General features: G+C 48.6%; 1 protein-coding gene across 1 annotated transcript; it reads left to right on the top strand.

The window, feature by feature from the left end:
• The first annotated feature begins 21899 nt into the window (after nucleotides 1-21899).
• Nucleotides 21900-68031, top strand: Sack1b (scaffolding CK1 anchoring protein B). The gene is made up of 5 exons (XM_090355470.1): nucleotides 21900-21946; nucleotides 34540-35053; nucleotides 61036-61200; nucleotides 61819-61943; nucleotides 65931-68031. The coding sequence occupies exons 2-5, from the start codon at nucleotides 34610-34612 to the stop codon at nucleotides 68029-68031; spliced, it is 2835 nt and encodes a 944-aa protein (XP_090211596.1). The 5' UTR covers nucleotides 21900-21946; nucleotides 34540-34609.
• The last annotated feature ends 3209 nt before the right edge of the window (nucleotides 68032-71240 follow it).

Raw genomic sequence — 71240 nt, 5'->3', positions numbered from 1 at the left:
GGTAAAAAGTGTGCCAATGCTGAAGACGTAGATTTTATTCTTTTATTAATCAAACAGTTGCTGAGTATCTTTTGGAGGAATAAAAGGTGAGCAGTAGGGTTTAAGGTAGACAGGTAGAGTTTGGGATTCTTTGAAATATTTGAGGAAATATGGGAAGTTTTGAGGTTCAGTAGTTGGAAGCAGAGACTTAGCGATAATGTTGCTATGAGAAACAAAGAAAGGCGGGAACTCCAGTATTATCCGAGGGTTTGGAGATTCCACCTAAATGGTAGCACATTTGTCTAGCAGGCACAAGGTCCTAGTCCAAATCACAGCACTGACAACAAGGGAGGATAACCAGAAAAGAAGTCTTGAAAAATAGCAAAATGGTGTCTTTATCTCAACCAACGCAGTCAGCAGTGACCTTTCCTGTCACCACCCAACCCGTCTCTCCTTTGTGAGGTGAGTCTTACGTTTATTCTTTCTGATCCTTTAGGATGGACGGTCCTAAGATATTGCGTATTTCTCCCCCAGTTCTGAAGTTCTGGCTCTCACCGGGGTTCCCCCACAGCGATAGGACACCGGCAACCCTATGTAGTTCCGCCACTGGAACTCACTTCATACTTTGTAAAATGGTTTATGTTCCATCGTTGTTAAAATTCTACCTTTTCAGCGGGATGGAGAGCGCATGGTCTCAGGGTAGGTCTATCTACAGGCACAAAAACACCGTGACAAAAATACCACAGCCACTCTGTGGCCATATTGTCTGAGATGAAAGTTTGGGAAGCCAAAAGTCATTCCTCAAGGTAATTAAGAGTATCATCCAGGGTACAACACGGGAAAGCCGAGGGAGGGGGTAAAAGACAGACAAGGGCACACCAGAGAAGCGCCGTGCCTTCTAGAACTGACCACCACCACCCAGACTCGCCTGGACTGTGTGGGTTGGGGATTGCCGGCGATGGGCTCCAGCTCCCGGGGGCTGCCTGGCCAGGCCTGGGGCTCTGTCCATGGTCCCAGCAGCAGGAGAATGGAAACAAGGGTCAGCGTCAGAGGGGCGTCCAGGAGGCAGCCGATTCCTCCCTCCCCTCCCTCCCCTCCCCTCCCTCTCCTTCCTCCCCTTCCTCCCTTTCCACTCCCCTCCCCTCCTCTTCCCTCTCCTCCATCTCCTGTCTCCTCCTTCTCCTCCTCTCCTCCCTCACACACAAAGGCTGCAGGAAAACAACTATGTCAGCCTAATATGATTTATTTCTATGACTTCATCTGTCTGGGCTTTGGTAAAGATGGCTCATGTTCCAGATGGAAATGGGAGGAACACACTAGACTGATAGACTCTAGAGCCGGCCGATGGCTGGGGAGGGACCGTGGGGCTGCCTTCCGTGGTGGGGATGGACATCTGCCAGAGGTGCCACATGCCACTCCGTCTGTTCAATCTGATGCATCTCTGTTCACTTTCAGAGTCAAAGTCTTGTTGGCTTTGGTTGCCTGGGAGAGGAAAACCCATTGCACTTGAATGCATATTAAAGATGGAATTTTAGTGTGGACAGTATAGAACAATACATAAAGAGAGGAAACAAACTATTGTTTTAAATGAAAAGTATATCAGAAAAGGAATTCATTCCTGGGCTATGAAGATCTTTAGAAGCAATCGAATTAATGAATTAAATTACGACATTACTTTCAAACATACATGCATTTTCCTCCTATGTGTAACTGAAGTAATTCCCCTCACGCTAGCTAGTATGCCCGAACACAGAGGAACAAATTCATCTTCACGCCATATTTTAATAAGAATAATAAGACTGGACACTTCTTCATTTATTTATGCAGGCAAGTCACCTCACGATGTGGGTAGGTAACGTGGTGTCACAGCGTTACTGAAGCAAGTATCTGCTTAGCGAGATGAGGGAGTGACATGTGACATCCTTTCATGATGTGGAGGAAAACTTTTATCAAATGGATCGTGCAAGCACATTAAAATGCTGGAAACCAGATTCTAGACAGCATTAATTGCCGTGTCCGATTGTTTACTGGGAGAACAGTCATGACATCACATGCCTGTCAGGAGTTTTATAAAGTGTGACCACGTTTGGTTTAATGGCATGCAGAGCAGCCTGTCAGACAGACCCGAAACCCTGCTTCCAGCCACCTGGTCCGAATGAGCGCTGACAAGTCACTGTTTGAAGAGCCTCCCGCCCAGGGCTCTGTGTCCTCCAGGGATTCCCAGCGGAGGCCTCGGGGACCAGGGCCAGGTCAGACTCAGCTCCCTGCACTGTTACTCTACACATCCTGCTCGGTGGCCCCTGGAAACCCAGGAAACCACTCCGAGGAGAGGCGAGCTCTGCGTTATGACACTGCCAGATGGACGCTGCCTGACACCTGCTCCCTCCTTGCCCCCGAAGGTCTCTCCAGGGCCCACATCGTCCCGTGTCACAAGTTCCTAAGTGATGGGACAGGCTTGAGATGAGAAAGACACTGGCATTCAAAGAGGCCGGATCTCCAGGCTGCATCGTGTTCTCGTTCAGGAGAGGGAAGTTGTGTCTAGTCACGTGGTCATGTCCTCACATACATTACTGCCGTGGGAGAAAAAAATCCAGCGACTTGTTTTATCCCTCCCGCTTTTCATTAACTATTCATGCAGAACGGCTCTGTGAGAAGAAAGAAAGTTAAAGCCTGCTACACGGATTTGGATTTGGGGCACAAGTGGCAGGGCCTCAGGTCTGCAGGTCTTGGGCCGAGTCTTTGAATAGAGATGAGGAGACCTCGGCCCTCGGCCAGAGTGACACCCTCAGCATCCACTCCTGCTTCAAGTCAAAACAGGCAGGACAAGCATGGCCGGAGAACTCCCACACCTCCGTGTCCCCTTACCTCTGGGTTGTGTTACCGTGACTGCGCAAAATGACATCTTGATTTATGTTTCCAATTATGACATCAAATCACCAATGTCTTCTTTTAAAATGTAAACTAAACCAAGTCAGGTCTTTGTGACTCTTTGTGTATAGAAAGAGGCTTTGGGGAAGAGTGAGCACTGGCTCCCTGAGACCCAAGCCAGCCTCCACCGGAGTCTGGAGGAGACACAGCTTGAGAGAGCACACAGCACGCAGGAGATGAAGAATGAGCTGGGGGACGGTCCAGTTCCTTCTGGCCGGTTTGTCATGATCTCTTCTCTTTGCTGACGTGATTTCCACATAGTAGGGGAATTGTGTTGTTCTCACAGAGCAAATGTATGACAGCATGGGAAACAGCCACAACAGAAACAAAAGTCTGTTCACTCTGTATCTTTATGTTTGTGTAAAGAAAATTCAACAGTTACAGTAAAATAACCAAGTATCCAAATCAGAGAAGGGGAGGCCAAGGCTGGGGAAAGGTCAATGGGATTTCATCTTGAACACCACCAAGATTCAGAGACTTAACTCATTTTGGCATGCGTGATGCTTCTACCAATTTAGAGCAGGAAAAGCAAGGAACAGAAATCTAAAGGCCTTCTCCCATTAAAAATGAAAATTACATTTACAATTCCACATGTGCCTGTGATTTATGTATGTATGTGTAGCATGTATGCATGTACTAAACACACCATATTCATGTTTTCATACCCTATTCCATATTATAGGTAAACTCTAAAAGTGGTGACTAAAATATCAACTAGTATGAGCACTAAGAATATTGTTTTTAGCATTTAACCTCTCAACATGGAGGCAGTTGCATCTGTAAACAAAAACAAGAGATTTGGCTACATTTTCATGATTACTGCAATCCCTTGGTATTGAAAAGCCGGTTCTTCAACTGAAGAATTGTGAGGTAGCCCGTCCCTCTCGAGGCGAGCGAGCCGTGGAGACGCTCGTGTCCAGACTTCCCCAGCCCCATCAGTGGCATTCCTCCAAGCACGTCCTGGGGCTGAGCGAAGTCCCCGGCTCTGATGGCGCTGGCAGCGTGGTCTGGCTGTGGGCTCTGCCTCCATGGCTTTTTCCCTGCCACACAGTGTCTTCCTGCACACAGGACGGTGCGTCCTGTAGCGTTTGCCCACACAGAGAGGCGGGCAATCACTCCATGTCTTCCTTTCTCCACCTGAGAAATGCTCCATTTCCACACCGGGGAAATGCCTTCCCTTGAGCAGTGGTGCAGGGGGGCAAGCGAGGGCTCCGTGCAGCGCCCTTCGCATTGGTTTGATGGACATATTCAGGGAAGATGTCTTCCAAGGATGGGGCAAACGGGAATGTGGGTTTGAGCTCTGCGAGACCCATGGTGGCCCCTAAACGGAGGCTTGGCCGCTGGCAGTTGTGGGGGACTTCTGCCTACCAAGACTGGTGTCCCAGGGGGACTCTGCAGAGGTTGGATTTGAGCTGCTTTACATTTTATTCAGATTTTTGTTCTTTGAATCTCATACAACTGCATGATTTAATAAATCATGTTGTTTTCATCTACCACCAAAAAAATCTTCAGAAATAATTTGAACTCTTCCAAGGACACTACAAAAAAAAAGAAACACATAAATTAGTGTGGGTTGTAGCAATAGGCACTCTTGTGATTAGGGAAAGATGTTTTCAGAAAAGTAGTACTATCATAAATCAACTTGTTTTCTGTTGATTTAATTAACATAGTGATTGAATGTGGCTTTACTTGTATTATACATCTAACCTTGAACAAACTTCCAAGCTCACCAATAAATCTGCTTATTAATGAACAAGTTTTTTAACTCAACTTTCAAATTTAATGATGCTGAAAAATGTCGATTAGTTTTGTCCCAAACAATTTAATGTATGTGTAGCTTCACAAAATAACTCTTAAGACTAAATAGTATGCCATACTCCAAACACCTTCTTATTTGTATACATCTCTATGATGTAAAAGCTACTTGAATACACTCAGTTTTTAGAAGTTACCGATCAATTCTTTCCGGGTAAAATCATACAAGGAAGCTTAACCTGATCATTTTTTTTAAAAAATTGTATTTTATTGTTGGGGTAAATGGACAGAAAGGTTACAGTTACATTTGTCAGGTAGTGGGTGCATTATTTCTCAAACCTTGATACCCTTTTTCATGTTTTTATTCCCCTCTCCTTCCTCCCCTCACAACCATGTTGTTTTTCCCCTTCCCTATTTCAAATAAAGTATGTATAAATAATATACCAGGTGCCAAAGTCAGATGCAGTAACCACATGAGATAAACCATAAGGGGAAAAAAGAGAAAAGAGCTTCACATAGTACATTAAGAACAACAATCACAAAGATAAACTTCTTGTTTCCATATCCTGGAGTTCATTTTGTTTAGCCTCATCTCATATGGCCATACGTACATAACTTTTGAGCTATTCTGAACATTTTTTTCACCTATCTTTTCAACACTCCTTGGTAGAATTTACAAAGAAATTAATAATGGAGTTAATACTGTGATAGTAATTAATGCTGTAACTGGGAATATAAACATTTTATAAATATATCAATTAAAGTGTTGATGTTCCATCTGTTTATTCCAGGAAGGCCAAGATTCCTTCTCCTTGCTTTGTCCTTCACACAAATAGTCAAGAAAGACTTTTATGCCATTAACAACATTCTAAAAACTTCTTTTCAGAGTAAGCGCATCATTAAACAACAGAATTCATTTCTGGCAATGACATTGAACTATTACATAAAATTCCACTATGTATAATGTAAAAGCTAGCAATGGACAAATACTTTTTCTTGGCCCTGGGAATTGTGTCCTGTTTCCCTTTGGTATGGGAGACATTATTGATGTGTAAAATTGTGTTGTTTATAGAATTGCATTAAGAAGCACAGAAGTAGACATCCTTCCCTTCCTCTAGTCAGCTAGCTAGTGGCTCTGGGAGCCCCGGGGGAGCAGTGATAGGTCTAGGCACTGCACAGGTTAATTTCACTGCCCAAGAATCTTGTGTACTTGGCCTAATAAGCCAGAAAAGTGATTGAACTCTTGTCATTTGCCGCCATGTAGAATGACCTGGATATCATTCTGCAGGCTGAAACAAGCTGTCGTAAAAGGACAGGTGCCATGTTTTCCTCAGATGCAAGCTAATAATCACATGATGGAATAGCAGAATCGAGAGAGAGGGCGATGGAAGGAAGAAGGAAACAAAAAGGAAGTCACTGTTTAGGGGGCTGGGAAGGGAGTGCGAGGACAGAGGGGAATCTTGGGAAGGGAAGGATAAGTGGACATTTGCATAGATTTGCATGTATGCAAATGCCACCACAAACGTACAACTAGCATGAGGTTAGAACAGAATTTTGCACGATAAGAGCCAAGGAAGGAGGCAAGCAATCATCTCTTCAGCAGGGAGACCTCACCTGACCTGAGCCACACTCCTCACTGCAGGAACATCTGCCATGAGGCTAGCTCTATGGGGAAAACCCTGAAGCCCCCCGAGCGCCCATCCCTCTTGTCTCGAGGAAGGCGATTATGACGCCAGGCCTCAGAGATCTGCCTGCCCACTGGGTCACGTGATGCCATGGTTCCCTGGGCCTGGTCCTCCTGGAATGAAGCAAGCAGGCAGGGCTCTCTGCTCTCTGGAAGGTGTTCAGCCACAAGGTTATTTTCTCACTGCCCAGTGCTCCCCAAACACGTCCACGTGTAGGGACCCACTGTGTGTGGTCCCCCTAATTAATTCCTGAGAGAGGTTCTTACATTCATCAAGAGTTGCCTGGACTTGAGTGATTTATTTTGCCTTTAAATACGCACAACACAGAAGAACAATGGTTTCCATTTCCTCATAATTCGTTCCTCTCCCTTAAACTTGTGGATAGTAACAGCAGTAACCTAAGACCATGAAGTGTGAAGGGAAGAGCTGTATTCTGGTCAGTTGTATTCTGGAAGATAAAGTGAACACATGGAGGAGTCTGTAGTGGTCAATTTAATTCTTTAAAAATACATTTGCCCTGTTGTAAGTCATTTTACAAATGGATTAGCATTCAATAAATCCGCTTATAGGTTAATGGATTTCAATCAGTGCCAACCCTTTCATCATCCTCCCAGCCCTCCCAGCCCACCCCCGCCCTCAGTCTCCTGCCTTCTTAGGATAGACCTTGAATTTTGTGACTGATTTCTACCCACTCTGACTTCAGTTTTCAGAGTAAGACGCCCTTTTCCCCCTATGTATGGGGCAAAGGTGTGGGGCGTGTGGGGAAAACCCTACGGGGGTTTAGATGGTTTAGATGGGTTCTTTATACAACTACAAATACCCACATACCTTCTAGCCCAGCCAGTCTTCTGGCTCTTGCGGGAAGAGTCAGGACTACGCCTGCAAAACTCATTTTCACCTGCGCTCCCATCACTGGATGAACAAAGTTGGAGAAACTGAAGAACAATGGCATTTTCTCTTTATTTATTTTTTATTTTTATTTTATTGTTGGTGTGACAGTTACATTCCTCAGGTAGTGGGTATATTATTTCTTTTTTCTTTTTCTTGTTGGTCATAGGGCTTGAACTCTGGGCCTAAAAGCTGTCCCTAAGCTCTTCAGCTTGAGGCTACCACCCTGCCCCTGGGCCACTGTGCCACTTCTGGTTTTCTGGTGAGCAACTGGAGATAAGATTCTCATAGACATTAGTGCCCGGGCAGGTTTTGAATCTCAGTCATCAGATCTCAGCCCCCTAAGTAGCTAGGATCACAGGCGTAAGCCACTATATCCAGCTTGGATACATTATTTCTTGAATACTATTACCCCTTCTCACGTTTTTCTGCCACTTTTTCTCTCCCATCCCCTCCCACTTGTCTTGTTTTTCCCTTACCTTTCCTTTTTCAAATAAACATATATACCAATGGCTTTTTCTTTGGTGAACTGTAATGTGTCCTTGATAACATTTCTGAAATTAGATATATTTAAGTGTGAGGGGATGAGTGGGCACTCACTGAAATCTATCCTGCAAGTGTTCATCCATTTCTGAAGCAGCTGAGAGACAGCAGGGCCAGGGGCCTAGATAAGGATGTGCATGCACAAGAAGCAGCCAGCTCCATTCATCTAGTCAGTCAGCAAGTGTGCTAGGATGGGGCTTCGCTGGGACAGGAAACCCAAGCTGCTGTGTCTGGTTGGAGCGCTCATTGTGGTGGAGACTGACTGACAGCAGGGATGAATTCTCTGAGGTTTTTTTTTTTTTTTTTTTTTAGCAGAGTGTAGCTATTATTTGAGGCTTGGGAAAGCTAAAATGTTAAAACTCTGGTGGGAGAAAAGCAATTTGTTAACAAGAGAAAATCAGAGGAAATAAAATGTAATGGTGGAAACTATTAGAATTAAAAATAAAACAGAGTTTGAAAGGGGTTCTTTTACTTTCGGTGCTACTGGAAATAGATTTGCCAAAGAAGTAATCATTCCATGCAATTAGAAAACGATAGATTTCCTCTCGGTTCCTTTGTTTAGTGTTCTTCGCTTCTCAGGAATAAAGACAAAATGTTCTTCCCTTTGGTACCATGTGGCACCATGTGGCTGGCGTGTGCCCATCCTCACTTATGCTTTGCAAGGCCCTCTCTCCATCCCCGCAAAGACCGGACATCCCCGGACATCCCCCGGGCTGGCCAGAGCTGAAGGGGTCTGGTGCTTCCCTCACCTCGCCACCCCCAGACCCGGAAGTCAGGATGACATCTGAGCCAGTGTCACCAGAGAGAAGCCAGCTGCACGGTCCCAGCACGGTCCACGGGTCCCCGGCCAGTGTGACTTCACCGAACTTTCCCTTCCACCGGAACAAACGTCAAGAAAGCAACAGCAACATATCCAACAAATGCCAGGTATCACAGGACCACACAAACCAAGTCTCAGGGGACAGATGCTCCGCAGAAACTCAGCCGGAAACAGCCATTTATACAGAGTCATTCGGTCCGAGCTCCAACAACCTACTTTGATCCAGTTTGAACCTGGTCAATAGTGAAACAAGGGCCAAGTCTGGTGGCTAGATAAAGTAAAAACAATGCCACTTGTGGTTGAGCTTCAGACAGCTTCTACACTGTAGGTGCACAGGGCCCGATGTGCACCATGCTTCTGTTAAAACCCACTGGTTAGTCATTGGAATGGCAAATCAAACTGAGTACCCAGTATTTCTGCTTGCCAAGTCATCCCATATATAAATATATGTGTGTATATATGTACATATATGCATATATAATGTGTATGTATGTATGTATGTATATATATATATATAGAGAGAGAGAGAGAGAGAGAGACAGAGAGACAGAGAGAGAGACAGAGAGAGAGAGAGAGAGAGAGAGAGAGAGAGATTGAGTGCTGCCCTGTGCTGTGGAATCGAATCAGAAGTCTTGGCACACCGGATGCACGTTCTTCCTACTTTGAGGACCTGCGTCTTGCCTTCTGCAGGCGAGCCCTGCCAGGCTTGACCCCCTTCGCCTCGGCAGTGCAGCTCTCTCACAGGTGGTAAACAGAGTCTCAGCGTTTCCGTTCGCATTGGCTTCTTGGAAGTGCAGTGCATTCTTCAACTTGTGGGTCGCTCTCCACAAACTGCCACCCAGACACCCAATCTCGGCGTGTGGAAAGAACCCCCATCTGAGCTGCCCCGAGATCCCCTCTCAGCCCTGCCCACTCTGTCAGCCAGCGTGGCATTTTCACATCACCTGGGTGTTCTGCTCTTCATGACACTTTCTGTGGTGCTTCATCCTACTGGAGTACCAGTGTCCATGTCTGCCTTGACCTCACAGTGGAGGCCGGGTCTCTCTTCTTTTTTTTTTTTTTTTTTTTTTTGCCAGTCCTGGGCTTGAGCTCAGGGCCTGAGCACTGTCCTTGGACTTTCTCAAGGCTAGAGCTCTACCACTTGAGCCTCAGCACCACTTCCGGCTTTTTTCTATGTATGTGGTACCGAGGAATCGAACCCGGGTCCTCATGCATGCTAGGCAAGCACCTTAACCACTAGGCCAAACTCCCGGCCCTGGGTATCTCTTCTTGACCTCACAGTATAGGCCAGCCTCTCTTCTTGACCTCACAGTGAAGGCCAGGTCTCTCTTCTTGACCTCACAGTGGAGGCTGGGTCTCTCTTCTTGTCCTCACAATGGAGGCTGGGTCTCTCTTCTTGGCCTCCCAGTGGAGGGGCCTCTCTTCTTGTCCTCACAATGGAGGCTGGGTCTCTCTTCTTGACCTCACAGAGGAGGCCAGGTCTCTCTTCTTGACCTCACAGTGGAGGCCGGGTCTCTCTTCTTGACCTCACAGTGGAGGCCGGGTCTCTCTTCTTGACCTCACAGTATAGGCCAGCCTCTCTTCTTGACCTCACAGTGGAGGCCGGGTCTCTCTTGTTGACCTCACAGTATAGGCCAGCCTCTCTTCTTGACCTCACAGTGAAGGCCAGGTCTCTCTTCTTGGCCTCACAGTGGAGGCCGAGTCTCTCTTCTTGACCTCACAGTGGAGGCCGGGCCTCTCTTCTTGACCTCACAGTGGAGGCCGGGCCTCTCTTCTTGACCTCACAGTGGAGGCCGGGCCTCTCTTCTTGACCTCACAGTGGAGGCCGGGCCTCTCTTCTTGACCTCACAGTGGAGGCCGGGCCTCTCTTCTTGACCTCACAGTGGAGGCTGGTCTCTGTTCTCGGTCAGCAGGGAGTACACTGGGCCCGCGTCTGCCCAGCCAGACTTCCTCAAGGGAGGCAGAGCCGTGTGCAGACTCTCAGCAAGATCGCGGTGGAACTGAATTCTACTCCACTACCTGCGTAATTATTAAACATTTCCTCGTCCCAGTGTCCTTTCTGTGAAGCTAGTTTAGTGACAGCATACAGGCTCAGGATAAGATCTGAATGGGTGTAAATTTTAAATATTTAGAATGCTGCCTAAGGTATCATAAAAGCTGCTCAATGAGCATGTGTTGTTTTTCCCACTGATTCGCAATCGCAAAGAATCCATCAAGACTGATCCTTAAAATATACTTTTATAATAATTCTGGTGTGCTGATTAGCTTAATAGTAAACAACAAGAAGAGCATTAGTGGAAAGAGTACCAGACTTTATCTGGAGGGAACCACCCAAAGTGTGAAGGTGGGGAGTCTGGAAGAGGAGGAGGGACCCTGTGTTTGGAGTGCTCAGGCTGCTGGCTGGCAGAGGGGGCTTGTGATAGAACCTGGGGATTCCAGACTGGGCTAGACCCAAACTCTATGAGGCGCCATCTTCACTGTGACAGGCAGATGGGTGCTGCAGCAACAACACAGGAAAGTAAAGGCAGGGAGCACAAATGGGCCTGTATAGCAAAGCAACGACAAACCAGTGAGCAGAATGAAAAGGGAACCTATGAAATGAGAAAAAAATATTTGCAATTTGATAACGGGTCAATGCCCAGCGTTCACTGCCAAGTTAACTACCAAAAAGCCAGATGTGAAGGTGTCGCTTGAGTGGTAGAAAGCCAAACATGAGCAAAAAAGTTCAGGGACAGTGCTCAGATCCTGAGTTCAAGCCTCAGGACTGACACCACCACCAACAGCCACCGAAATAAATGTCAAAAACAACACTGTGATTCAATGTATAGCTTGTGATAGGCAGGAACGGGGAACTCCAGCAGAGCTACTTTGTAAGGTGATTTTAAATTAGGAAGTCTGATAATTCGGACCCCCCTAGTCTGAAGGATTATATCCACACTAGTTCCTCAACCTTCTTTGCTCCCATCATTATTAGTGAAAGAAAGAAAACCCATAGATAGTTAGATCTGAGCTCAGGTGAATTCTAGAAAGCTGTGCGGGGGGCGGGGGGCCTCTTAGGCCAAGTTCAGAGCACAGCTTGTGGTTCAGGAAGGGGGCGCCAAGCCTGAATGGGAGGGAAGTTTCCCATCAGCTCATCCTCCGCCTCCCCACCCTCCCTTCCTGCTTGGTCTGTCTCTTCCCTCTGCCCCCCCCCCCACATAAATGAATGTCTGCTCTGTACATGCTATGCTGCCCTCTGGGTCCACTTTAGGTTTTTGTACTTCTCTCTTCAACTTTTCAGTTCCTTCAGGTTTTACTCCATGGAGGTGGAAGGGATTTGATGCTGTACAGGAATACCAATTCCTCACCTCCTGCTTTATCCTAAATATTCTCAATTTTGTTTGTGTGGTAAGGGCCTGTCAGTTACTACAAATTACCGGTATGCCCATTGCCCCAACTGGAGTGGAAAAAGAATGAAAACACACACACGGTTCCTAAGACGCATGGAGGAGAGCGAGCATTACATCAGACCCGGTACTGTATTTTAATGTCATTAATGTGTTTTTGTAAAGGTGCCACAAATATAGTTGAAAACACTGAATTGAAGTTGGGCCACTCACAGTTTCTAGTTATGACGCCCTTGGGAGAAGCACCCTCCCTGTGAGATGCTTTCAGGCATGGTTTGTGTTTATAGAGCCGTGTTTCTCAAAGGCCATCCAAAATGACTTAGAGAAGGGAGAGAGGCTGGACGATTTGTGATCGTTGAAATACAGAGTTCTCGGTATCACGCCCGGCTGAATGAATCAAAATGTCTAAAGAGACCACATTTTAATATCTCCAACTCATCCATATTGACTCCAGAACGACTGGCTACGGTAAATATGAATGAGTAAAGAGTGCATTCCTTCCAATAACTCAGGGCATTTCACTAGATTTCTCAATATAGTACAAGTTTTTAGAAACTCATCCATCTACTGAACTTGATAAATTCCAACAGGAGATTTATCCTTATACCCGAAGTGTTGTAATCATTTTCTTTTCTGATGGTAAGATGCTTTAATAATACAATTAACCAAAAAATGGGTATTTGTAACTGCAACAGAAACATGCCTGGATTCCTGAAGGATGAATTTTGGTTGTAAGTGAGCCAATGTACGAGACATTGATATTTGGGTGGGGTAGAGAGGCAAAGAATAGGAAAGCTCCATTAAAAACATTAAAGATTAGCCCCGGTCTCACTGGGACCAGGCCATCAATCAACGGGCCTAAGCAGCAGCTCCTACCTCATGTAACAAATGAGCTGCGCTGTTGGATGGAGGCAATTCTACATGACCCAACCCGAAGGGGAGGAGCCCAGCAATGGCGGGGTTGTGGAAATGAGTGGGGCAGGCAGGCATCGGAGAAAAGGTTAGGATCCAGGAACTCCAGTCGCTAGGGTCCGAGCCTCGGGTCAGAGGTCTGGGCAGAGCACAATGATTCATGGCAACAACAGGACGCTGCAAGTGGCCATATGAATGCCGTTGGAGGCTGAGATTATTGGATTAAACTGGGCTTCATGGTGTGTGCATAGGCTCCCAGCACCGAGGAGGCACAGACAAGAGGGTGGGAGGTTAATACCACCTGGACTCTAGAAAGAGAGGGAGGAAGGGAGGGAAGAAGAAAGGAGGGAGAATGAGAAAGAAGAGAAGGGAAGAATACAAGGAAGGAGGGAAGGAAGGGAGGGTGGGGGGTGAGGGAGGGGGAGGGAGGGAGGGGGGAGGGAGGGAGGGAAAGGAAGGAGATATTGGATAGGAGTTGAAATGCCCAGGGTATTGGAAAGGAGATTTGGGTGGATTTTGCCCTTACCAAGGGTTTGTGAGTAATCTAGGCATTAGAATCAAGGGACTGAGAGAGATTGGAAGTGTGGAGGTGACAGTGGCTGGAGAAAGAAGACTGATGGCTAAAGTCCTCACATGCTCCATACCATCCAGCAGCCTCGGACCAATGCCTGGACCTCGAGAAAATCCTGTGCTTCTCATTGCACTGATTCACTGTTCCCGTTTTCATCAAACGCTAGTGGAAGCAGGCAGCAAAGACAGAAGGCTGAGTGGAGATGGTGTGTGCTTCCGTTCATGAAGGCCGTCTAACAGAAGAGACCGGCGAGGAAACCACTGGCCATGCTGCCGCAAGACACTTCTACCCCCGGCGCTCAATGCAGTGACCGCGGATGGGGCCGCTGGCTCCTCACCAACACCTCCAGACACAGCACTACACGGGAGCCACCCTCCACTGGTTTTCTGAATGGTGTCGCTGGGTGCGGAAGTCCTGAGGTGACAAAGTGCAGAGGGAGATAAAATGATGCAGACTTTTATCCCCGCCTGTCTGGGGCATTCCACCCGTGTGGGTCGGTATCAGAGCTAAGGTTCCCAGGGTTAGGGTTTTCCAGATGCTTTATGTAGGCAGTCATGAGAGCACTGTTCAGAGGGGCAAAGTTGTTCTTCAGGATCCACTGAATTGTCTGAGTCGTACAAGCCTTTGTTCAACGTTTCAGGTCAGAACGCCATCCCGAGAAGACGTCAGGGCAGAGAAAGCTGAATGCAAAGGGAAGTGCGAGTGTCCTGACTTCATCTCTCTGCACAGGCTCACAGATTTTTCTCCAAGAACTTAAACATATTCAGTACCCCAGGGTTAGTGTTGCTTTTCATGCTTGCTTGCTTGCTTTCTTTCTTTCTTTTTGGTAGGATTTTCTGACCCACTGAGGTTTGTCCCAGTGACTCATTCTGCCGAGACCATGATAGGTGCTAGCCAGTATCAAGAACAGAACTCGCTAACTCTATCAAGAACAGAACTCACTAACTCCGAGCACTGTGCCTCACCTGCTGGATTATGATACCACGGCATATACTCAGGGCCTCTCTATGGGTTCTCTAGATTGCAGTGGTAACTTGCTTCACAAATGTTTTTGGCTAAGCAAGTGACAATGTATGATATTAATCACTTCTGTCTTATTTGAATAATGACATGAACACTCTCACCATCAAAACTATAGCAAACACTGAAAAAAAAAAGCCGTAAAGTCATGATACTTCTTAACTAACACGAGGAGTGCTTGGATAATTGCTATAACAACAGGACTGCCTTACTTCGAAATATCTGTTATGAGTAAACAGAAAGCAACTGATCAGAATGCAAGTCCACAATGAAGCAAAAGTGGAGTTAGAGAGGCAGAGGGCTGATGTAAAAGGGGCCATTGTGTCTCCAAAGACAATGGGGTGAGAACCAGAAGAGCCACTAAAATTCCCTTTCTGTGGCTTTCTGCAGCTCTGAGCACTGGCACTGTTTTTCCATCTCTTCCTTGATGTCTTTCCTGTGGTTTATCTGTATGTTACAATGGCCTGGTCCCTGCCCCTGCCCCTGCATTCACAGAGGAGTGTTCTAGCCACATCTGCCACCGGCCAGCTCACTGCATTCCCTTCAGCTGCCTGGGCAAGGGTGAGGGAGTGGTCAGTTGCACTTGGTCCAGTCTTCTTCTGGCCTGGATGGCATTCCTTGGAGGGACAGTAGAGTTTAGATAGGTTTGGCTAGCACTAGGGAATTTCGTGAGATGCAGCTGGGATAGCCTCTAACAATGGGTGATTTGCGGGTAGGTCCTACTCACATCCCTGTGCATACATCTGTCTAACTTCCTGTCTGTACCTCTATCTGCATACAGTTAGCCTTCCTGTCCTTGCTGGCATCACAAGGGTGGGCCACAGTGGCCAGCTTCCCTTCCCTTCCCTTCCCTTCCCCTCCCCTCCCTCTCTCTTCCTCTCCCCTCCCCTTCCCCTTTCTCCCTTCCTCTCTCTTCCCCTCCCCTCCCTCTCTCTTCAGGTCTCCTCTCATCCCCTTCCCTCCCTCCCCTCCCTCCCCTCCCCTCCCCTCTCCTCCCCTTCCCTTCCTTTCTGCCTGGGTTGGCCTGGCCCCACCACACCCAGGCCCCAGCCTCTCATGCAGGTTCACATCACCGCTCAGTGATGAGTTGAACCAGGTCTTGGAAACTCTTCTGCCCAGGCTGGCCTCACACTGAGATCCCCACCTTCTCAGTCTCCCGAGCAGGGCAGCAAGGGAGCTCCCATAACTTGAAAATGGCAGCCGTCTGGGCTCACGCTTCTTGAGACTGTGTTGGGTGTCAGGCCTGCAGAACGCGCTGTGTCCAGCCTGCTGCATCCTCGGCAGATCGCATTCTCACCGTGAGCTGTTTTCACACAGTAATTGAAATGCCACCACCGAGGCGCCCAGGGGCTGAGCGCAGGGCAGCGAGTCAGGGTCTTGGGTGGCCTCTCTGCTGGCCTGCCATCGCCCGGACCACATCCTCCTGTGCTCTGGGAAGCACTGAACTTCCACAGCCCCTCGGCCACCGCCACCCCGGACACCAGCTTTGAGGACTGCAGTGCGGAGGATGGAGAGGTGGCATTTTGCCCGGCATGGTGATGCGGCAGTGCCATCCACGTCTTTGGTTCACAGCCCCCGTTGAAGCTGTCTGCTCGGGGCAAATCTCTGGATTCATGGTCAAAGCTTTCTCCTTTGACCCCAACTATTTTAGATGAGGGACTCGGCTTTTCTTTACCACACCTGAGCTCAGAGCGGGAGCATGATGCCCTGGGAAACAAAAGCTCTCAGAGCGCACAGCCACCTCCCGGGCCCCTCTGGAGCCAAGACGCTGCATCTCACTCAGCAGCCCAGGGCTCGAGGACAACGGAAAGTGCTTTAAGGACATGGTTCTCCATCTGGGCTGGCCTAACCCTCTCCCCACCCACCTAGCCAGCTCCTCATTCTCCATCCCTGACACTAAAACAGCTTGTTAGTTAGAATCCATCGTATCCCACCTGTGAAGATCAGAACAGGACACGGGCAAGGAGGACAGGTACCTTGCCCGTCTCCCAGAGTCAAAGGCCAGCGCTGCCCCTGGTGCCCTGACAGAGACCTGGGCCTGGGAAGCAAAGAAGACAAGACTCAGGCCGGTCACATTCACCCGGCTACAGCTAGCCGGGCCTTAGTGCCGGGCCTTCGCTTTGCTCTTCTCTTGCTCTTTGTAGAGCAGTTTTCTTTACTTGCCCACCTGCATGACTCAGAGTGACGCCTCCATGGGTGGCTTCACAGCTGCAGGAATGTGCAGACTTTGCCTCCAAATTCCAAAGAAAACGTATCACCTTTCAACATCCATCCCCTCCCAACCCACTCCGCCTCACTTCATTTTTGCAGGACATATGTTGGATTAAATTCATCAATGGCTTTGGTAAATGGTGACTCCTTTGTACAATGACTTAAAGATAATAATAAAAAGAAGAGGAGGAAGAAGAAACGGTTCTATTTTAAAACAAACATCAATCCTAGCTCACAGGTTGTGCTCAGTGAACACTTAACTTGGAAAGGGGGATTTCTGCAACATCTCTGGACCAGAGAACCCTTCGGATTGGGGGTCTGTGACTTACAGAGCAAGATAGCTGCATTCAGTGCCTGATCTTTGCCGTCTGGAATCGTCTGCAGTGAAGTTAACCAGGGCAAGACTGGAAGGGTGTGCTAATTGCAGGTTTTCTAGAGTGCACAGCACCTCTTTGAGGTTGACTAGTATTATTATAATTACATAAAATTTAGGGCTAGGGACATAGTGAGGCTATAGGAAGGGGTCTTGAATGAAAAAGAACATTTGAATTCAACTCAGCAAGTTTTGAGGCTCTATGAAGGGGTCCTGAATGAAAAAGAACATTTGAATTCAATTCAACAATTTAAATTAGGGTCCGGATTTAGTAATGGTGCTAGACTTCAAATGGTATTCTATCTAGATTTTCATTTCCACTATTCTTCCTTATTTTTCATTCTATATGATATCATATCCCAACTGCTTTTCAGAGTGCTAAATAAGAAAGCAATTCTTGAAGCTGGGTGCTGGTGGCCTGTGCCTGTCATCAGAACTACTTAGGAGGTAAGATTGGAAGACGGAAGTTCAAAGCTAGCCAGAGTAGTAGCTGGTTTGGACTATGGTTTTCCTACATTTGTAAGTAGAATTAAGTTCAGTGTTTTACAGTGGACTCAATCCTCATTCATTAGTAAAACATAATTTTGTTTGGAATACCCAGTACTCTTTTCCTTTTTCTGTACTGGGATCTGAACTCAGGATGTACTTGCCAGGCAGACACAAATAAACTATTTTCTGTTAGCTATGTCTGTGACCTTAGTCTCTCTCTGTGCACTGCCTCGAAGTCATCGCATTATTTTTAAAGTGTTCATATACTTTATGTAAAATGATATTGTCATGTATTTGGTAGGCCCCAGAGTAAGAAAGAAGGAATCTATTCTTGAGCTCTAAATGAATACAGATGTTTAAAAATGAAGACGTTTAAAAATAAATCATGATTTTCTGCTGAAACAGTTAACACAGTTCCAGTCCCCAAAATAGTGTGTCACAACCACTGAACCCGTTATAGACACACCCACAGCTGAAAACGACCACTTCCGGGGGCTCCACCATCATTTCGAAGAGTGTGGAAGCCAAGGACACAAATGTGCTTCTCACCTGCCTCAGCCATGCATGGAGAAAAGGGCCCTTCATCCACCTGTCTGTGGATCCTGTTTAATTTCATTTGTTTCCGGACTTGTTTCACAAGTGCTCCTGTCACCTTTCTGGACTATAATCGGTGCCTAGGGGGTCCTGTCTTTTTTTTGTCGGTCATGGGATTTGAACTCTGGGCCCGGGCCCTGTCCCCGAGCTCTTCCACAGCACCACTTCCGGTTTTCTGGTGGTTAACTGGAGATGGGTTCATGGACTGGCTCTGAACTATGACCTTCAGATCTCATCCTCCCTCGCAGCTAGGATTACAGGCATGAGTCACTGGTGCCCAGCGGAGGTCCTGTCTACACACACACAGAAGAGTCAACACACACTCAGGGAATGTGGCAGACAGCAGGGGCAGGTGCTTGCTGGTCACTGCACTTTGTTTTCTTTCCACCTCTGCCACCCAGGGCCTGACATGTTGCCTTTCCCATGGTGAAGTCTCTGTGAGCATGCTGAAGGAATGGTGTGTGCACCATGCAGTCCTGAACAGGGACGTGGCTGTGCTGTGCCTTTCAGCATCTTCCTGGAGTCTAGGTAAATGGCAGTCAGATGACTCGGCCACATAGTGATTCACCCAACAGCAGGCCTGGCTTTCACTTGTGAATGGTATTATTGATGAGTGTGTCTGCTTTCTTATTGCTCATGTGATGTTCTTTCTGCAGTTATTTTTTTAACATCTTCATGGAAGGTATTGCTCAGACTGCATTAAAACATGGGAGTTTCAAGCTCTCAGAACAACAGGACCCTTTCTTTCTTTTTTGTGAGTCATGGGGCTTGAACTCAGGTCGGGTGCTGTCCCTGAGCTCTTCAGCTCAAGGCTACTGCTGAGCCAAAGCCTCACTTCCCATTTTCTAGAGGTTAATTGGAGATAAGAGTCTCATTCTTGAATGCCCAGGCTGGCTTTGAACCACAATCCTCAGATCTCAGCATCCTGAGTAGCTAGGATTACAGGCGTGAGCCACTGTGCCTGGCTCAGGATTTTTTTTTTTTGGTTGTTGTTGTTATTGTTTTTGTCCTGGGGTTTGAACTCAGGGCTTGAGTGCTGTCCCTGAGCTTTATTTTATTTATTTTTCTTTTTTTGCTCATAGGTGGTGCTCTACTACTTGAGACACAGCTCTACTTCTGGCGGTTAGTGGTAGTTAAGAATGTCATGAATTTTCCTGTATGGGCTGGCTTGGAACCAGGGCTCTCACATGTCAGCTTCCTGAGGAGCTAGGATTGCAGGCATGAGCCCCTGTACCTGGCCAGGACCTCTTCAGCAGACAGAAAGAGCTAGCTGCCATACTGGTAGAAACATGTGAGGCTTGCATTTGGGAAAGACAAAATAAGTAAGATAGAAAAGTATTTTCCAGAATATAGCTTCCAATACAATTTCCCAGTACACGCAGGATTCTCTCTTGTGTGAGTTCTATATCACTTTTTATCTGCACCTTTGTGCACATGTCTGTTATTCTCTGGATTATTCTTTAGTGTGTATACTCTGTCTATATTCTCTGTATTATTATATTCTCTATGTATTCTTCTCTAGTAAACTATAAGTACTTCAAAGGAAGGGAAAACCAAAAACATTACCCTCCCTTGTGGTTAACACCATACTGTCCAGGAGAGAAAGCGGTATTGAAAGCCATTTACTATGTCCATTCATTTGACTTTGGAGTTTAGACCAAAATGTGGTAGAATGAGCAAATAATACCACAATATTATTCATTGATCATTATGTTATTGAAAGACATTATATACTATATTATATTATATATTATTGGTTATTATTTTGGTATTGATAGACATGTTCTTAGCAGGCCCTGCATCCCGAGCTCAGTCTTCTCACAGTACCCATGAGCTGCCTTCGGAGTATCAATTGTAAATATGCTGGTATTAGTTCTCTCAGTTTCTCTGAGAAAGCCAGCCTTTGAGAACGTCAGGCCCTGTTCTTGGGTGGAAAGCTGGAAGCAGTGTGGGCTTCTCTCCACACCTTGTTCTCATGCTCAGCTTCCTTCTTTCTAGTCATTTTCCACCTTTTCCATCCCAGACCTACCTGATACGTTGAAAACCACTTCTCCCTGACCCAGCACCAGTTCTATTTATTTTTTACATACATGGCCGTTTTGCTTCCCACTCTCTTTGGACAGCCGGAAACACCTCCGGGGTCTCCAGCCTCCTCAGGCGGCCACCTTGAATGGACATTGCTGCCTCATCCCACTGGCTCTCACATTGATCTCCGTGCCCTTTCTTGTCTACTACTCTGGCCCTTGCTACGTTTTTCACAACACAACAGGATATAAATTGTCTTCCCAACTCCTTAGAATTCTGACAAAGGGCGCCAAGTCTTAGGGACATCAGAGGCACGTGGAGAGAAAACTTCTGTCCACAGGGCCGGGCCGACGTTTGCCCTTCCTGCGTGAGGTATTAAGACCCCTTTTGGCCTCTGTTGAAAAGGCTCAGAGTCCAGGACAACGGATAGTGCACTGTCCGGAATAAATTAGCCCATCAGTCAGGACTTAATTCTAGGCTGAACAGTTGGACATTTCCCCAAGTGCTTGATTCAAGGAGAAACACCCATTACACTCATCTAAAACGGTTGATTCCTGCCATAAACTAAATTAAATACCACATTGGAAAATTAAAATACACCTTTGTGACCACACTTCCCATCTTCCAGTAGATGGCTAGGGTTTCACACTTGCTGCAAGCCTCACCAGAAACAAGAAAGGCCAGCTAGTATGTGAGCTCTTCTCCTCCTCGGGAGGTCAGGGTGAGGGTGTGATCTCTTCTCCGCAGGAGATGGGGCCTTCCCCCCTTCTGGCCCTCCTCTCTCCTTTTCTTCCCCCTCAGGTCCTCTCCCTTTCTGTCCTCTCTTCTGCCCTCCTCTCCTTTCCCCTGTCATCTCCCCCACCTTTTCTCCTAGCCCTCTTTCCAGGCTGCCCCCCTCATCCCTTTGCTCCCTCCTGCCCAGCCCAGGTGTGCACTTCTGCCCAGGCTGCTTGTGGCTCTGCATGGAGCGGTGGGCGTGTGGAGAGCTCTGTCTGTGGGGCGGGCGCTCTGGGAGCTCTGGGTGCTCTGTCTGTCTGGGCGCTCTGGGGGATCTGGGGGCTCTGGCGCTCTGGGGGCTCTGGGCGCTCTCTCCGTCTGGGGGGCTCTGGGCGCTCTGGGGGCTCTGGGCGCTCTGGAGGCTCTGGGGGCTCTGGGCGCTCTGGGGGCTCTGGGCGCTCTCTCCATCTGGGGGGCTCTGGGGGCTCTGGGCGCTCTGGGGGCTCTGGGGTTTCTGGGGGCTCTGGGGGCTCTGGGCGCTCTGGGGGCTCTGGGGGTTCTGGGGGCTCTGGGGGCTCTGGGGGTTCTGGGGGCTCTGGGCGCTCTGGGGGCTCTGGGGGTTCTGGGGGCTCTGGGGGCTCTGGGCACTCTGGGGGCTCTGGGGGCTCTGGGGGCTCTGGGGGCTCTGGGGGTTCTGGGGGCTCTGGGGGCTCTGGGGGCTCTGGGCGCTCTGGGGGCTCTGGGGGCTCTGGGGGTTCTGGGGGCTCTGGGCGCTCTGGGGGCTCTGGGGGCTCTGGGCGCTCTGGGGGCTCTGGTGGCTCTGGCGCGGGGTCCAGGCCGGCTCCGCGGTGTTGGCTGGGCATGAAGAGCGGGATGCCTGGGGACTCACCTGCTCCACTGGGATCCCTGGGCGCGGTCCGGGACCTGAGCGCGCAGGTACCTCCTCCTCCCGCGCTCCGCCCCCGCTCCTCCTCCTGCTCCTCCTCCCCTCCTGGGCTTCCTGGGCGGCGGACTGGGCCGGGCCGCCCGGCGGCGGGGGACGGCTGTGCGGTGAGTGGGGTCGGGGCGCCGGGGTCGGGCGCCGGGGTCGGCGCGCGCGGGCGGCGGGGCGGCGGGGCGCGGGTGGAGGGCGCAGCTGCGGGGGGCGCGGGCGGAGGGCGGGCGGCCAGGTTTCCTCTGCTCCGCCGCTTGGCGCGGAGAGGCCGGGAAAGTTCGGAAAGTTCGTCAGGCGGCGGCTGGCGAGGAGCGGGGAGCGGGGCCGGGGTGGTGGTCGGGGTCGGGGTCGGGTGGTGGTCGGGGTTGGTGGTGGCCGGGGCTGTGGCCGGGGTCGGGGTTGGTGGTGGCCGTGGCCGGGGTCGGGGTCGGGGAGGCGGGGGCGCGCGGGGAGGGGAGCGGGGGTCCGGGTGGCCGCGGCAGGGCGCAGGGCCGTGGCCGCGGGAGGGGTCGGGGTGGTGGTCGGGGTTGGTGGTGGCCGTGGCCAGGGTCGAGGTCTGGGTCGGGGAGGCGAGGGCGCGCGGGGGGAGCGGGGGTCCGGGTGGCCGGGGAGGGGCGCAGGGCCGTGGCCGGGGTCGGGGTCGGGGTCGGGGTGGTGGGGTCGGGGCCGTGGCCGGGGAGGCAGGGGCGCGCGGGGGGAGCGCGGGTCGGGGTGGCCTGGGCGGGGCGCAGGGCCGTGGCCGGGGTCGGGGTCGGGGTCGTGGCCGGGGAGGCAGGGGCGCGCGGGGGCAGTGGAGGTCCGGGTGGCCGGGGCAGGGCGCAGGGCCGTGGCCGCGGGAGGGGTCGGGCGTGGTGGACCCAGCACCCAGCACCCAGCCCCCCGCCCGCGTCCGCACCTGCCCGGGGCGGCTCCAAGGTGGAGGTGCGGTCAGGGCGGGAATGGGCGGCTTGGAGAGCCCGCGGGGAGCCTGGGGAGCCGCCACCCGCCCGGCCCGGGTGCTGGCGGGGGGCGAGGCCGGTTCCCCCCCCCCCCTTGGTGTCACTGTGACAGTGGAGGTGTGCAAGCCGAGCCTCAGGCCCCCAGCTGCAGTGTGGTGAGCGTCTGACCTCGTGTCCGGGGTGGTCCTCACCTCCCCGGAGTCGAGTGTGGCTGAGCATCTATCTGACCTCGTGTTCCGGGGTTGTCCTCGCCTCCCTGGAGTCGAGTGTGGTGAGCGTCTGTCTGACCTCGTGTCCGGGATGGTCCTCACTTCACCCTCCGCCACGGTCCTCCATCCACTGAGCCACCCGCCATGCGATCGCGGCACTCACCGCCCCTCTGCCTGCTCACCCTCTGCTGAGGGGCTGGACTGACAGCCCCAGCCTGGCCCTGCACACGGAAGGCTGTCCTGACCTGCCCGTGTGTCCTGCGACCACTGTGCTGGGTTTACGGGATGCGGTGTTGTCACCCTGATCGACAGCTTCTTGACCCCGTACGTCATGCCGCTTCTAGCACATGCATCTGGGTAGAAGAGCGATGTTTGAAAGGCCCCACTTAGCACAATTTAATTAAGTATACAGCGAAGTACTCGTTGCTCTTGTCTAGCTTGCTGGGTAGGTTTGCACATTTGTCCCTGCACACCTCGCAGAGTTTGAGTGAGGTATTGCACAATTTGGGTGTGTTCTGTACAATGGCGTGGACTTTGCAACTGCACATGAGATGTGGGTTAGCACACACACACAGTGGTGCACACACACCTGTAGTCGGACTGCATGTGGGATGTTTGTTAGCACACACACACACATACACGCATGCACACACGTGCAGACACATGCACACACCTGTGCACACTCGTACATGCACGCACACATATACACATAGTGGTGCACACATGTCACAGGCTGCAGAAGAACAGGCGGGGCTCAGGTGGTTCAGCATGGATCTAGAAGTCACCTTAAATCCCTGGTTCAATTCCTTTCCTCCAAGCAAACATTTAAACATCTCTGTACATTCATCCCTACTCGCTATCAAAACTAAAGATGGGGCCGGGAGTGTGGCCTAGTGGTAGAGTGCTTGCCTAGCATGCACGAGGCCCTGGGTTCCATTCCTCGGTACCACATACATAGAAAAAACCGGAAGTGGTGCTGAGGCTCAAGTGGTAGAGCTCTAGCCTTGAGAAAGTCCAAGGACAGTGCTCAGGCCCTGAGTTCAAGGCCCTGGACTGGAAAAAACAAAACACTAAAGCTGGCTAAGCAGAGCCCAGCTTTAAGGGTGCCAGGGTGACATTTTGTACAAATGGCACCCAAGCTCCACCAAAACTGAAACCACCACATTTGTTGGTCTCAAGGAGAAATATTTCCTCCTGGCCTACTGAGTGTTGCGTTCTAGCACCTTAGCCTATGGGGTAGAGCGGGGTTCCTGGACAGATGAGCACTGTGGGTTCCTGTTGGGCTGAGCACTGTGGCCTGCTGAGACAGGAGCCAGGACGGTGGGGTTCAGTGGTGTGGGGACAGCGGCCCAGAGTGGGGAGCAGCGTGAGCTCCGGTGCTTGGAATACTGGGGGGCAGGGAGCAGAGGCAGAGGGTGTCTTCTCTTCCTCTTCCATGGCTCTGGAGCTTCCTGGTGTGGGGATGGGGGGTGGGGGAGGAGTGCTGAATGTGGATAGCTAGAAAGCTCCTCACTTTACCACCTTGAATGACATGAAGATTTTCCTCTGGGGACATCAAATTGCTCTGCAAGTTTTATTTTGTTCTTGGAAATGGGGTTCCCACATCCCCCAAAGGCCAGGGGTATTTACCATTTCAGTCATCCATACAGCAGTCAATGTGGACGCTCCCCTCTCCCCAAGGCCAGCCTCCCTCCAGCTGCCTGCGGAATCTGCTCTCATGACTTCACACCCGCATCTCGCCATGGTGATAACACGATGGCTACATTATGTGCTCTTTTACGCTGTTTATTAACAATAGTCACTATTGTGTATTATACAATCTGTTCCCTTCTGAGGAGAGCCAAGAAGTAAGAAACTCAGGAGGCTCACAGCTTGTAGACCTAAAAATAATTGTACACACACACACACACACACACACACACACACACACACGCACACTCACAGGCACGCATGCCTCTGGCTCCTTGCTGGGTTTCTTCTTGTTCTCCAAAGGCCTGAGCAGTTACCGTGGAAGTTCCTGGGTCTTTGTGACAATGAACATGAGCAGATCTGGTCAGGTATTGGGGGTGAATGGTTGGGCTGTGTGTTTGTGCCTGCACCTCATGGTCTCATTGTTCTGTGCCTCGTGGTGGCTGCTTCCCCAGGGGAACACCCCATTATTCCAGCTACCTCCTGTCCTCCTTCCAGAGAGCTCAGGTTCTCCTGTGGGCTCAGGGTGGCCTCTTTGAGTGTACAGACGTGGAGGAGACCCTTCCGAGGCACTGGGGCTGGCCAGACCCCTTCCGGCTGCCCTGCGGAGGTTTGCCTCGGTGCCCTGTGGAAACCTGCACAGCCCCTGGCTTCAGGTCTTCGGGTCTCCGGTGCTGCAAACCTTCTCTAAAGAGTTGTGCTTTCCTGGAAGACGTGTCACATCTGAGCCATTTGCTAGAAAAGTGTGCAGTGCGCAGCTGGTTTTAGAGGTTGGGTCTCGGCTGCCTTTGCTCTTCACCCTCTGCCCTCCCTGCCCTCCTCCTCCCGCCTTTCTTCCCCTCCCCTGCTCTTCCTTGCCCCCTTTCATGCCCTTTTTTCCTTAGCCCTCACCCCTTTTTTCTTCCTTTCTCCTAGTTCCTCTGATTGGCCTGTGGTCTACTGCTTTTTCCTCTTCTCCCGTTCTCTGCCGTTCTCTGCTCCATTTATTCGGATGATATTTATGTTTGTTTTTGTTTCTGTCATATCTGGCGGCAGCATTTTGCTTTGGTTCATGACATGTGTCTAATAATCTATAAAATGATAGTGTCAGGTAACACACTTATTACAAGGAAAACTTCCTTCCTTTATGATGAAAATATAAATAAGATGGACAATCACATTTTGAATGTACAGTATATATCTAAAATGACAGTATATATTTAAAATTTTTTCTGCCAAAATAGAATATGTGTAAAATGATTATCTGATTGAAATTAACAGTGTGTACATTTTTCTCATGTAATAAGTTCTGTCTTTGCTTAAATTATGTTCAGCTTATGAAATAACCATCACTTTAAAAAATCAGGATTTTTTTCCCCATTTCCTTAAAACTTAGACATTTGAGTTGCAGTGCAACATTCAAATAAATTATCTAAAAGTAATAAAATGGAAACAATATAACACCACACCAGGCTGACCCAGTATGATGCAAATTGAAATACAATGAATGGATTAACAACTGGAATGACAAAAGGATCTATATTTTGAGTGTCAGAATTCCAGTATGTCTAAAATTTCTGTGTCTGCCAATGTCAAGAAAATAACTATACATACACGGTGTTATAAATACTCCAGACCATTCAGGGGCACTCAGTTCCCTTGTTAGAATCACCTCCACAGGGCCTGTTAAATCTCTCTAAAGGAGACTTACAGTGTGTGTTTTTGTGAAGTTAACCATTTTCAAGGTCAGTAGATCCAGGCTGTGCTTGGAGGGTGTTTGGACTAAATTCCTGAGTACTGCACTGGGGTCACAGCAAATGATTTGAGGAAAAAAAAACCACTGGGTATCTGAGTTAGAGAACCTAGTTCTCTCTTTTCTTCCCATTGGGAATGTACTTTTTATTTTATTTTTAATTAATGGTCATGTGAAACTTCAGTATCACAATCTGGCAGCACCATGCCCCTCTGTCTACTTTGCTTATTTTTTTATCCCTATTTTTGTTGGTAGACTTTGAGCTCAGGGCCTGGGTGCTGTCCCTGAGCTCTTCAGCTCATGGCTGGCACTGCCTCGTTGAGTCCCAGCGCCACTTCCCTGAGCTCTTCAGCTTACCGTAGAGTGCTAGCTCTTTCACACTCAACCACGCCGTTGAGTGCATCCTTTGTTCACTTCCCCAAGTGGTGGAGGGCTTCTGGCAGACCGGAGCAAAGACAAAACGTCAGAGTGGGGCCAGCTAGCTCCTTTCAGGGCTGAAATAAAAGTGACAAGGATGCACTTCGGTAATGGCAAAGTTAGATCAGCCACCTTGATTAAAAGTGAGGCCTAGCTGGGCGCGGTGGCTCATGCCTGTAATCCTAGCTACTCAGGAGGCTGAGATCTGAGGATCAAGGTTCAAAGCCAGCCCGGGCACTAAAGAACCCGAGACTCTTATCTCCAATTAACCTCTGGAAAATGGGAAGTGGGCTTGGCTCAAGGGTAGCGCTCAGGGACAATGCCCAGGCTGAGTTCAAACTCCATGAGCACCCCCTGCCCCCCCAAAATAAAACAAACAACAAACAGAGGCCTCCAGGACACCGCTGAGAAGTGGCGGATGCAGAGTTGTGTTCATCTCCTCCTTTACCCAAGTTACAGAACCCCTTTCCGGGTCAGCTATATTAGGAACATTTACTTTTTGCGTTCTAACTGAACATGTTTTCTGCCTTATACATTTTTCATAAAATGATTCAGCTTCCAGACTTCTTTCCATCGTGCAGCGTTGCTCTTTTCCTCCTTTCCTATGATGGGCCCTTTTGCTCCTGGGTAGCACTTTTCTGAAGCTGCTCGTTGACTTTTACTTTTTTCCTCGGTGAGGTGCTCTGCTCCGGGTCTGAGCGGCAGGAACCGCCATCGAAGTGTTCATATTTGCCATCTGTTTATTATGCTTTCCCCTCGCCTTTGCTCGATACATGTCAGTATGTACCACGATTGACTTTTTGTGTTCTTGGGTTCTGAAGGTGAGACTGGAGGGCTGGGCCGTGTGCTTAGCACTCAGCGCTGGGGTGAAGGGTGGCTGGTACTCGTGCTTTTGCCTCCACATACTTTTTAAAATTGCGTTTTATTGGTGGGGTTACGTGGCAGTTACGTGCACCAGGTGGTGAGTACATTACTTCCTCAACCTTGATACCCACCCTTCCAAGGTTTTTCTCCCACCTCCCCGCCATACTTGTGTTCTGAATTGTACTGAGGCTTTGGAGTCAGCTGGGATGATGGTGGTCCATCTTCCTGTGGTGTTTGGGATTGTGGGTGGGTGTTTGGAGCGCCAGAGAGGGGAGGAAGGGCAGAGGAGGAGGAGGAATGTTAGGAGATAGCTTGCTGGCTTTCTCTGTTTTTGTATCACACAATAAGAACAGAAGCAAAGCCATCATTCCTTTCTCAGAGAAGTGACCTCACTGCGAGTGTGGCCTGGTGGTAGAGTGTTTGCCTGGCATGCGTGAAGCCTGGGTTTGATTCCTTGGTACCACATACACAGCTGGAAGTAGAGCTGTGGCTCAAATGGCAGAGTACTAGACTGGAGCAAAAGAAGCTCAGGGACAGTGCCCAGGCCCTGAGCTTAAGCCCCAGGACTGGAAAAAAAATATAAAGAGGGAAATCGCGCTAGAGATCTGGGGACAGTCCAAACACCAGTGAATGTGTGGGTCTAAAGCTTAGGGAAGCAAAAGATTCTGGAATCATCAGTGGTGTGAATAGGACAAGGTCGTTCTGGTGAGGGAGGCCAGGGAAAGATGAAGAAGGAATTAACCAGCACTCCCACGGACAACCCACGAGGACACTGCAGGCAAATTCCTAGCCTCCCTTTGCATCACCCATCCCTCTTTTTAGAGGACATTAGAACTCCCTCCCTCCCTCTCTCCCCCTCCTCTGCCTCTCTCTCCTTCCTTCCCCCCCACCCCTCTCTGTGTATGTGCTGGTCCTGGGATTTAAACTCAGGGGCTAAGGATTGTGTATTTTTTTGCCCAAGTCTGGGACTCTACGACTTCTAGCCTTTTGCTGGTCAATTAGAAGAGTCTCATGGACTTTCCTCTTCCAACTGGTTTCTGAACCCTGATCCGCAGATAACAGCCTTCTGAATAGCTAGGACTACAGGCACGAGCTTCTGTGCCCGGCAAGGAACATAATCTTGAGGCCTATGTCTAGGGTCATGTAGGAGAGTTTAGTGGCTCAAAATGCTATAAAATGATCTTGACTTTCCAGGAAACTCCGATTTCACCTTAATGATACACCACGTCCATATTCACAATTAATTTCAAACCCCAACCATCATCTTCCTTTTGAAATAAGTTTACATAAAAACAAGACCAGTAGCAGAAACAAGAAGCGTGAGTCATGCTTTTGAGCTAATTTGTATCTCTACTTGTGTTGCAAAACATAACTTAGAACCTTATTTCATCATGATTAATTTCATTCTATAAAAACTGCAGAATGACTTTAGCATAATTAAGAAAAGAAAAATGCAAAATTTCAGGAGAATCCTCAGGAGATATGATGTCTCTGTTCTTCGCACAGGTTTTGACTGGAAGCTAGTATTTATTTTAGGCATAGCTCTATTGATCCATCTAATTACATTCACATTACTCAATGTGTTTCTAATTACTCATTCGAAGGCTCTTTACAAATGAGTAATGCTTTATGTTACCAGAAGACAAACTTTGACCACTAGTATGAACCGAGGGCCGATATGTGCTTAGATCCTAAGAACGTTGTGCACTGGAATTTAAAAAGGTTTAGCTGGCTGCCTTGGCATTTTCCTGTCTACGGTATCATAGTCAACTCCCCTTCTGTTATCATGAGTTGCTAAACAGATGCGTGATTGGGTTACTATTTAATGACCGTGTGCTGGACATTTTGAAGTGTGCTGGCTGGACCCCAACAGTGCCTGCAGTCTGGTAGAGGGGTGGAGAGAACGGGGGCGTGGGCTGTTACCCAGGGGTTGCTATGCCAACTCCACAAGTCCAGCAAGCCCCTGAGTTGTAGGGGTGATGCTGTGTATTGGCGCGTTGTTTGCTGGGTTCTGCTCAAGTCTAGCTGGTTCTTCTAATGGTTTTCCTTTATGGTTCCGAGGTCCAAGCAGCTGGAGCACCCGGTTTTCTTCTGTTAGAGCACTGAGCTTCGTACTCAGCACTCTGGGCTTCCCAGTTACCATGACTCCGTGCATGAGTGAGCCAACCCAAGTTAAAAAATAATTACCGAGCGAGGTTCTCTCTAAAAATTCACTTTCCGTTTGTGAAGTTTCATTTTCACATTCATCGAGACACTTTTTTTTTTGTCAGTCATGGGACTTGAACTCTGGACCTGGGCGCTGACCCTGAGCTCTTCAGCTCAAGGCTGCCACCCTACCCTTGAGCCACAGCGCTGCTTTGGGTTTTAAGTGGACATAAGAGTCTCCTGGACTTTCTTAGTACCCAGGTTGGCTTTGAACCTCGATCCTCAGATATTAGCCTCTTAAGTAGCTAGGATTACAGGCGTGAGCCACTGTGCCCAGCTTGAGACACATTTTTAATATAGAAAAGTAAAAGAATTTTTTTAAAAAAGACCACTAGAATGGCCACTCCTTGTTTTATGTTGGTTCTGCTCCTGGTTTTGCTAGCATTTCCTTCGTTAGAGCTCTGCTCTGCAGGCTTATTGCAGTCTGCACGTTGCCCGCATTTCTCCAGTGGTGAAACCACGGGTGGTGAGGGCTGTTGGCACTCCTGTTTTCTTTTGCCTTTGGACATGGATGTGTATAATGCTGCTTAATTAACCTTCAGAAACAAACAAAAAGTGAGGGCAGACCAGCCAGGTTGGAAACGCACCCATGGGCCTGGAAGAAGACTTGAGAGACCCCCCCGAGGAGTCCTCCCCTCAACCCCCCCCCCCCCGCCACCATACCTTGCCCTGCACATAGCTTTCACTTGGCTGTTTCTGAGTTGTATTCACGAGAAAGCAGTGTACAGATGGCCTAGCTGATGTGAAGGCAGTTAGGAAAACCGGTGGGTATACATTTGCACCACGGAGGGGTTCACTGTGACATTTGCAGACTTGCTTTGAACAAATTTGTCTCCGCCCTCCTTTTCCAGGCAGTGTTGGCAGGTCTCATTATGCTGTGTGTGTAACATGATACATAGATGCGGATCTGTAACTTGTCCTGTGGCATTCCCTTTCACCCCTCACTGTCTCCTCCCACCCTTCCCCGCATCTGGTCCACTCTCAGGAAGTCGCCCTTTTGCATTTAGGACCCATTACCACTTTGAACAAGTGACCTTGAGATTTCGGTCTGTTTTTTGGTCTGTCATGGAGCTTGAGCTTGGCCTGGGCGCTGTCCCTGGCTCTTCGCTCAAGGCTAGCACTTTGTCACTTGGAGCCAAGGCACCATGTCCGGTTTTCTCGTGGTTCATTGAAGATGAGAGTCTCACCGACGTCCTGCCTGGGCTGTCTTTGGACCAGGATCTTCAGATCTCAGCCTCCTGAACAGTGCACAGGCGTGAGCCACCAGTGTCCTGCTTCCCATGGTTTTTGCAGTGCTGGATACTGACGTCAGAGTCACATGCTCATTCAGCTTCTTTGCTTAGCTGACACTGTAGGCAATGAGCCAAGCCTCCTGCTCTGCTTTTTGCTAATTACTGTAGAAATAGACTCTAAGGGAGGCTTTTGTTTGTTGTTTCTTTTTGCCTGCGCTGAGCTTGAGTTGCCATTCTCCACCGCAGCCTCCTGAGATAGCGAGGGGCACAGGCTTGAGTCACGAGGGCCAGCATGAGCCGTGGAGTTTCAAGGCAATTTTCTTTTCCTGGAAAAAGATATATCTGGAAAGTGATCTGCTCAGCTTTAATATTATAGCGAGATTTTTATTTTTTTCTTCTCATTAACTCCACATTAAAAGAATATATACTTCCTGGGAGTAGGTAATAATTATTCATAAGATGACTCCTTGGTTTTATAAGTTTACTACCACACATAATTGATTCTGTCCTCTAATGCAGTGGCTCTCTTGACACTGAAATCTTGTCTGGAGCCAAGGGCAGGTTCTATCTTACTGAAGTCTTTATTTATGAGAGTGGTATTGCTTGTTGCTCCCTGTTAACACTTTTCTGTAACTCTTGTCAACGGCTCTGATGGTGAATCGGTATTTCTAGACAGTGGCTGCAGTGCAGGCTGGCCTCTGCCTTTAGAACCATGCCAAGGGCAGCTACTGTCTGCAGTCTCATCATACTGTCTTCAATCTGTCCTCACAGGTCTTACATTTTTCCTATAAGGGCTTCCTTCAGGGCTTCTGGGATTGACTCTTTCATTAAATCCATAGTGCTTTTTTTTTTTTGCCAGTCCTGGGGCTTGAACTCAGGGCCTTGGCTTTGCCCTTGGACACTTTTTTCTCAAGGCTAGAGCTCTGCCTCTTGAGCCACAGCTCCACTTCCCACATTTTCTGTGTATGTGGTTCTGGGGAATTGAACCCAAGACTTTGTGCATGCTAGGTAAGCCCCTTACCACGAGGCCATGCTCCCGGCCGTGTTTCTTTTTTTTAACTCATTTTTTTCTTCATAATTAACTTCTTATGAGAGTGCATGTTTTATTTTGCTTTCATCAGCCCTTTTAATCTCTGATTTCTCGATTTGTACATCTAGCTCAGGGCTGATCATTTTACAGTTGCAAAGTATTTACTTCGATAGCCCTCCAGAATGGGTAATACAATTAAAGCACTTTATATGTTTAGCATTCCAAAACAGAATTCAGACATTTGGCATCATATATTATAGTGGAATTTAAACATTAAAATTTAAAGGGTAAATAAAACAAAAAGTGCCCAGAAAATGAATGTCCAAGCAGTTCCCATTTGAACAATGGAAATGGTAGCTGGGAGTTTTCATGTGAACACTGGATGCTTCATTCTGATAGATTGGTGCTACACACTGTAGCTAAGTACTCTACACGCCTTCTGGAAGCGAGACGACAGCTCCCTGAGACTCCCTGGACTATGTGTCCTGCCATCCAAACTCTGTCTCTTGGGAATGATGCCCATCTCTCCTCTGTCAGGATGGAACTGGGTGAGAGGAGACTGGGGCCGGACGGCTACCTCTCCAGTGATTGAGGGGTTTGTGGATGCTTTGGTATATGCTCTGGTGCTTGTCAGGAGACCAGGTGAATTTTAATTAGGTAATAAAAGAAGCCCTTTGTTGCTCCATACCACAGAGATTGACAGGTAGGAGCTGCTCCGTTTCCTTGGAGGAGAGTGCACGTGTGTGCAGGGCTGTCGTGGCAGTGTCTGAGGAGGAAGATGGCCCGCTCGTGTGTATCACAGAGCCGGGCTCAGAGACAGCTCTCACTACTCTGGCTTAGTCAAGACCAGACTCATCCCGAGAGCTCTCTTGAGAGTCAGAAAACACACCCTGCTTTTATTTGTCACGTTTGCCCTTGAGGCCGTGAGACAGATCTCAGTGCAAGCTCGGAGCCCTGCTCATAGCATCTCCGGCCAGCTTGGGGAGAGACGCCTGGCCTTCCATGCCCCAGAGGGGTGGTGGTGGGTGCTGGGGTGCTAGGTCTTTTCTGATTCCTGCATCTCAGCAAGTTTCAAAGCTCTGCATGACAAGTGAGTGAACGCTGTCACAGTAATTTGAGTCCAGGAGTTACAGATGGCCCAGGCCTTCCCCCAAGTCACGCTGCAATGTCTGCAGCCTGAAATAGGACAGGCTCGTTTCCTTGGGATGGTACATGGGGCAGGAGGCCTGGTCAAGAGCCTTTCTTGCTCAGACCATCCCTTGAGTGGGGGCTGCACATCTGGAGTTGTGTTTCATTCCAACCTCACATTGAAGTCCCTGGAAATCCCAGCATCTTGGGCAGTGCAGCCGCAGTGAGCGGTTCAACAAGTTTAGCTTGAGTGCTTTGGAGGTGAAAACGTGAGCTCGGGAGGCGGGCTTGGAAATCTCTGCACCATGTTTGGCGTCCTCGGTGTCGCCCTGCTCCTCACGCCCAGTCTCCAGGCCTTCGCCCCTTCTCCTGCAGGTCCAGTCCTTCTTGCTATCTCTCCAGGGTCCCCAGCCTGTGGTTTTCACCACCAGGGTTGATGGTCACAAATGCCTGTTCCTCAGGACTTGCTGCCATTTTGTCTGCTCCCTGGTATCTCCTACCCCGACTAAAGGAAACCTGCTCTTCAGCATTGCAGGCTTGTTTGTGCTCCTCTCCTTTCTGTTCTCCATTCTCTTCTTGCCTTCTCTCTGGGAATGATGGCCTGTCTTCCTTTCATCAAATCTGAATCTGGGCCCAGCCCCAGCCAGCTTCCTCACCAGGCCGCCCCCAGCTCCTTCCTTCCTCAGAGATGTCTCCTCGCTCTTACGGGACACGCAGAGAGCCCAGGCCCCTGGCCAGTTACGGAGCTGGATCTGTATTCGTGTGGCCATGGACTAGACATGGCTTCGGTCAAAGTGGTAACCATTAATTTTGTGCATGCATGTTGATGCCTTGTCTAGCTCATTTGTACGTTCCTGGAAGACGCATGTTTTGGAATGGTGGGGTCTCATCTGCCGGATGGTTATAGAGTCGTGGAGTCGTCACCGCGGCTCAGCAGGTGTACTGAAGGCGGAGCCGGCATTCACTTCCTTTCTTACAATCTGGACCCGAAGTGTGTGTTCACCTCGCGCTCGCGTGTGCGGAGCGGGCTTTGGGTTGAGGAAGATCGTCCTGACAGTGAGGGAAGGCAGGTTTGTGCTCTTAGATGAGCAACTACAAGTAGAGAGGCCTTGAGAAATGGCAACAACTCGATCAGCAGAGTGGGGCCGTCGCTGTGGCTCTGAACCAGGGGATGTGGAGGGTGGAAGGTGTGAAGACGGGAGTGACCCGTACCCGAGGACCCCCAAGTGCAGACGTCTACCTGACACTGACTTTCCTCCTTTCAGATCCTCCGGGCCAGCCGGCCACCCCAGATGGGCGTGTGAGCACGGGCGTGCCCGTGACCCTCGCGGCAGCATGGAGACCGCCTCGCTGCTCTCCTCCTTGAACGACGAGTGCAGGTCGGACAACTACGTCGAGCCCCACTACCAGGAGTGGTACCGCTTGGCGGTCGACACGCTGGTGGAGCATGGCGCCGAGGCCTACCAAGAGTTCCTGACCAAGGAGCGGGCGGCCGACTTCCTGGCGGAGGAGGAGGTCAGCTACATCCTGCAGCATGTCCAGAGGCTGGCCCCGAGCCCGGCGTGCAGCCCCGACGGCTCCGGCGATGACGCCTCCTCGTTGGGGACCTACTGGCCAGAGGAGTCGGACGTGGAGGCGCCGGACCTGGACCTGGGCTGGCCCTACGTGATGCCCGGCCTGCTCGGGGGCACGCAGGTAGAGCTGCTCTTCCACCCGCCCCGGGCACAGCTGCTCACCATCAAGGAGACCATCCGGAAGATGGTGAAGGAGGCCAGGAAGGTAAGGCCACGGGCCCAGCCGGGTGACCGATGGGGGCCGGGCACGCACGCACCGTGTGCAGGTTCTCCAGGCCAGGCGGGTGTGTCCGGCATGGCGGGGAAGAGTTTCTTCTCTCCATGAGGGCGAAGGCTTCTCCCTGGGCGGGGAAGGAGAGGACGTGTAAGGGAAATCAGCCGTCCAGTGTGCACGCGCAGTGCCTGCAGGACTTCGCACTTTGAGGCCTCGGTGTTCTTTATTGAATCTTACGTTGGCTTGCATAGTACACCAATTCTATGTTAGAGCTCAGTGGACGCTAAAAAGACAGTCCGTGGAAGGTTTCTGGAATGGGTTTGTGTGGTCTTTGTTCTTGGTTTTCCCCCTTTGGTCTTGGTTTTGGTGCTGAGTGGCATGGAAGGCTCTCTGCAGACCACAGCGAAATCTTCTCCGCTTTGAGCTCGAGTTTTAAAACGGGATGGAATTAGTGCTTTTTAGAAAACTGTAAAACATCAATTCGCGACGGAGACTGCCATGCGGATATCTGGACGTTGGCTGGTGTCTGTTAGGGAATAGACTTTGCTTCCAGGCACAGTGATAAAGGCAAATTGGAAGCCATCCTGTAGGTGAGGGTGCGGGGGAGATGGTGTGAATGAGGACCTTGTTCCCCGCTGGCCTCCTCACCTCTGCCACAGGCAGGGCATGTGAACCACCTGATGGCACAGTTTGGGGCCCAGCAGCCCCTGGGATCTGCACCTCAGCCTGACCAATCCCCAGCCTTTTCTTCCCAGTGTAGCCCTACGCAGTTAATGAGCGTGCAAAAATAATGTCTCCTTGGTCATCGTTTCCTGGGAAACTCTCCTTTGAATTAGCAGGCAGAGGATGGCGAAGGCCACACTATAAAACGTGGAGACCTTCTGCTTCCCTCCTGTAACACCAGAGCGGAGTACACGGATTGAAGCCTGGATTTTTAAGACAGAACTATTTGATTTTATAAATCTAGTAAATTGTAATTGGGTACAAATTGTAATGGGAAGCTCTGTTGGTTCTTGTTTCAAAAGCTTCAGGGAAGAGGCTAGGAAATATTGAGGTCAAATGGGCTATATATAATACATTTTTTCTCAGATCTTTGGAAGTTTCTTTATAAGTTTTTATATCTACTTAAAGATATTTGAAGGATTTATTAGTCTGGTGAACTTGTTTTTAATTAAATCAGGTTTTAAAAATCAAGATGATTTAGCCCATTTAAAATAAGGCCATCAGTGGTAGACATTGTAGTGTGTGCCTGCCGTCCCCAGCTCTCAGGAGGCAGGGGGATTGCAAGTTCAAGGCTAGCTTGGGCTACACTGCGAGGCTCAGTTTCAAGAGAAAAAAACAACAAAGTGAGTAAAAGGGAGCAAATTTTCTTATGAAATAGAGACTTGTCAGAACACATTGCTCTGTAGCTTAACTGGTTTGCACGAGTGTCGTTACTCAACAGGCTTCACCTCAAGGGCAGTGTATCAGCTATTAGGAACACAGAGTTTTTCAACCATTTTCAGAGGATTAATTCTCTTCATTGGTACCTCAGCAAATTGTCACAGCATTATAAAGGGACAGTCTTTCTTTTCTTACATAAAGTGTTTGAATAAGGTGGATATGGACAAACAGAATAAAGGTTTTTTGTTTCCAAATTCCTAAGGGACATTCTTTTGGTAGTCAACACTATAAAACTTTATGTGGAGATATGCAGCCAAGCAAGTAAGGCTAGAAACGAGAGCAAACAGACCTGAGAAAAGGACTTCTATCCATTTCCACTGCTCATTTTACAGTTGAGAGGAAGGACTGATGAAAATAAGTGCCCTATTAGGGGAAAAAATTAAATCAAGGGAAAGAATTCAAATGCATTCCATGGAGAGATTCAAACAACTGAAGTATGATCATAAGTCCCACATTAACTTCCCAGTATTCTGAGACAGAAATTAAAAATGGTGTTCTATCTTGCTCACTTTTGCTAGAAATATTATGACTAAATTATTTCCCAAATATTTTGTTTTAGAGTTACATCATTGTACTGTCATTTCTACTTTAAATGCTATAGCCTTTTGGTCACTTTGCTTTTTAAGTAGAATATGATTTTTGACAGTTGTTATTTGAAAGTCATTTTGAGGGGGGTGTGTGTGTGGAATTTTTCGTGTATGTGTGTATGCATGTGTGTTCATGTATGTGTGTATGTATGTATGTATATGTGCATGTGCGTGTATGTGTTTAGCTTTGTTGTTTGAGAATTTACCACCGAGGAACTTCAGTTTATAAACATTATCTTCCCTGTACCCTCAAGGCATATATTTTAATTTAGTGGCTATTTTTTAACCCCTTTCTATTTTGCTCTGTGTGGTTGACATAATTGCATTTGGCTCAGCTTTCTAAACTCTGATAACGTCTGGCATTACTTTTCCCAGGTAATTATTTGTCTCTCAAGCTTTCCGAGATGATATATGCATGTATTCTTAATTACTGTGTACTCCTCTTATGAGCACATTCTCCCGTAATTACTTTAAAAAGTCACCTGTCATTAAAGTTGGGTCCGGGCACTAGAATGAGAGGGGTGGAGGATCACTGTTCAGGCAACAAGTGAGACCCTGTGAGTGCAGTGAGAGACGAGAGGTCAGCTCAGTGGTGGAGCCCAGTGTCGCCTCTGGTAAAAACATGGGCTTCCTGGCCATTCAGTGGCTGGTACACATGAGTGGAATTCTCCCTTCTGATCATACTGAGTATGCAAATCGTTAACCAGAGTGCTATTTGCATCTCTCTTTCCAAATTCCAGCCTAGCTTCTTGGGTGAGATAAGAATCTTGTCTTACGAGATGTGGAATCAGGAAGAGACATAAGCACAAATCTAGGGAGAAGAAGGGCGGGGTGGCTGCGGAGGTGGCCCCGCCCACAGGCGTGGATGCAGGCCTCCCTGACTCACTGCTCAGGGTGGGGCTGTGTGGGGGGACTGGTTAGTCCTGCAGAGCTCACGGCCTCCCATCTGCAGGTAGAGGTGCACAGAGATGGCACTCCATCGTGACGTTGAACAAATCACCCTCCTGGTCTTTTCATTTCGAAATGAGGCAAAAACCTCTTGGCATTTAGTTTAAAAGCTCCCTTATCCTGGTCTCTCACCGTGTGTGCCAGCCAGTTTCAACGTATCATGTGCTTTGCCAAATAGTCCATAATAGGAATGATTTTGCTGTACGTGCTGTTTGCCTCTCAGTTATGTCATCTCACTCATGGACCTACCTTGCCAGGCTGCGTGACATTTGTTTGATTATCATCCTTTGTTGGACAAAGACCGTCTCCTCTAATCGTCTCCATTTTTTAGTAAGAATCTCCCCTCATCCACACCTCCATGCCAACTCCCCCATGAGGCCTTTCCTTCTTTCAGTTCCACTCCAAATTAGTTCCTTGCAGGAAATATATGTGGCTAAGTCTGATTTAATGACACTATTATCCTGTGGTATTAAATTGAACATATTTCCTTCTAATAAAAGTACATTATATGTGGTTGTGAGAGGAGAGGAAAAGAGGGAGGAAGAAAAGGAAGAGAGAAGAGAGAAAAGACAGGAAGGGAGGGAGAGGAAGTGAAGAGAAGGGACAGAAACGGAGGGAAGGAGGACTAGAGAGGGAAAGGGGAGGGAGAGAGAGGGAGGAGAAGGAGAAAACACAGGCTAGAATGGGATGTAGCTCTGTAGAAGAAAGCTCGCCTAACATGAACAGTCTCGGGTTCAATCCCAGGTCTCTCTCTCTCTCTCTCTCTCTCTCTCTCTCTCTCTCTCTCTCTCTCTCTCTCTCTCTCTCACACACACACACACACACACACACACACACACACACCCCTATGCTCACGTCCCACCATCCATTCTTCACTAGCTACCCACTTGCTTCCCTACTACCACCACTAACTGCAAGGGTATTAAGAATGTTATTTTCAGTAGTTACTGAAGAGGAAAGCAAGCACCTTGTGGGCCCCATTGCCAGCTAGGTTTTTACTTCCTTGATTGCTTTATAATGTTTACAGGCAGAGCAGATATCAGCTTGCTTGCACTGCCCACATTCAGATAAGGCCTCCTGGGATGGAGGGGCAGCTGGGAATCACCCAGAAGCCCAGCTCAGCTGCTGGCCTTGCACATTGCAGGTGCGACTTCTCCATTCTCATTTCCCTGTGCAGTATGGACACTGATGTGTGTGGGCCAGAGGAATCCGCCGATGTGGCCGACATGGCACTGCTATGCATTTAGAGTTCTGTGTGGTGCTCAGGCGCTCCTCCCCCTCCTCCTCCTGCTCTCCATCCTCCTCCTCCTCCTGTTCTTCCTCTTCCTCTTCCCCCATTACTCCATTACTTCTCCCCACTCCTCTTCCATTACTCTAGAATATGGTTCATGTGGAATCTACCAGCTTACATTCTTGCATCTCTAAGTTGACGTGTGTGTGTGTACCAGCATGCACCAGTCCTGGGGCCTGAACTCAGGACCTGGGCGCTGTCTTGAACTTCTTTTTCTCAAGGCCAATGCTCTACCATTTGAGTCACAGAACCACTTCCAGCTTACTTTCTGAGTCATTTATTGGAGATGAGTCTCATGGACTTTGCTGTCCCAGCTGGCCTCCAGCCACGATCCTCAGATCTCAGCCTCCTGAGTACCTAGGATTACAGGCGTGAGCCCCCAGAGCCTGGCTTGGCATTTGTTCTTTTGGGATGCAGACAACCTCTGGCCAGGCGTGGTAATGAGTGACGCAGTGTCTCTGGGAATATCAGCTGCTGTGGATGGTGTGTGGCAGAACCATTCCTGCCAAGGCTCTAAGGCTTTTCTAAGGCATGGCCATACTTAGGGGTGCTTCATTCATAGTTGAGGATTTCCAACATATACTTACTGCTTCGAAGGGTCAAACCAGCAAGAAGTGATCCAATATAGATATAAATTTGAAAGTAAATCCTATTGTGAGGATAACTTACTTCTTATGTTCAGGATGTACGAAGAAGACATCGTGGTTTATGGAAAACTGAGTGTTGAAGAAGAAAATTGTGAAACACTAATTTGTTCTGTAAATATGTGAATATTTAAGAAAATAGCCTTGATGGAAAGCTTAAATGAAAAGGGATATGTTCTACTGAGGAAGAGAAAAATTATTTTCATATACAAGTATTAAAATGTTTAAAATATACTAGATCTTTAAGTAAATCTGCAAGGTATAAGTATATGTTTATACCTTCTATAACATACATATATAATAGGGTTTATAAAGTTCTGATGTTTATTTTCATTGTAGATGTCGAGTGCCTTTTTTAACTCAGTTGATGTAGTTCTATGGCGAAGCTGTGTTCCCTGCCCAGTGACTCCGTTTCTGAAGTATTGTTGCTAAACATTTCAGAAGGCAATAAATACGCTATGTAATGCATACCCTAATTTATCCTCCCAGCTTGAGGAAACTCTGCTTTCTGGGTGTGGCCACAGCTGGGGGGGGGACCTGGACAATGCTCTGCTGAGGCCTTCCCTCCCCACCCCTTCTTCCACTGACCCAGGAGCCCCCACAGCCTCCCCGACTACCCCGACTAAACGTGTGAGAGGAGACATGTGAGCCTGCCTTTTATTTTTACTTCCTGATGTTTTCCTGTTGTACCCATCTCCTTCAAACAACATGATGAGTTCTTCCTTCTTCACAGCAGAGCAGGGGCTGTGGCACACTCGCACCCCATTGTGTACATTCTTCCATAACGCGTGTCTCGGCTGATTTCATACCTTGACTATTGTGAACAGTTCCACAACAAATGTGGTTCTCAGAGAATTCTTTGGCGTGTCAAACAACTCATTGAGGTATGCGCCAAGAAACAATTAAGTTGGGTAGTATGGAAAGTTTATTTGTTTGTTTGTTTTAATTTTCAGAACATCCATACCTGTTTCCATGGTGACTGGGCTAATTTGCGTTCCCACCCACAAGAGAGCGAGGCTCCTCTCCCAGCCTCACCAACATTGCTGTTTTATGTTTTCTTGATGACAGCCATTCTGACTGGATGGAGTGAACCTTCATCTCAATCCAGCTTTGATTGCCTCTTCCCGACAGCTAAATCCTGAATGTTTTTCATGTGCTTACTGGCTGTGTGTTCATGAAAGTAGAACTGTGGCTCAAATGGTAGAGCACTCGCCTTGCGCTGAAGAGCTCAGGGATGGCGCCAAGCGCAGAGTTCAAGCCCCACGACCAACTAAAAAGAGAGGGGGTATTCAGTTCAATTTCCTATTGATTGGATTTGTCCTTCATTCATTTTTGGGGTGTTTTTGTATATTGTAGGTATTAATCCTCTGTTAGCTGGAAAGCTGATAATGATATTATTATCTAATTTGTAGGCTTTGCCAGTGCTTTTTAATTTAATGCCATGCTCTTTGTCAGTTCTTGTTCATATTTCTTCAGCTATTGCAGGTCAGAATGACTATTTTTATTATTATGTATAATTGCTCATTTCCTTTCCCATCATAAGCATAAAACCAAACCAAACCTCCAGTCATTTCTTGAAATGTGTAATGGTTTGCTAGTAACATGCCTACGGTAGTTTGTTGAAATGGAAAATAAGTTCATCTGTATAAAAGCTCTGTGAAATCATGAGCTCTCCTAAAGAAAGCTGTGCTCCTTGGGAGCAGAACTCAGTTGTATAACAGACTCCGGTACTTTCCAGGCCACGCCGGGAGCCGGAGCTGGCTGAGGGAGTGAAGGAGCTGGGGCCCCACGTCTAATTGTCTAATCGTGGGCTCTGGTCTCCTGCTGAGGACAGGCCCAGCTACAGACCTGGACCCCTTACCAGGAGAACACCCGCCCCTGAGAAGGAGGGGGGCCTGCCATCCCTGCCTGCCTCTTCTCGAGGAGAGAGATGGACCCAGGGCCCTCCCGAGGGACAGAGCCCCTGCTCCCTGTGGCCTGGGGTCCCAAGCAGAGGAAAGTGCCGTCCATCCCCTAGGCTTATTTTCGGTGCCTCTTGCTGCACTCTTGAAAATCGGGCCATTACCCAAGGGAGGCTGTTAACATGGTTCAGGTGTGGGCTGCAGAGTGCTGGCTAGAGCGCGGATGTGCGCTGCCGCTGGTCAAATGAGTGTGGAACGGGTGGATTAGGAGCCAGAGGATCCACTCCTTGGGGGTTGGGCAGTTCTCACGATGGCATTGTCACTGGAAGCAGGGGGCAGGCAGGGCAGAGGGGACAGTGGAGGACAGCCTGGGGGACTGACGCACAACCCGGCCCCCCCTCCTGGCCTGGCTACGTGACTTAGAGGTTAGCAGTTTAGATTTGTTATTTTCTTCGCATCACTATTTATATTCTTTGTGGAAAGCAGAGAAACATACAGAGTTAAAATGAGTTGAGAAAATGTATATCTAATCACAGTCTTCCAATACCCAGTACAGATAATGAACCCTGCTAGTGGTAGAAATTCTCTGCCTTCCTAGATAAACAGATGGAGAGAAATATGTGTGTACATATACAGTTTGATGTGTGCATCTAGGTAAATGTAATATATATGTATGTGCCTGCTATTGCCATGGGTAGAACTCTGAAAAGAGTATTATGTGGCAATATGACAGATATATATATATATATGTCTAAACATTGTGGATGATGATATTTTAAACTGTCTTCCCTTTCACTTGATTTTTTTTTTCTGGAATGAAGCAATGGCTGTTTTGCACAGAAATAGCCAGGGTCACCTAAGAGGGGAGCAGGGAGCGTGGCCCCCTAGGTGTGGCTCCAGGCCAGCCTGCTCCAGGGAGTCAAGCAGCTGTGCTGAGGTGGAGGAAGGCTGCCTGCCTTTTATGACAGCATGTGCTGTCTGTGGTGAACACCCTCACCGGTGATAGCAGACTTTATCCTTCTGCCCCCACCCAGCTGTTAATATCGTGTACCCACAAAGGACACTGCTCATGGAACGCGCCTCCAGGAGTGACGTTGTTTTTGGAGGTGAGGTACACCCATAGTTGTTTGCATGGCTGCTAAGCCATCGCTCTGTCCCCCAGCTCTGAAAGCACCTCCGCGCAGAAGTCTACGTTTTCTTTCACAAGTGAAAACGTCCTTTCAGGTTCTCTTAATTTCTTATTAATGACAGTATTTCTATGTCTCCCCCCTCATGAACTCAAGCACAGGAAATATTGCAAACAAGTAGATAAATGTGCAAGGCAGAGCAATGCCATTTGGATAAATACCAATCCAATAAGTGCCACTGAAAACAAAATCCATAATTGTGAAAAAAGAATTCGTGTCTGAGTCATGGTACTGCTAGTTAAGCCAGCTAAAACTCTAGAGCAACGAGTACTCTTAAAAATATCTAGTGTTTATATTTTTTCAAGTAGGCTGAGAGCAGCTCAGGGTCCAGAACCCCACGGCCTCTCACCTGCTTACTGACCACGACCCCAACAACGTCCGGGCGTCCCCACTTCTAGTCCCAGATTCTGTCGTGTCTTCTTCCTTCTCTGTTTAGAATGACGAGGCTAAAGAACGTATCCTGTGCTACAGAAGGCAGCAAGTGGTGGGTTTGGCATTGATCTGGCTGCTGGGCAAAGCCCTGCCCAGGCTTTCCTCCGAGAGAGCAGTGACCTCTGTGTGGGCGCCATGGGCCTTCCTGGTTCCTGGCCCTCGGCCAGCGTCTGGAGCCACATGGTGGTTTTCACTTCTGCTTGCGGCTCCTCCTTCCTGGTGACTCGGTCTGGTCTCACATGCTGGTGGTTCTGCTGAGGCTGGGAGTGGAGGGATGGAGAGAGGCCTAGCTTGTTCTCAGCTCTTAGCAGATCCTGCCCCTTCAGACAGGGCCGAGCCCCCTGTCCCCCGTCCCCCCCAGGACAGTGTTCTCCACACATCTCAACTCCAGCTCGGCTCTTTCCCACGTGCTTGTCAAGAAAACATCCCTAGCAAACCTTCTGGTTTTCTCTCCCTTGCTCCCGCCGTGAGCCACTTAGGATGGGGTAAAGTCTTGCAGGTTCCTGTGCTGGTTGGAGTCCCTTGCGCGGTGATGAAGCACAGACTTGTTCGCTCTGGACCTGTGTTTGTGGCCTCGGTGCGATGGAGATGGGTGGGTGACTCTCGACCACAGCTTACTGCCACACTCAGTGTCTTGCTCCGTGACTAGTGGATGTGAGACCGCCCGAGGGGACGGCCCGAGGGGACTGTCTGTGCTGGCCTGTGCTCCGGCCCGGTCCTGACTGGCTCTCACACTCATCTTCAGAGTCGGTTTCTGTTCCTGTCATGGTTTGCAGCAGGACAGCTGGCTTAACACCGTTTTATTAATATATTAACAAAGAAAGATTGCATGCAGATTTAGGAAAAGAAATGACACCAATTTAGCTAGCTACGGAAGGACTGTAAACCCTACCAACGAGAGTAATAAACACGTCATCTTCACATTCGGAAAAACTGCTTACATTTCTTCCTAATCCTACAAAGGAGATGATGCCCATTCTGTGAATCAGCTCAGGAATGCACTTGTCTTACTCTGACGTCAAACACTTCCACATCTTTCTTTTGGATGTACTGGGCTTGGAACCCAGGGCCTCGAGCTGGCAGGGGCTCTACTGAGAGCCACAATGCCAGCCATTTGTTGTGCTTAATTTGGGGATTGGGTCTTGCCTCTTGCCTGAGTGATATGGATAATTTTAAGGTTCCTGTTACTACTCAGGCAACAGACATAAGCCACTGGTCTGGTTTCTTCAGCTGAGATGAGTTGTGTTCTCTCCTACAACCTGGGTCCTTTCCACCTCAGCCTGTCACTCAGATGGGGTCCCAGGTCAAGCCATTGCATCCAGCTGGGGTTTGAGATGGGCCTTGTCCACATTCCTATCTTGGGCCGGGAGTGTGGCCTAGTGGTAGAGTGCTTGTCTAGCATGCACGAAGACCCGGGTTCGATTCCTCAGTACCACATACACAGAAAAAGCCAGAAGTGGTGCTGTGGCTCAAGTGGTAGAGCTCTAACCTTGAGAAAGCCCTAAGACATCACCCAGACTCCAAGTTCAAGGCCCAGGACTGGCAAAAAAAATGTTCTGTCTGGGCTTCTGTGAACTGCAGTCCTCCTGATTTTAGCCCCCCGTGTGGCTAGGATTTCAGGCCTGAGCCACTGGGCCCAGCCTCATTTCCAACATCTTTCAAATGGATGGGAACTGTTCCATGCTGTATTTTTCTTCTTTTCTTTCTTTCTTTTTTTTTGTCAGTTCTGGGCTTGAGATCAGAGCCTCAGCACTGTCCTTGGAGTTTCTCAAGGCCAGAGCTCTACCACTTGAGCCTCAGCACTACTTCCAGCTTTTTTTTTTCTCCTATGTATGTGGTATCAAGGAATCAAACCCAGGTCTTTGTGCATGCTAGGCAAGCACTCTACCACTAGGCCAGCCCCTCTATGCTTTATTTTTCATTAATGGTGGCTTACTTTTCCATTTCCCCATGCTATGCCATGGAGGAAATTCTCTGAGACATTATCATAGTGAAGTTTCATCTGCCTAAGCTACAGATGAAAACTCCCCAGTGTACATCTGTTTAGAAATGGGCAGGCACACTTGTATCTGTAGGTAGCCTGTGCATGCAGGATGGGTGCATGTGTATATATGAGCATTTGCATTCAGAGCCACTTCTCATTCTGGAGGGTTAAGAGAAGCCACATTTACCATGGTGTGCAGTAAACGTCACCACATTTATGCAGCAGTAATTCTAAACCCTCAATGTTGTTTGCATATGTATTAAGTGGAATTGGGTAACACACAATCATGTACAATTTATAAACAAAACCTTTTTGATATGAAACTTTTATTTTTAGCTTCTTATGTCAGTACTAGGCTTCAACTCAGGGCTTCATCTTAGTGTCTATTTTTTTTGTTTGTTTGTTGCTCCAGGCTGGAACTCTTGAGCCACTTCTCCAGTTCTTACTTTTGTGTTTTTAGCTATTTATGTTACACTTAACTGTCAAAAACTATAAAATACCGTAATCTTTTCAAAACATGGATTTGAAAATGTACAGCCATAAATAAAACAAACAAGAACTGTAATTGCATTATTCATTCTAGTTACTGCAGAAAACAATTTTCTTCTGAAAAACACTGATTTGAGAAAGTGTCATGGTAAAATATCTGGCATATGTCTACATTGTTTTAGTAAGAATTCACCACATTGAAGCAAGCAAGAAAGGTTTTCATTGAAGCAAGTGACTCACCTTCCTTTTTCTAAGTTATATTTTTCCGAGGAACTTATTTCAGTTACTACTCTGATTTGAAAAATCACTAGGTAGCTCGTTCCCAAAAATCAAGGACTGCTTTGTGTGCTACCTCTTTATGTCTGTGTAGAAGAAGAACAATTTTTGTTCAACCAGCAAAGGTTTTAGGCTAATTTACCTAGTATCTTAGGAAAACCAGATGCCCAGAGCACAGAGGGCAGCTTTCCTGCCTCTCCCTGCTCTTCCAGCTCTCTCCTGGCCCCAGTGTTTAATTCTTCACCATGAGTTCAAAACACTGTTCTAAAATTACGGCACAGAGAATGTTTCCATGGAGGGACAGAACGTCTGTATCTGTGACTCAAGAGCTTCCTCTCAGCTCCTCTTTTGCTCTGATCCCTGTTGATGACAGTGCTGCATGGATAGATTCCAGGATGTGGACTTTGTGTCATGGATGGGGTAGGAGATCGGAGGGGAGTGGTTTGAAAGTCCCCTTTCCTGGCCCTGCCCTCCTCTCCTGGGTGGATGTGGAGCTTTGTGGCTGGAGGAGGTTCTGCTTGGCCCCCCTGCGTGCCCCCCTCCATGCCTTTGTCCCCCTACCCCCCTCACCCCACCCAGCTCCAGGCCTCCTTAGCTTCCTTCTGCTCTTGTCCCCTCTCTTCAGAGAAGCCAGCGGATTCCCTTATTGCCCTTTTTATAACTTTAATTAGCATTTAGCCTCTTATAGCCTGAGGCCTCTTGCCCTGGAGTGGGTGCCTCTTCCACTTCTCCTCCCAGCCACCAGGTCTTCAGAAGCAGACCCCACCCTGTTTCTGCTTGCTCCTCTTTCCTGCCCACACTGCCCACTCCACTCCTCTCCCAGCCCTCTGGCTTCCCCGCCGGCTCATCCCCAGGCTCGTCCAATCCTCAGAGTACATCCCATGGCTTCCCAGAAGTGAGGCTGCTTTTCTACCCTGGCTATGGATGAGGAGCAGTGACTTCTGAGGAGTAAATACCACGTCCTTGTGAGGACACGACCAGAGGCTGATGTGCTGCCTCTGGGTTTCTCTTTCCAAGGCCAGTGGGTGTGTCACGAGGTCACTCAGAAAGTCATATGGAGGCACAGAAGGAAAGAATTGAGAATTTCTTCCAACCCAATACCGGTGGGGGCGGATTGGGGGTTTTGTTTCACATGATGAGTAACTGCAGTCATTAGCCTCTGGGAGGGCTCTTCTTCACTGCTGAGATGACATGAATTACTCTCGAGAAGTATTAATTTGTTCTACTGGTGTGGTTAGGTTTTTTAAACCATCATCCATTCATAGTGGTTATTTGTGGATGCATCTTGTAGCTTGCCTTATTATGCAGATTTCTGTAAGTCTAAATTACTGAACAGATCATGTAAGTATATAAACCTTTTATAACATAAATCCCAGTTCTGCCATCAGTTAAGTATCTTGAAGCTCCCTGGGGGACTGTTTTTAGTATGAATGTTTAGCATCGTCTAGTTGTTCTTAAAATCCATTGTCAAAAGTCTTTTAATTAATACATATATATGTATTAATATATATATGGGTATATATGTAGAGAAATACATACACACTGGAGATACCTCTATAACCACACTTCTGTAAAGTAGCTGTCGTCACAAGGACAAAGCTACAGAGCGAGCGTCATAAATTTCACATTTCTGATGTTGGTGCATGCCCAGTGCACACAAAACTTGGAAAGCATGATGCAAAGCCAGTTTCTCAATAAAATCCCAGGGCAACTAGACGGCTTTGTGTTTTGCATGGACGCCAGAGTCTCCTTTGATGGAGCTCAAAAGAGCTCCTGCAGGGCTCTCCAGATACCCTGTGCCTGTGTCAGTCTCTCAATGTTGGTTGCCAGAGGTGGGGTCTACTGAGGGGTGGAGTGCTGCCCCCCCCGGCCCCCCCCAGTGCCCGGCGGCTCCTGGTTGAATATCCAGCACTGGGGGGACATTACTACAGCCATCCAGCGTCCCCCGGGCTCAGCCAGGTCTTCTTCTTCTTGCTGTTCCCATTCGCCCGTGCCGGGGGGGGGGGGGGGAGGGCTGGGCAGAAGGGGAGTGAAGGCATAAAGTTCAGGCTTGCAGGTTGGTGTGTGCGTGCTGGGTTCTAATCCCACCAATGGTGCACACAGAGCATAGCCCTCGGCGGCCGCCCCATCCACTGATTCCAGTGGCGAATCTTCCACGTTCCACAGCCCGTGGGAGCAAGCCGGGGGCCTGCTCATAGCAGGCAGATGCAAGCATTAGAAACCCTTCCCCTCACAGAATACAGCCAGATGGAGGGGAGGTGCGGTCTTCTTGGATTCTGATGAGTCCCTTGATGTTATTTAGGGTGACAGTTGGCTTAGACAAATTGAGCAAGTGGAGAGCAGTCCGCTCTACTGAGTAGCCAAGTGTCCGTCTTTTGCCGGAGAAAGGTGCACACACGCTGGACAGAATGTACAAATACAATCCAGTCCACGCGGGTGGCTGACATTTGAGAAAACACACTAGAGGAGATTTTAATTAAGAATATGGATCGTCCCAGGGAACCTACGAGAGGGACTCTACAGGGATTTGTCCTCAGCCATCTGGTGTTTGAGGTCACATTATTGTGTGTTATGGGGTAGCATATAAAACCCGTTCAGGGGGCCGGGAATTTGGCCTAGTGGTAGAGTGCTTGCCTAGCATGCACGAAGACCTGGGTTCGAGTCCTTAGTACCACATACTTAGAAAAAGCCAGAAGTGGTGCTAAGGCTCACATGGTAGAGCTCTAGCCTTGAGAAAAATCCAAGGACAGTGCTCAGGCCCTGAGCTTAAGCCCAGGACTGGCAAAAAAAAAAAAAAAAAAAAAAAAAAAAAAAACCGTTCAGATCTGTGGATGGCATGGTAGGAAAAACAACAGGCCCTTCAAATCCAGAACTCAAATAAAGATACTTTTGCTTGGCCCACACAGTTCAGAACTGACAGCCACACCTCTGATCTTGTACTTGTTTTTCTCTGTTCTCCTGCTCAGCTGACGCTGTACCCTGTGAGCCACGCTTGCGGCCTAGGTTTTTGCTGTTTTGGAGATGGAGTGTGATGGACTCTTCTGCTTGGGCTGGCTTTGAGGTAGTCCTCCACATCTCAGACTCCTGAGTGGCTGGGCTGACAGCTGCGAGCCACGGTGCCCAGTTGGTACCATGTTTTTATACAGCACTTCCAGAGAGCAGGAATGCAGCGGGGGTAGTGGAGGGGAGTGAAGATCCGAGCCAGACTGCCTGGCTTTGAACCTCTGCTCTGCTGTGTAGCTTCCAATGGGCGCTAGATGTGGGGTGTCATGTGCTTCAGAGCATTGCTGCGGACCTTTCAGGTACAGGACGAGCTATTATGACCTCGGCTTTATTCACTTTTCTGGTTAAAAACCAAAATGGGATTTCAAGATGTGAAGAGATTTGAGCGCTGTCAGCCGAATCCCAAGTGTCTGTTTCCACATCACTGACGACCAAGCCTTGAACATCGTCTGAGCTGTTTGCCGGCAGCCCTGCTGTAACCCTCGCTACTCTAGAAGCGGAGATACGGAGCCACCAGCCCCGGGAATCTGTGACACTGCCATCTCCAAACTAAAACCAGCAAAAAGCCAAGCTGGACGCATGGCTCAGGCCATATAAAACCAGCTGAGCAGGCAAGTGGAGCAATTGCAAGTCAGCAAGTTCAATGCCCAGCTGTTTGAGAAAATGATCCTGTGGGGAAAATAACCCCTGAGCCAGGGCGTAGGAGAGTTAGGAAGCCGTGCCAAGGGTTCCGCTCCTCCACATGGACGGAGTGCGGTTTCTAGGGAACAGCCCTGTCCGGGGATGTGTTGGTGTCCCAGGGATGGGCTGACAACCCGTTCTCCAGCTCCCGGCAGTCCAGGGTGACACCCCCATTCCTGTCCCGGCTCCCTCGTAGGTCCCCGTGTGCGTGTGCGTGTTTACCATGCAGTGAGACAGGTGTTCTGGCAGGCAACATGGCCAACATATTCCCGAAACAAAAATGAGCGGTAGAAGACGTGGATTCTGACTTGTGAAACACGACATGAATGGCATACATGGGTAAAATGGAAATTAGGAAGGCTTTCCATTAGACTTGTAAAGGGCAATACCTAGTAATCTCCTGCAACTCCTTTCCCCAGGCATTTCCTCTGTAAGAATGCTAAGGGATTAGGCGATCATTCTTGGGTTTGCCTTGCCTACATAAAGCATAATTTGTGATATGCACTATGTAACACCCTGCCTCCCATCCACAGGCACTTCTCCACACTAGCAAAACAAAACAAAGCAACAAAAAAGGAAGCATTTCAAACTTGCAAGCAAGAATAATTATGTGTCAAAAACCAAAACCCAAGGATTCTTTCGTTGTAGCTCTGCATCTGACTTAATCATTCTGTCTTCTATCCCAGCTCATAGTTTTCATATCCGGTACTCTGTCCACCTGCTGTAACAATCCGCCATGCACGAGTGTGGAACACGCCTGTTCTGTCCACTGCCGCCACACCACACCAGCCCATCCTCACCAGGGCGCCACCGGAGGGAGAGTGGAGAGAGGCTATTTTCACGTTTGTCTGGTTGTTTGTTCTTCCTGCTGGAGTGCTGGCTCTCTCGCTGATTCCTTTCATAGTGCTGGCACTTGTGTCACCTTTTCACACATGTCTCAGTACTGAAAACTTATAATACCCTCACCAAGTTAGTTCTCCGTTCTGGACTCTTCCTATGTGCAGGTAACATTCTCCATGCTGTCTCTTTGGAGAATGTAGCAATACAATAATCTGCAGTGAGGAAAACACTCTGTCACAAAGCCATCAGGCAAATGCTTTGTTTTAAAAAAAAGGTGTCCATATGCCTCAATGAAAGGAAAAACAACAACCAAGAAGCATGTTCTTGGTTGTGAAATTAGTACTTTTTCCTGCCTTGCTCTATAATGCACAGGAGAATTGCAGATGATCTTTCTTTCTGTTTTGCTCTCCTCCTTTTTCTCTTTCTTTGTTCCTGTGTGTGATAGACAGATATTTTTTTCATGCCTTAAGAATGTTACCGTTTGCTTATTTTATTATTAATCCAGATTTCAGAATGCTAGGAAATGCCCTAACTGCCAAAGTTATCTTAAGGAATGAAGTCAGAGAGTTTCAGGTGCTCATGCACAGTAAGTAATTTAGTTTTGAGGTACATGTTATCGACAGTGGTACCTTTTATCAGGTGATAACTGAGCAGTGAATTCTGCATGGCTCTTTCCTCCTTTCTGCCTGAGGACTGAGCCTCTTACCTACTCGCAGGCTCATGGAGCATTTGAGCAGCTTAGTAATCAAGGCCAAAGGTTAGGTGTCTAATTGAACTGTTCTATATTCTAATCATTTAGACAAGTTTTTCTCCTACTGTGACTTACATAAAGATTTCAATACCCATGTGTGTGATTTTCTTAGGCTATTTGATTTGTTTCCAAATGCAAATTCTCAAGTTACTTCAACCACAGGCATATTAAAGTTATCTCAGAAGAAATACCCTGCTTGACCAAACTGAATTTCTGACTTGGGTTTTGCTTGTGAGAAGGAGGTGCCTTCACAGTGTTATTTGTGTCCTCATGTATGAAAGATGGGGCTATTGGCCTTCAGAAATTATTGAAATTTAAGAGGGTTCTAAAATGCCATTTTACAGTTTTGGTACAGTAACCAAATTTAATGAGTTGCTCCGAGAAAGCTTAGAGTTTCTCCTCTGTTTTATTCTACTGATCTCATTCTCTTCTGTAATCATAAGCCTGCACTTCTCCATTTCTGCTGGCTAGAGAGCTTGATTCTCTGCCTCAGAATGGATTTATTTGGAACCTATTCCAGATTCAAGTAATATACCCACTTAGACTATCCAGGAAAGGGGGATACCCAAAGATGTGTAATTTCTTTGATTTCACAGTGTAGTCTCACAAATTGTTGACATAAATATGGTGTTTCAACCTTTGCCAGGGGCAGTCTCATTTTGAATACATCAATTTTTACCTCTAAAATATGCAGCAAACAAAAATAATACCTTCCTCCAGGACATCAAGTTCCTTTTTGTGAACCTGTAGGAAAGTAAGTAAATAATATTTATGATTTTCCTAGCAGAAGACATTTAAGATTTAACAGGGAGATTTTAATCATAAGATACAGAATCTGCCTTTTTCAGCTCTGGGGAAAATAATTTTCTGTGTCTTGTGTTTTTTTTATTGTGTATTTGTACATAGTAACTCTTATTAGTACTCAAAATGACTAAGAGACCTGGGATATGTATGAGGGAATATTATTCAGTTAATAGTCTTATACAATAGTCTTAATAGTTAATAGTCTTATAGTTGTTCCATGTAGCTTGACGGTGTCCTGAAAATCATTTCCCATATTTCTTAGTTTTGAAGACACTTGTAAAATGAAAAATAATACCTTACAAAGGCTAGTGCTTATTCAGGAAAGGAAAGAGGAAGAGTGGTTAAGTACACATGTAAATTGACAATTGAGAACAGGTATAGAAATGTATCACACTAATTGCTACCTTAATATTTCAGGACCTTAATAAACCCCTTTAATATTACGTTTCCATTCAAGTAAAAAGTACTAAAAGAAATAGGATTTATAGTTTTCATGTCACTTTTTATTCATTTATTTTGGTCAGTCATGGGGCTTGAACTCAGGGCCTGGATAATGTCCCAGAACTCTTTTGCTCATTGAGTCTCAGCTCCACGTCCAGTTTTCTGATGGTTCAATGTAGAAAAGAGTTTCCTGGACTCTTTAAACCCGAGTAGGGAGGATTATAGGCATGAGCCACCAGGGCCCAGCTAGATTTACTTTAATGCCAAATTTAATTCATTATTTATAGTTGAGGTTGAGTGAAGTGAGTACTTCCTGAGTAAAGGATGTGTTCTCTCAAAAGCAAGGATGGCAAATCTGTCCTTCTGTGTCTCACCTCATACTTCCAAACCATCCCTGTAATCACTGTTTTCCCTGGCTTCAATTTGCACCATCTCTTCCATGCTCACTGCAGCCTGCGTTCACTCAGCATCAATCTTCTACTGTCCAGCGTGGCTTCTCGTCCCCCATCTTTTGATGTCTAACCGCCCTTTCCCCTGTGCCTGCAAACCCAAACAAAGAAGGGAGAAATGTGTCTTCACTATGACATTTTCACCTGGTCGGGCGTCTTTCCTTGTATGTGAATATGAAAATGTTCTTGAATTGTGGGTTTGCTCGTATCCTGCAGTAGAGGCCTCGAGGCCCTGGAGAGCCCAGCCTGGTGTCCTCTGTCCTCCTGACTGCAGTCAGCAGGCCAGCCTTGTCAGGTCTCCTTTGGGCGCTCCAGCCCTTCCCGCCCATGTCTGGGTTTCTTGTCACCCCACCACAGAGGACTCCTCATTGTTTGCAGCTTCCATGCGTATTCACCTGTATTCTTCTAATTGCCTCATTCCTCGGCTTTGCAGTTTCCAGCTCTGAAGCCTTTTGTTTGCAGTGTGCCCTTGGCCGGGGCTGGAAGGGTGAGCCTCTATTCTCTGGGCTACATCTGTATCGGAATCTTTCTGGCCTTCCTGCTGATTCTGCCTCCACAGAGTTCCACTCCTCCAGGACCTTGGGCCGGGAGATCCTGTGAGGCACACTGAGTGTGCCCCAAAGGGCACAGGGCTGGGTGTACCCCGAGCCTTCCTGGTGCTTTCCAGCTCTTACCCGACCCCCTTCCCAGCGCAGTGTTGTAGATCTTCCCACAGGTTTGCAGGCTGGCTCCCGCCCTGCCCTGCTCCCACTCTGTGTGCAGGTTCCCTCCAGCCTTTGCTCCTAGCAGATGGGGCTTTGTGTCAATGAAGGGTCCCAGGAGAGCTGTTGCAGGCCTGTGAATGGTTCTGGCGCAGAGGAGAATGTCCACCTCCCTCTGAAGGCGTCTCAGGAAAAGTTGACCTTAGTTCTTCTATAGTGCTCAGGCTTCAGATCCTTAGAATTCAGACAGAAAAGGTGGCTTCGAACATTCACAATGGCCAAGCTGACAGCAGAGATCCGCTGTGCAGAGCCATTCTGAGGGCTTGGCCAACTCAAGAGAGCACTGCTATGCAGCTGCCTCGGCTTTCTTTTTCTAGTTCAGATGTGCAGCTCCTGTGCACTTGGGGGGGGGCATTAAATCTAAATAACTCGTTCAGACGCTGTTATTAAGCCAAGTGCACCTGGCCTGGCCGATGTTACCAGAAGATCAAGTTCATGACTTTGCGTGTCCACTCTCTCTTGGGGATGGGGGCCCTGGTTTAGCTGCTGACACGTCTGCACACGTATGTGGGTCGTGTCCACACTGCTGTGGCTGGTCTTTCTTGCAGACTTCTCTGATGAGGACTGTGTGTTCCAGAGCTCAGAAGGTAGTCCTCCCTCTTCCTACCGACCTGGGTGGAGAGGGATGCCCTGATGCCGAGGACGTGGATGTCAGTCAGACAGCTGCTCTCGGCATCCCGGTGCCCTCTGATGCGCCCTGCTGGGAAAGTGTGCATGCTCTGTGGATGCAGACGCCGCCGTGCCAGTGTTGCATCCCAATAGCAATTTATTATCACGGGTCATCTGTTGTCCAGTCTGCTCTGAAACTAGGTTGAACCGAGTCAGTGCGCTTGGGTTTTGTAAAGTTAGATAGAGGACAAGCTACATAACACAGGGGTCTAACAATTGAATATGCATCGGTCTAACTCAGAGGATTTGTTTTTAACATTGAATGTCTTCATGTAGCCCTGAAATGTTTTGTTTTTTAAAAATAACTCCACTTCAAACCTCTCCCTCTTGGCTTCTTCCCTTATTTGAAATAATTTGTTGTTTCTTATTTTACTTCCTTGCTTTTCTAATGATTGATGAAAATTCATTCAAAGCAATGATTTAAAATAATGACTACTATAATATATTCATTTTCTCTGTGATAAGTTTTCTTTTAAATATCACCAGTGAAAATAACCAATTACCCATACAATTAGATGCAAAATTGAAAGGTTCGTAGCAAGCTATTAGGAAATTAAGGAGCAAAATGTTTGTTGTTTTAATGAATGTCTCTGGTGTTTTCAGCATGTGTCCTCAAGTACCCTTCCTGCACCCTCTCAGCATGTGTCCTCAAGTACCCTTCCTGCACCCTCTCAGCATTGGTTGACAACCACAGACTATCGTATTGATCTTAGCCTAAGTTTTGATTGCAAGCCACACAGTTTATACCTGCAAAAATTAAATCAAATATTAGAAAATTTGAGCATAATTAAAACCGACCATTGGCCTGATTCATTTTCAGCTTTTCTATAGGTTTGGAAACTTTTTTCATCAGAGTAAAAAGGCCATTTAAGAAGTCACACGTAAACATGGCATCCAGATTCACACATTCATTCTTCATGAGGCAATACTACTTATCTCCTGCCTGAATCTACAGGTCTTCCCATCTCAAAGCTGTAAGGCACACACGTTGTCTTTGAAGAATGATAGGTATGTCGTGCTTCTTACTGGGTCTATCATTACCTCTGAATAAATGTAGACTTGATTTTCAACCGTAGATTTGTTGAAAATGGAAAAGGATATTGCTAGAATTTGACTAAGACGTGGTCCTGATCTCTGGTAGCGGCACTTCTAAAAAGAGCATCATTTCTCATTCTGTAATGACACAGGAGCCATTTTCACTTTTTAATCTAAAAATCAAACGTATTTAACTGAAGCGTACAAAGCACAAAAATGTACCTGTCAGTGGGGTACCAGGCGAAGTGCTTTGAACCTGTACACGTTGTGCTTTCAGATTAGACACCATTTCCCTTGCACTTGTTACCTCATTATGGTGGACACTTCACACGTTCTTTATTCTCGCAGTCTAAAGTGTGGAGCGCTCTCTCGCCACCTCCAGCTCTCTTGCCACCTCCATCCATCCTCTCAGAGTGACAGATCCCATGCTCCCACCCTGTCTGGCTGCGGCTTGCCACAGCTGACACCTGGCTGGACTCCTGGGTCAGCATGTCCCAGCCACCCCCTCCCTTTCCCAGCCCCTGGAGACAGCCAGGGCCCTCGGGGGCTTTGGCCGAGTGAGCTCATGCGTTGCTTGTCTTCTGAGTCATGGGCCAGGGCTGTGCAACTCCACCTTTTTCCTCCAGTCTGGAGAGAGGGAGCTCTGGGGGGGGGGGGGGGGAGACCCTGTCTGTGGTGCGGACGTCCTTCTGGGGGGAGAGGAGACCCCTCCCACGCTGCTAGACTGTGCTGTGCAGATGGGGGCGGGGATTATAATGGTGGGGTGGATGGAGTCTGCTTTGGCAATCCCTCGGCTGCCTTCCAGAGCTTTCTCCATTCTCTGCGAGGTGCATGGTGTGTTTCCACAGCTGCATTATCGTGGTGCAAGGGGGGCAGGGAGTCTTCTGGGTGGTTACTTTTTGCCGTGCTCTGTTTTGTCTACATCCTCTGATGCGGCTTTGTCGAGACGCTCTGATATCACATTGTCTAGATCCTCTGACCCCCACCTGGTCTAGATCTTTCGACATGAATTTCGTCTCCAGATCCTCTGACATCATGGTTTTTGGAGCCCAAGCTAGGACAGTTATCCGTGAAAGAAATGAAGAAATGAGAGTTTTTAAGAAGGAATGATTGAAATCAGAAAGAGGACTGTGGCTCCTCCGTGCAGTTTCACGTTGGCCTTTTCCTCTCTGGTCCATCTTTCCTAATTCCTTTCAGATGTCTTCATTAATATGCAAGCTGTTTTCCCCCCAAAAGCCAAGATGCTTAACTGCAGAATTAGTATAAAAGTTTGCTTCACTAGGACAAAGGTGAAGGCAAATTTATTTTCTGTTGACCCAGCAGTTTAGAACACGTAATGCAGTGCAGAGGTGGGAATCCTTCCTTTAGTGCCGCTTCCAAGTTTCCCTGAAACACACAGTACATCCTTCAGCTCATGACACTGCCACAGTGCAAGGCCGAGGGTCCATGCCACGTCTTCTGCTGAGTTTTATTTACATTTTGTATTTACAGTTTTCTATTTATTTATCTAGATGAACCCTGGGCCTGGTCCTTGAGCTTCTTTTGCTTGAGCTGAGTGCTCTGCCCCGTGAGCCACAGCACCACTTCCAGCTTTTTTGAGTAGTTTATTGGAGATGAGGCTCAAGAAGTTTCCTGCCCAGGCTCTCTTCAAACTGCCACCCTCAGATCTCAGCCTCTCAGTAGCGAGGATTACAGGCGTGGGCCACCAGTGCCTGGCTTACTGAATTTTGTTTTAAGCATATGTAATATACATGGTATCCCAGTCGTTGGAGAACAATGTTATCAGTTATTTTCATGACCTACCTATATAATTTACACTAGAGAAAGCTTATTTTTAAGATATAAATCAGTTTTTAATAATTAGATACTAAGTTGTCTGAGGGAACTCAGTTCTTATATTTTGCTGTATGAAAGTGGGGCTTTCTGGTATACTGATATGATAAAGCTTGAGATCCTATCACTCAAGTTAGTTTAACTGACATCATAAGGAGTGAACTAGAGCAACTGCAAGATACAGTTTTAGAGCTTGGTACATACAAGATCTCCTCCAGTTTAATTGATTTATTATCTGACTTTCCCAGATCACTTCACTTATGGAAGAGCAAACCAGCTGATAAATCATTACAACTATTGTTGCCTACCTGGTTTGAATAAAGCTAAAGGTAGCCATTCTAAAGTCAATTTAGCACATTATTTTTGACAGATTTCTTTTTACAGACTTTGAAACATATATTCCTTTGGTGATTATTTAATAAATTAATTTTTTTTTTGCCAGTCCTGGGGCTTGAACTCAGGGCCTGAGTACTGTCCTTAGGTTTTCTCAAGACTGGAGCTTTACTACTTGAACCATAGCATTGCTTCTGGCTTTTTCTTTAGATGTGGTACTGAGGAATTGAATCCAGGGCTTTGTGCACACTAGGCAAGCACTCTACCATTAGGCCATGCTCCTGACCCCTTTATTTTTTTTTAAATTTGAACTTCCTACTAGTTTTTCTTCTGTTGGAGAGAAATAAATCTCCTGTCTCTATTCAGACCATTAGCAAGGTTGTCAGAATCCCTTCAAGTGAAGCATAAAAGGTAAACTATTCTATTACGAGGGTGATAATGACAGTTGTGACTTTAGCACATTAACCCAACGTACACTACATCTCATTAAGCATCTAGGGCATGCCGAAGCAAACTGCTGATAGCTTTGTACCCTAATAGATGACAAAGGAGAAAGCATGCAAGACTCGAGCACAGGGCATCAGGGCCCACTGAAGCCGCTTCTGGGGAAATGTGCCCAGTCTACATTAGCATGAAGGTGAACACTGCCCTGAAGTTTCCATTCTGCTCACTGGTCCCTAGTTTCTTCCACATTTGTGCAGGGATTTCCGTTTGCTTCCAGACACAGACACCACTGTCAACATTGTCTGGAAGGCCGCACGTCTGCTTGTGAGATGATGCAGTGGGACACAGCTAGTTTTGGTATCCCTGTCACCATACCCAATACTCTGCAGATATTATCTTCTTTAAAAGTTATAGTGTGCTCCACATCAGCTTTAACCAGGAGTTTGAGGTGCTTCATGACCTCTGTGAAGACTGTTCCATGACCCCCCACTCTGTGTGTGGAAACATAGTGGCTTCTGTGCTTGAAAACTTCCAGCTCTCACCAAGGAAGCATCTGTTGAACTGTTCCTATCATCTTCATTCTAATCTTTACCTCTGTGTCTCTGTGGTGCTAGTTTTCCAGATTCAATTGCTAAAACAAAAGAATAAAAACCAAAAGCCATCTTTATTTACTATTAAAAGGGTATCCCAGAAACCCCACCCTCCACAGCACATTTCTCCACCCACCCCTAACATCCATGCGAGTAGACAGACAGACTGACTGACTGATCTGAGTCAGTGTGATAGTGAGTTGCTCAACACCTGATTAGGCACTTTCTTGAATGACCTCAACTGGTGCTAGGACTGTGAGCTTAACAGTATTTACTGACTGGCAACTTCTGTAGTGTTTCAGTACCACATGAGTGCCAGTGACCAGGCTAGCCCAGGAGGAATTTATATATACCATGGACAACTTTTATGTCATAGGAAGGAGTTAAGTGAAAAACTAGCAACCTTCCTCAAAACCAAATGCTCGGAGATTTCTTTCCAGTCTTACAAATGACTGTGATATCCTTCTACATGTTTTCTTAGATCCATTTGTTCGTTAATTTGTATAATTGCAATGGTGGAATAATAATAAACCAAGAGGAGAATTTAAGTCAACTACAGTAGCTGTGGCAGTTTAGTGAATATCACATAATGCACCATTAAAAAAAAGAAAGCTGGTGCACTTGCTCCTGTCTTTGGTGGCACAGGTGAAACTTGCTGTAGATTGTTCTAGAACTTTTCACACACTGGGTGAGCTTATAAGGCAGCAGTGGCCTCCAGCAGCAGCCTGACTTGGTTGACATCAAATCAGATCATTAGAAATTCATTATCTGGGCCATGGGCCCCATTGTGCAAGAAAGATAGTCATTTGTTCTGCTTTTGCTGAGCGCGCCCGCCTCCAAGCACCCCTTGCAAACAAAGCCTGCGTGTGTCCGTGTGATATGCTCTGTTCATTTCCGGAGGCTGACACAGTGAGCCTCTCGAAAGCACCCAGTGAGTGAACTCCAAGGGGAGCCTTAGATATCTTTAATAAGGAATATCAGTTCGCACAGCCAGGTTTCTTTTCTTTAAAAATCCTTTCTAGTAAAATATATTAGTGCCAGCTATGCCAGACATGTATTTTAAAGTCACCTTGATAAGTAAAATGATCAAGTTTTATTTTGTGAATTTTATAAATAAATTTATAAATAAATGAATTTCTTTATCTCCATTGCCATCTTTATCATACCACTTATGAATGCAGACTGAATGTCTAATTCACTGAGGACATGATTCAGAGCATTCACATATTTGATCTTTGAAGATGATTACCGAAACACTGGGCCCTCTTCTAGAACCTCCTACCAACTCCTGTGTAATAAAGAAATAAATAGGAGAGATCACTAGAATGTGGTTTGATTGAAATGCATCTCATGGCTAGTTAGAAGAAAGTCATTGACTCTGCTTCAGTGTTTTCAGCATTGCCCTGGGGTGGATAGGTGTTGTGTCAGTTGTCGGTGCCTCCATCTTGTTCTAATTCATCCCTGCTGTGCCCTGGGGTTCTGTCATGCACCCGTTCCCCTCTTGTTCTCTTCTCCCATTTGGGAGCTTTTTGGTCTCTGCTTTTGATTTCCGTTTCCAGTAGCACTCTATCTCCATTCCAGGCCAGTTCAGTAGAATGTAAGAGATCTTCTCAAAGCCCCGTTCCTCGTCTTTCCTCCTTGTGAGCTTTTAGCTTAGTTCGGCCGTGGACTTGCAATCGTGCCCTAGAAAGTGTGCCAGACATACAGATTCTCCCTCCCTGAAGCCACACAGCCACAGCCGACCACTGCCTCTGCTTTTATTTGCTGTGTGCCACATCCAACATCTGGTAGTGCCAACTATCTCATCCCTCCACCTGCCCTTTTTTAGTGTTATGAGCTGGAAGGCTGCAGATGTGTAGAAGGTATGCACAGAAGCCTTGTGAACAGTCAGCCAGGATCAGCGAGGATCCTGCACGTGTAGTTTGTCTCATCTCATAATGTGGGCAAACAGAGGGGGAAAAAGTTTTCCTGTGTCGTGCCCGTCGTGTGATGCAGATGCACCAAGGTGTGTAGGAAACCTTGGGCATTTACAGTTCTCCTGCATCGACCTTTTCAGTGACCCTAGAAGGATCACCAAGAGTTTCCAGCATCTCCATTTTGCCAATTGCAGCCATGGCCATCATTTATCTGAACTGTGCCATGTTTCATCTTTCTCAGGTCGTGGCTCTGGTGATGGATATATTCACAGACGTGGACATCTTCAAAGAAGTCGTGGAGGCATCGGCTCGAGGAGTGTCCGTGTACATTTTACTTGATGAATCCAACTTCTGTCACTTTCTAAAGATGACTGAGAAGCAGGGCTGCCAAGTTCAGCGTCTCCGGGTAAGCACTCCCTAGCTTCTCAAGTACTGTTCTATGCCATTTTCGTCTGAGTCAAGTTTAGGTCGCACTCAGATAGACCGAGGCCACCGTGCGTTCAAGATGACCAGTGGCTGGCCAGCCCGGGCGGGGAGAATGTGACGCTTCAGCCGCACCACCCCCAGGTGTTAGCCCTGGCTTTCTGAGCTGACCTGCTGGCCAGCATCCATTCCGCCCAGGTCACTTGGAACCTTCTCAACTAGTCACTGTGATTCCATGGCATTGCTTTGTCAGATTGGTTTGGCCGAGTGTTGACAGTGGTGTTTGAATAGTGGAAGGAAGACGGGGTTGACTGATTCGATCACCAGGCCAGTGTGATCCTGAGGACAGGATCCTAAGTAGGTCATTAGTTCAAAAGATCTCCTATTTCAGCTAAAGGAAAATGTGTGCAAGTGGTTATTTTTCTTGAGTATTTGAATTAGGGGAAATATTTTCTGACATTGTCTTTTCATGGATTTTTAGTGTGATTTAAGAGTTTAGTCCAGATAAATATGTTTGTGAATATATGCAGATATATTACATTTGATGTCATCTCCCTACCAGATATAATTTTCTTAATTTTATATTTACATAAAATTTTAGAACATTCGAGTGCGGACAGTCAAAGGCCAAGATTACATTTCAAAAACTGGGGCAAAATTCCATGGAAAACTGGAGCAGAAATTTCTGTTAGTTGACTGCCAGAAAGTGTTGTACGGTTCTTACAGGTAAGAGCATTGGGTTTGTTTCCCGGATTGTCCATCGTTAAATAACTTTTAATTAAAAATTTTCAATACAATTGGTTGAGTCCTATCTTAAGAACGAGAAAGGAAAGCTGGGTGCCAGTGCCTCATGCCTCCTAGCTACTCAGGAGGCCGAGATTTGTGAATGGAGGTTCAAAGTCAGCCTGAGTAGGAAATTCATGAGACTCTTACCTCTCATTAACCACATACAAAAAAAAGTGCTGTGGCGCAAAGTGGTTGAGTATCGATTAGCCTTAAGCAAACTAGCTCAGAGACAGTGCCCAGACCCTGTTCAAGCCCCAGGACCAGGAAAAGGAGAAAGAAAGACAGACAGACAGACAGGCAGGCAGGCAGGCAGGCAGGCAGGCAGGCAGGCAGACCTAGACACCTGAGGGTGCTTGAGCTTTGTCTTCCTTTAGCTGTCATTTTCTGCTAACATTTGCTTTAAATTCAGGAACTTTTGTATTCGTTTTGGTAAATAGGGTTTGGTATGTCGAATGAAACACGTCAAGAGCAGAAATTACAACTACTGCCTGGAATTAATGAGTCCTCTTAAAGTCTCATTTATGTGTGTATGTTTGTTCAGACAAGCTTAATGCAGAGGGCTTTTAAAGGAAATTTTAATTAAAATGGAGCATTTATTTGACTTATAAAATGATGTTTCTTGTTTAAGCTTAGCTTAATTAATGCTTTCTATTTTATTTCTTACCTAGACTTTATTACTTTCAATGGAAATGCAATTTTTATCTTGGCATTCTGAGGTATTTTTAGGGTTAACTGTGAGGAAGGTGGTCCGGTTACTTTAGGTGGAGGCACAGAGAGAGACAGGCAGCAACACTAAACAAACCAAGGATCACACTAACAAAAATGTCTGTGTCCTAGATCACAGGTGTAATTCAAAAACAAATGGAATGCAACTGAACACAGAACACATCAGTCCATCCCAGTTATCTGCTGGGCCCCGAAACATTGCACCTGGCCTCCCAGACATCTGGGTAGCTGGAAGGGGAGGGGCGCCTCTCCTTGACGGCCCAGGCAGGACTTCCTGACTCCCACCTCAGGAATCCATAAGCAGATGGTGATCCAGGCCTGCCAGGGTGACATTTACCAGTAAATGTAATGGAGGGTGAATTTTCTTTTGGCTGCAAACAGACTTCATATGTTAGTATTTCTGTTGTTTGCCTCATGGGAAAATTGATTTTATTAAACAATGTTATTTTGTTTTTTCTGTTGCGGTCTGACCCAGGGCACCGCACAGGCCAGCACAGCTCTGCTGCTGAGCTACTTCCTCTGCCCTGAGGACAGGCTGGCCTGGGGCTTTCTTTGCTCCCTCTGAGTCTTGGGGCTGCAGGTAGATACCTGGGGCATGGCTGGGTTCTAACTTCTCTTCACTTCTGAGGGGCCTGGGGTCTGTGATTTGACTTCACTTAGCCTTGGCAGTTCACATGATGAGGGCTTTTAATCTCAGCACAAAACTACCCCTTCTTACCACTGGAAACACAGGCCTAGCAGCCAGTGCAGATAAAGAATGTCTTGGATTTGACATCCCCATCTTACATTAGCGTATGAAGATCTAGAAGGTATTTAGTAAGTAGAGCATTTTGTACACATTGAACTGAGAAAGGAATTTTTATAAGCATCTGATTTTTGAAGAGCTGCACTGAAATCACTGCCTCCCTGGAGCCTCATCTGATCAGACAGGAAGATAATTATATGTGAGAGTTGTGCTGCAACCCCTAGACAGTAATTTTGTACAACCTTTGCACTTGAATTTTAACCTCCTGAATGGAATCCAGAACTTCTTAAACCACTCTTTGAGACTTCATGAGTCCCAGATTCCCAGCTTCATGACTAATAGATTAGTTTGTGTTTAGGAATGAGTGTTTTTTACACAGGTAAATATATGCATATAGGCTCAGCAATTAAATAGTAACAATCACCCTTGGTCCTGACTTCCCCATGCACTTACTCAATTCTGTGTCTGGCTCTTCTGACATTCTTGCATTCTGTTAAATAATGTGACTCTACTGTTCTTTCTCAACTCACCAGTGTTGGTTGTTGCCTCCTGGCTTTTCATTGTGGTAACAGAAGAAGTCTATAATGTTTTTATCAGTATCCACTGTCCCTCTTGCCCCAATATAAATTTATAGCACATTTTTGTACAATGAAACATCCAGACTTCTCTTATTGGAACTATATCAGAATCAATCATTTGTGAACAATGGAGGTTCTTTTTTGAATGACGTGGTATGTGTCTGATACCAGGGCACAAACCCAGAGCCTTAAGTCCCCCTTCAGCTTTCTCCACACACAGCCAGTGCTTCACATATGAGCTGGGCATCCACTTCTGGCTTTCTGCTGGTCAATAGGAGAAAAGCGTCACTGAGGTTTGTCTGCTGTGGCTACTGCAAATCACAACCCTCAGGTCTCAGGCTCCTAAGTAGCTAGGATTAGAAAGGTGTGAACCATCAGTGCACAGAGATATTTATCTTTTATAAAAAATCTAATATCTGTTTTAACTTTGGTTCATTACCATTGTTACTTTTTTTTTTTGGTCTAGTTGGCTACTGAGATTTTATAGCATATGAATGATTTCCCCAAATGCGTATTTGCTGTCAGATGATCTGAGATATACAGTCTGGACCCAACAGCCTTGACCAGAATTAAAGCTTGCATCCCATCTTCCTGGGGGGATTAACCAGTGATCTCTTAAATCTGTGCCCGTGTGTGTGTGTGTGTGTGTGTGTGTGTGTGTGTGTGTGTGTGCTCGCACGCACGCATGCACATGCATTGTATTCAGGGTCTGGGCTCCAATCCTCAGCTTTTTCACTCAAAGCTGGTGCTCTACCATGTGCTCCAAGGCTCTGCTTCTGGATTTTTGCTGGTAAATGGGAGATGATAATCTCACGGACTTTCCTGCCCCAGCTGGCTTGGAACTATGATCCTCTGACCTCAGCCTCTTGGGGAGTGAGGATTAAAATCATGAACTATTGTACCTAACTTATTGGTTAAATTGTAGATCCACTCTCTCCTTGTTTTATTTCCTGTGTCTCTCTTGTCTCCAAAATATGTTCAAGTACATTTTCAAACTAATTTATGTAGCTATTAGCTTTCAAGTCAACACGTTAGTTTGTGAGTGCATTGCATTTGATCATGTCATCCTGTTCACCATTTTCCCTCTCTCTCAAGTGCGCTTGAATTTAAAAAGGAAATTACAGTGGTGGATGCCTGTGTGGCCAGACTCCAGTGGCCTCCTACAACCTGTCATGGGGTGGTTTCCATTTTTTGTGTCTCCCTGGATTTTCTAAGACCCCTGTGTCTTTGATCCATTGCGCATTCAAACTTAATTTACTTATTTTTCAAAAATATGTGTGTTTCCCAATTTCTCCTATGCTACTAATTTCTAGCGTCATTCCATTGTAAGCAGAATTTCAGACTTTCCTTCCATTAAGGCTTGCTTCCCCCACCCCATTTTTTAGTTGTGATATATGGAGGGGTTACAGTTACATTCGTCAGGTAGTGGGCGTGTTAGTTCTTGAACATTCCTATATTTTTCTCCCAAGACTTGGTTTTTGATTTACGTGCGCTCTGTCTTGGAGACAGTATTTGTACACTTGAGAAAGGGTGCCCACCCTTCTTCTGCAGAACATTCTGCATGTATCAGATCTATATAAATTCTAATTTATTTTTATTTTGTCGGGTGTGGGGCTTGAACTCTGGGCCTGGGTGCTGTCCCTGAGCTCTTCAGCAAAAGGCTACCTCTACCACCTGAGCCACAGTGCCACTTCCAGTTTTTTGGTGGTTAATTAAAGGTAAATCTCATGGATTTCCATGCCCTGGCTGGCTTTGAACCTGGATCCTCAGATCTCAGCCTCCTGTTGGTGGGGGTGGGGGTTGGGGGGTGACCTGAGACCCCTGGTGAGCTGGGCGGGCCCGGGCCGCAGCCACGCCTCTCCTCTTGTGTCCCCGCAGCTACATGTGGTCCTTCGAGAAGGCTCACCTCAGCATGGCGCAGCTCATCTCGGGGCAGCTGGTGGAGAGCTTCGACGAGGAGTTCCGGACGCTGTACGCGCGCTCCTGCGTGCCCGGCGCCCTGGCCCCCGAGGGCGCGGTGCGGGCCCGGCCGGGCCGCGCGCGCTGGGAGAACGGCCTGGGCCCCCGCTCCGTCTCCTCGCTGGCTTCGCTCTCCAGCCGGAGGAACCTGCTCTGGAGGCCGGCCGGGACGCCTCGCGTGGACGCCGGCTTCGCCCCGCAGCCCCGCGGGCTCCACGCGCCCCTCGAGCCCGACAAGTACAGCTACGGCGGCCGGAACCACGGCTACAGGCCGCACTTCCTGCCGCCCACCAACGGGCCGAGCCCCGCCGCCCGCGCCTTCCAGCCCGGCGCCTTGGCCGAGGGCTGGAAGCGGCACAGCTACGCCGGGGAGCCTTCGGAGACGCCGCCCTTCCTGCTGCCGGGCCGGGCGGCGCTGCACGCGCTCCCCGCGCCCCCGGCCTGGCGGAGGCCGGCGGACGCGCTCAGCGTGGCGTCCTCGGCCCGGGGCCACGGCGACGCCCCCAGCGCGAGCCTCGCCGAGCGCCTGGCGCCGCGGAAGAGCGGCCTCCTGGGCGAGCGCAACGCGGCCGTGCGCAGGTCCTTCCACGGCACCGACAGCCACGTGCGCTCCCTGCAGCAGCGCATGCCCACGCTGGAGCGCACCACGCGTACCTTCCTGCGCAACTGGCGGCTCGAGTCCTACCTCAACGACCGCGCCGACGCCGCGCCCGACGCCGGCGGCTCGCTGGCGGGCGAGCGCCCCGACGGCCCCGACGGCGCGCTGTACGCGCGCTCCCGGCTGCGCTCGTCCTTCGTGTTCAAGCCCACGCTGCCCGAGCAGAAGGAGGTGAACAGCTGCACCACCAGCTCCTCCAACTCCACCATCATCGGCTCCCAGGGCAGCGACACCTCGAGGCCAGCCCCGGACAGCCCCGCCGCCGCGCCGCCGCCCGAGGATGCGCCGGCCCCGGCGCCCCCGGCCTCGCCGGAGCCCGCAATCCACGGCGCCAACGGCCACGCGGAGCCCGACCGCCGCGCGCCCCCGAGGACGGCGCAGGACGAGCAGCGGCTCAAGCGGCGCAGCTTCCCGTCCTTCGAGCTCGCGCGCGCCGGCCTGGACCCCGCCAAGCCCTCGCTGTACGGGACGCTGACGCGCGCCCGCGCCCGGCCGCCCGCGCCGCCCGCCGCGCCGCCGCCGCCGCTCCACGGCTCGCGCAGCCTGCACAGCGTGGCCCCGGGCCCCGAGCGCGCCGACGCCGCGGCCCCCGCCCCGCGCAGCCCCGCGCCCGGCCGCGCCGCCAAGTCCGCCTCCATGGCCGCCCTGCTTGACGCCCCCGGCGAGGAGCCCGGCCGCGAGCTGGCGCCCCGGAAGGAGGGCAAGGCCTCCCCCAGCTTCCTGAAGAAGGGCTCGCAGAAGCTGCGCTCGCTGCTCAGCCTGACCCCCGACAGGAAGGACGGCCTCTCCCGGGCCAGGGCCCCCGCCTTCTACCGGCTGTGCAGCAGCTCCGACACGCTGCTCTCCGAGGCGGACGACGGCCCGGCCCCCCGGAAGTCGGAGCCCAAGGCGGACGCGGCGCCCCCGCCCCGGCCCGCGGGCGGCAGCGTCCAGCGCAGCCTGGAGGACGTGCGCGCCGGCCCGGCCTCGCCGCGCCCCGGGGAGCGGCCGCCGCTGGAGCGGCCCGGGGACGCCTCGGCCCCGCGCTTCAACACCGAGCAGATCCAGTACCGCGACCCCCGGGAGGCCCCCGCCGCCTCGCCCGGGCTCCTGCGCTCGCGCTCGGCGGCCGGCCAGCGCGTCTACAGCCGCTTCGAGCCCTTCTGCAAGCTGGAGGGCGCCCTGCCCCCGCCCGGGAGCCCGGCCCGGCCCCGCGCCGCCCGCCCCGAGGCCCGGGCCTCCGCGCTGGGCTACGGCGGCAGCGGGGCCAGCCCGGCGCTGGGCTACGGCGGCGCCGCCTACCGCCCCTTCCCGCCGGGCGGCGAGAACAAGCTGCGGGGCTTCATGCAGAGGTTCGGCAGCCTCATCAACAAGAGCAAGTGAGGCGGCCACGGCCCGGGCTGCGTGCGCGCGGGACCCGCCGAGCCCGCCACGGGCGCGTCCACCCCCGACGACGCCGCCGCGTCCACCCGCCGAGCCCGCCACGGCCGCGTCCACCCCCGACGCCGCCGCTGCGTCCACCCCCGACGACGCCGCTGCGCCCACCCAGCCAAGCCCGCCACGGCCGTGTCCGCTGCTGTGTCCATCCCCGACGCCGCGTCCACCCCCGACGCCGTGTTCACCAACGACGCCGCTGCGTCCACCCGGCCGAGCCCGCCACGGCCGCGGCCGCCGCTGTGTCCACCATCAGCGCTGTGTCCACCCCCGACGCCACTGCGTCCACCCTGCCTCCGTGTCCACCACCAATGTTGCCCCGTCCACCCCTGCCTCCGTGTCCATCACGGGTGTGTCCGCCGCTGTGTCCACCCCCATCCCTGTGTCCACCAATGCCGCTGTGTCCACCCTGCCCCCATGTCCACCACGGTCGTGTCTATCACCAACACCGCTGCGTCCACCCCTGCTTCCGTGTCCACCAACGCTGCTGCCGCCACATCCACCCTGCCTCTATGTCCACCATGGTCATGTCCACCACCAATGTCACCGTGTCCACCAGGGCCATGTCCACCACTGTGTCCACCAACGCCACCGTGTCCACCAACGATGCCGCCGGGTCCACCACCAACGCTGCCATGTCCACCACCACTGTATCCATTGCCATGTCCACCCACACCGTGTCCACCCATGCCATGTCCACCATCATGTCCACCGCTATCGTATCCATCCACGCTGTGTCCGCCAACGTCCCCATGTCTACCACCGTCTCCATGTCCAGCGGAGCCGCTGTCCCCCGTCCTGACATCAGCTTGCTGAGTCTGCACACCTTCCCGGGCGTGCGGTGACTCCAGTGGCAGTGGTAGACACGCGGGCGTGGTTCATGGTTTGTTTCCTTCTAAGATGTGACCTGTCAGCTCCACGGATTTTAAAGTCACTCCAACGTCTTCCTTTTAAACTACATTTTAAAACGGGAGAATAGAGCTTCCTCACTTCCTGCTGTTGCTGTCCCTTCAGAAGAACAGAACGGGGAGGGAACAAAAGCCTGCTTATCACTTCACAGGCCCCTAAGATGACTTGTTTATTTCCCTCCAGTCTGTCTTTCCTGTGAAGCACCCAGCAGCTCTGCAGGCCAGCAGAGGACCGCGGAACCATGCAGAGCGGACCACCCTTCTCAATGAGGCGCCAGCCCCGCTGCAGTCTCAGCCCAAAGCCTAGAAGGACAAGCCCAGTCCTCTCCCTCTCAGAACCATCTAGAACGTGATACTTCCCGGGCCGGCCCCGGGAGCTGCCTTCCACTCTCCATCTCCATCCCTTAATGCAGATCAGCGGGAATGTTCCACACCACTTCCTAACAAGTCATGGTGCTACGTCGTCTGCAAGACGCTGTCACGTGACATCGCCTCCTGACACATGCAGTCTTGACTGCTTGACTCTGTACCAACCAACCAATGAAGGTGCAGACACACAAGTATAGGGGAGGTAGAGGTAGTGGGTATTGAGTTCTTCCAGTTCTAGAAGCAAGGCAACCCTTAAAGTCTCCTTAAATGGCAAGGAGAACAAGAGACAGGGCAAGGGCAGTGAGTTGGCATGCGGTGGGGCACGGAGCACGGTGGTAGCTCTGTGCCTCAGGAAACATATACTGTGGCCCTGTGAAGTGGCTCCGTTTACAGAAAACCAGCTAAGCTCAACTTTCCCAGAGTGGCTAGAGCAGGGATTTGAACATAAATCTATATTTTTAATACCATTCTACACCATACCTTGCTGCTTTTTCTTCTCCTCTGCTTGATGAACATACATTGAAAGTAATTTGTCTCTCTGTATGAAGTGCAGACATATGTCCAGCAACTATGCAGAAATTCAAAGTATATACCCATTCAAAAATCATTCACGGAAGTAGCTTTCCAGCTCCCATCACAACAGGAAATTCCCAAGTGCTGCAGCATAAGGCTTTTCCTATTTTGTAGGCATAAGTGGGAACCTCTTCAAAATTTTCACACTCCCAAATAAATTATTACTTTAAAAATAAAACAGAGAAAACTGTGATCACAAGAAAGTCAATTGTGTTCATAGATTATTGTTTTTCTTGAACCTTTGGGATACCTAGTTTCTTGTAATCAGATGAAGTATTCTAAAATATGAATTATCATTTGGTCAATTTAAGAGTCCTGTAGAGATTAGTCTTCACAAAAGCTACCAGATTGTTGAAAAGCATTGTAATTGGTGTTTAGTGCTAGACGCTATGCATCGTCTTGTGTTTAGCAAAGTTTCCTTCTGTCATCCTGGACCAGTGTTCTGTACCCTCATTCCAGTGCCTGGCACTCAGGGCTAAGTACCCTGGAATGACTTCACCGTTACCCTTGATTTCGTAGAATCTCGGCCCAGGGAGCTTTCAGAGTTGAAAGAACAATGAGCGGACTGTTGGCCGGCAGCTGGAAGCTAGACAGTGGGCGCAGGCTAACCTTAAAGTTGAGACAATGAAGAGACCAAAGTGTTTGATGTTTACTTGTCAGAAAAAGCCCGTTACCATTTTGTGCCATAGCTTCTGAAACACAGTTAGCTTGTGGGAAAGTCCTTTCCACAGCCCTGGTGCCCTTCCCGGTGCAGTTGGGGGGAAATGGGGTGCTTTGTTTCATCCACTCCCGGGCCACAAGTGAGGCTTTTGCACAACAGATTGATTCTCCTCTGCCATTTTCCTTTGATTGTCTTCGTCTTAGCATTTTATGCATGTGTTTCTGTACAGAATGTGTTTTTGTTGTTCTTATTGTTGTTGTTTTTCCCAAACTGGGCTGAGAAACTTCCCAAGGTGAAGGCTGAGAAAAACGCCTGATACTTCAGGAAAAAAAAAATTAGCTGGTGTTTCAGCTTCAGGAGATGCTTCTCAATCCTGAATGTGCTCATCTCAGACATGGCATTCTCTTCTCTTCTCCATATGAATACTGGTGGAAAGATAAGATCACTTAGACATGCTTTGATAGTAAAGTTTGGCCATATGGTTTCTGTTCTGTACACAGCACATTACTTTATAAGAACCTCAGGAAAATGGGTGTGGTTTCAGAGCAGTTCCTGCCCATGGCTTTGGAGTAGGGTCAGTGATCCCATTCTTCTAACAAAATAGCCAAAGGCTGCAGTGAGCCCAGGAGAGGAGGGGCAGAAGCCAG

Source organism: Megascapheus bottae, chromosome 22, assembly GCF_031878675.1.
Source record: "Megascapheus bottae isolate mThoBot1 chromosome 22, mThoBot2.hap1, whole genome shotgun sequence".
NCBI lineage: Eukaryota > Metazoa > Chordata > Mammalia > Rodentia > Geomyidae > Megascapheus > Megascapheus bottae.
The sequence above is the reverse complement of the archived record's forward strand: the minus strand, read 5'-3'. Positions and strand labels throughout refer to the sequence as shown.

Bases quoted from the DNA above. Each gene is read 5' to 3' on its own strand.
- Sack1b (XM_090355470.1), top strand. From the start codon at position 34,610: ATGGAGACCGCCTCGCTGCTCTCCTCCTTGAACGACGAGTGCAGGTCG. The intron at 35,054-61,035 runs GTAAGGCCACGG...CATCTTTCTCAG, and splicing joins TGGTGAAGGAGGCCAGGAAG to GTCGTGGCTCTGGTGATGGA. The intron at 61,201-61,818 runs GTAAGCACTCCC...ATAAAATTTTAG, and splicing joins GCCAAGTTCAGCGTCTCCGG to AACATTCGAGTGCGGACAGT.